Raw genomic sequence first — 72,089 nt, forward strand, 5'->3', positions numbered from 1 at the left:
GTAGCTGCTATCCGTGTTGTCATTCTTTACACTACTGTAAAGTTTTATAACAGGCACCCCATAATGTGTAAAGACACTTGGAGAATGTCACCCACAGGTAAACAGTAAAGCATACCATTTGATTTCCCTGAAGAGTTTCTAAGAAAATAGTATACTGTGGTCCCTAGTCTTATTTTTTCTTCTGTCCTTCTGGCAAAACTAGTTGTACTGTTCACACATCTTAGAAATTACATACAAGTTGACATGTCAGAAACAGCATGGATACATTCAAGGTAATGTCTTTTGGTATATGTGAAAGTTTTTAAGCTGTAGAATCAAGCAGAGAAGCATTTGATTTCACCTCAGGATGTTCTGGAGCCTCTTGGGAGAAATTAAAAAGCAGCTGACTGTAAGATACATTCAAGTTCTCAAGTGTTACGCACATTTTATTGTATAACTTCTCCTGTTATTGTCTGTGTTCTTCCTGCATGCAGATGTTGGTGTAGCGACTTTTAGCTGCTTTATTGGGTTGTTTTCCCTGTCTCTTTACACCACCCCTATATATTTCAACCCTCCAGCACTAGGTTGGAGAGAAAGAACATTATAGTGGGAAGGGGTCCTTGATATTGTTAGACTAATAAAGGGAGTACATTCTATCTTCATAGTCAGGGTATCTCTGACCAGCAATCCAGCAAACAGCAAATAGTAACAGCAGCAGCATCAGGAGCAAACAACAACCAGCAACAGCATCAGGAGGAGCAGCAGTTGCCACCTCTCTTGGGTCTCTGGCATTATATACCTTCTGAAGAGTTCCCGGAATTCCAAACATAAACTATCTTCAGCTGACAAAATCATGCCTCAGCCAGAGCACAAGGCAGATCATAGTCAGCTACTGTGGACAATTTAAAGCAGCTCCATATCCCACATCTGGGATTAACACAAAAACATATTCTTATAACACTTCTTTGTTCTAAAAAAAAAAATTCTCACTAGATGTTGGGCAGTTAGCTCAGCTGTTAGGATCATGAAGACAGTAGGGCCCAGGTACAAACTTAAAATCCCCTATAATCCAGATGTATGTATTTACCACTATATGTTTATACCTAACAGTGCTTGGCACATTATAGGCATTCAGTTAATATTTTAGTTCCATTGTATAATCAATATAAATCAGCTTTTCAAAAAATTATTCTTAAAGGAGAAGGAACCATACTTTGTGAAGTTTCTGCCCGAAACTCAAGAAGTACCTGCAGGTCCCAAGAAGTTTCCAGGCCCTCATTTCTTCATTGGTAAGGCGGGCATAGTTAATCCGCAGATATTGAAGGAATTATTAAGTGAGAGGTGCACATAGAGCACTCAGTGTAGGCTGGAGCTCCTTGCACAGTACAGTTCACATACTTGTATTGATGCTCGCTTTGTGCTAAGTACGGCGCCGAAAGCACTGCTGGGTCTCACTGCACTCTCGCATAGGGTAGATGACTATTCCCCCCACTCCCACTGTACACCAAGAAACTGACGTTTAGAGGGATAATGGAAACTCGTTTGGATTAAGCTATTAAAAGATAAACATTTTTTTTTTTCTAGTAAGAACAGCCAGACAAACTCAACCTCTATCACGAATATGTATTGTCTCACCTTATAAAACTCTGCAGGAGATACTAGTTTGGGATACAGTTTAATACAGAGCATCATGATGTCATCAAAGCAGTGGCTCATTTTCTTCAGTTTTTTCTAAGCTTTGGCTTCACTCTGCTTTGATGACAACTAAATGGCTGCCTGCAACTCTCAGGGTTGCATGTTTCCTTTGCTCAAGTGGGAAGAGTGTCTGTACAGCCACTCACACTTTCAACACTAACTTCTTCCTGAAGCAGTTACTGTGGTAGCAGCTAGGATCATCCTGATTGCCTTGGACCTCATGCATAGCATCCAACATTGTGACTGAGAATGGGTGCAGTTTCCATCACCCAAACAGAATCACAGGGTTAGAGGGAATAGTGAGGCTGGAGTGAGTTGCAAGCCTAGAATTGAACTTTTCTGTGTTTGGCGTCTTTCAGCAGGCAAAGAAACAAGCTAATTTCTTTTTTTAAAAAAAAGTTAGTGTGAAATGTATAATCTGAGCAAAAATAATGTAGACTAAGTTTCATGTTGCAAGTTTGCACTTGTATACTTGCTTAAATGTACTTACTTTGTTTTAATCTGAATCATGTCTTTGAAACAAGCGTGTGAGATTGAAAGGTAAATAGTGTTTACCCACAGGGAAGAAAAAAGCTTGGAGGAACTTGGTAAGTTGTCTGAGCATGGCCCTCAAGAAAGTAGCTGAACTGGGGTTGCAACAAAAGGGCTGCTGATTTGTAAGCCAGTGACCTTTTCACAATACTGCATTCTTGTGAGAAGCAGGCATTGCCTCCATTTTTCATCTAGAACTCCAAAGGGGGGTGATGTTAAGCAGTGTGTGCCCAGCACCGCTCCTTTGTCGATGGCACTTCCCTCCTTGGTGTGTCTCATAAAGCCAGAAAAGGATGGGAAGTGTGTTTTCCATTCACCTTTCCTTTTGGACAGCAGGGTCCATACTTCTCCCTTATTTAAAAGCATTCATTTTAATGGTCTGTGAGGGGTGGTTGAGAAAAAGCTCTCCAAAGCATATTCGTACATATAAAGGGACAACTTTCATTTCCAGGGAGAGGACCTTAGTGTCCTACCTGTCGACACCTGGCTCCCTGTGCCACAGTTTCTGGGACATCTTGATGTATAACCAGGGTCTCTCAGTGGCCTGGCTATGCAGGAGCGTAGTGAGGGGCACACAGTGTGGTCTCATTTGAGGCTTTGCATAACTTTATGATAGCATCAAAGACCAGTGGGGTGGGGCTGCGAGAAGGTGGTCAGTGGGTAAACTGTGTTGCTGAACAGGTGTGAAAACCCAAGTTCAAATTAGTATAGTCAGTGAAAGATCCTGTCCACAAAAAGGGAAGGGGTGATGTTGGAGAGGATGACACTCCACATTGACCTTTGGCCTCCACATGCACATGCACAGACTTGTGCATGGTGCACAGACACATGCATACACCCTCTTCCACAAGACCAATCATTATATATGTCCAGTGTTAACAAAATTAAGAACAGAAACTAATATGAAGAACAGAACAGATACTTGTGATTCTAACTTACTTGGGTAGCCCACTTATATGAGAGAAAGTATAAAACTTTTAGGTAGGCTCTTGGAGATATTGAGCCTTGCTGGCACATTTCTACCACCATCTTCACTCAGGCTGCACTGGCTGAACTTCCTCCACTTCCAGAATTCGTAAATTACAATACAGTTAACATGGGTTAATAGTAACCAGCCGATCAAGAGTATGACCTTGGTTTTGTAGGGTGGAGATGATGGATTATCTAGCGAGGGCTCTAGTGTTCCATCTTAAAGATATTTTTTTTTTCCTAAAGAAACTTGTTTCGCACAGACACAAATTAAGTTTAATAATTTCAGCAGTGAGTCCCTTTTGATGTTGCTGTAGAGAATCAAGCGCAGGATCACTGGTTGCATTTTCCTTCTGGAAAGCCGAGCTGTTGACATTTGCTGTGCCGGGTTCCCAGGGCTCTTGAGACTTTAAAATGTAACAATAGCCATTTATTTCATTCAGCACACAGAGGTCTGTACATAGAGGCCACCAGTATGATCAAGGATACTAGCTACTCCTTTGGGACACACAGTCTGTTTCCAGAGTGGCATGTTTGCATCTGTTATCCATGATTCATACAGTCCAAAGAGACCCCAACAGTAAAGTAGAAATTTTGACTTAGAAATCATAGTCCAGGCATCTATCAGGTGATGCTCATATGTGCAGGATAGTTTGTCTAAGAGCAGTTTAACCGAACAGCCAGAACAGGTTGTAGATAATCATTAGTGGCCTGGCTGTGTCCAAAACACAGGAATTTGTTGGGAATTGAAATATGAGGGGAATGGAATACAGGGTAGGAGACATTTGGCTCAAGGAAGCCTTTTTTGTAGCCTTTGGGTTAGATTATCTTGGAAACTGGATCATCTGGAAACAGTACTAACAATATGAGCAACAATGAAAAAGAGTAATGGCTGCCAGTCATTACTGAGATTCCTTTATGAGCCAAGTCTGGGAAGCACTTGACATGCAGGAGCTAACTTGATAACCTGAAACAGTTTGCTGCAATGATTATGATTATCTTACTCTATGAACAATGAGTCTAAGGGACTTGACCCTGACTTCACTGTCAAGGCTCCCTTGACCTGGGCTCCTGATTCCCAGATGTTGGTAGACTGGCTCTCTGTTGGTCCTTAGGGTGATGTAGAAGAACATGTTTGCAGTCTTTGGACCATAGACTACGACTTGTCTCCTACTGCCTGGGACTACTTTTGTCCTACCAAACATCCCATATCACCTGCCACCTGGGGCATATGAGGAGGCGGGGCCTTCTGTAAGTAAGTACCTGGCAAGGAGCTTGTGATCAGTATTTATCTCCCCCCTTTTCTTCTCACCTATGGTTTATGCTCTACCTACATTCAAAGATGATTTACAAAAGGAAGCCTGGGGCCAAAGCCTAAGAAGAGATCACTTTGTGCCAGAAACCTATTTAAGAGAGTCTTTTGTATAAGGATGTTTACTTCAAGAGAAAGATATGATGTGGTATAGTCAATAGTTTTTGTTTTCCTCTCCAGACAACTTTAAGTGATAATTGACCTATGCCCACCTTGTTTCTGTATCCTCTGCTGGTGGAGTCTCTGAACTGTTTCTAGTAATCCATCCTGAGGCCAATCTCAGTGATAGCAGAAAGTCAAGTTCTCATGGCCAAGTTTGATTCCTCTTGTTAACCAAAACATTGACGACCTTTTGCATATTAGTTTCTTTTCTCATTGCTGGGGGGAATTTAAGGAAAGAGGGCTTTAGTTTGGCACACTAACATGATTTGAGAATACAATCTGTCATGGTGGGGGAGTCATGGAGGCAGGAGAGTGAGGCAGCTGGTCACATTGCCTCTATAGCCAGGAAGCAAAGGGAGAGAGAGACAGAGAGATAGAGACAGTGAGACAGAGACAGACAGAGCTCAATGTTTCCCTTTTATTCAGCCTGAGACCCCAAACCATGGCGTTCTGTACCATAAAGGTGAGTGTTCCTACCTCAGTTAAACCTTTCCAGGGAAAACCCCTCATAGTCACATCCATTTGTGTGTTTCAATGGTGTTTTTATGTCCCATTTGGTTGACAGGCAGGATTAACCATGTGAGACTTCTGAAACACTTCGGTGACAAAAAATAATGCAAAATTAAGAATAACATTATGTTTGTGCCATTGATGCCAAGGACAGGAGGTGACTACTTCTAGAAGGCAATGTGAATATAGATGATACCGAAAAACTGCCTTTCTCCTCTTCAGAACTGAAGCTAGTGCCACGTAAGTTCTGTGCTGTGAACCTACTCAGAATACCACTCACCCAGACTGTGATGTAAATAACACCCCATACAGGTTTACAGCACACCAAACCCATTCATGGTACCTTTGAAAAAAACATCACTAAGGGTGAAAAGAAGTTCACCCTGGTTACTTCCTATTAACATTTGTAATAGTACGCAAGAGTACTAGTTAACATGAGACGAGATGTGTCTGGGACCTTCCACAACCTGCACATATTATTCAGTTTTACATCCTCGTCAACAGCCATTCTTCATCCTCTTTTGCAGCAAACTACACTTTCAGGTGGCAGTGTGTCCTGTCCGAGAGAATCAGTCATTAGCGTAGTGTTCCTTACTATCCAGGAACTGATCTAGAAGCAACAAGTGGCCAGATTGGACAATCAGAAATAAAGCAAAGCAAATATTTTGCATGGACAGTGTTTTCTTCTTCACTCTTAAGAGAAGCCATGGACAAGGCTGTCTTTGCTTGGAGAGTAAGCCTGAAGATCTTGTTTGTATCTATGTGTTCTGTGAGATGCTGGCCCAACATCACTGAGTGGCTCAGCTGGTACTGTTATTTCCTCCCTTGTAAACATCTCCCAGAGGAGATGTTTAATATTTCCAATATTTATACGCTGTTATTTGATTATTCTCTTTCTTGCACATAGGAGTATTTGTATGGATGAGCTAATGATCGTACAGTTTATACAAAAGAGAAAGCCAGGCATCAAGAAAAGTTATTAATTATTTGACATATGTTATACCATAGTAGGTGGTAAGGCTTCCAAGCAGGTCTGACAGAGCCTAAGGTCTTCTGCCACTTTTTCTGCCAGGGGTAGTCCAAGGTCTAAGAATTATATAGCAGGGACAACTGTGCTGGTCAAGCAATAAAACACCTCAAAGCTGGGCAACTTGACTGAGTAAGGAATTCTCAGTTATTCTAACAATAAAGAAAAGATAACCATCTGTCAGTAGTGTTAGGGAAAAGACTCAGGCTCTAAAGGAAAGAAGGCCCATGGCTGAGAGGCAGACACCCCATAAATGTGTTCTGGAGTGGAGCCAAATGAGCTCAAAAGAAGAAAATGAAGTTGCTGTCTTAGTTACTGTTCAATTGCTGTGGAGAGTCACCATGACCAAAGCAACTTATAAAAGAAAGCATTAATTAGGGCTTGCTTACAGTTTCGAAGGGAAAGTCCATGACCATCATGGCAGGGAGCATGGCAGCAGACATGCAGTCATGGTGCTAGAACAGTAGAGTTCCAATGTTATCCACAAGTGGCAGGCAGAGTGGGAGGAGGGAGACAAGAGCCTGGCATGGGCTTTCCAAATCTTAAAGCCCACCCCCAAGGACACGCCTCCTCCAGCAAGGCTGTGTCTTTTAATCCTTCCTAAACAGTCCACCAACTGTGAACCAAATGTTTAAATATATGAGCCTATGGGAGGCATTCTCATTCAAACCCCACAGCTGCAGACTTGACAAGCCAGTTTCAGTATAATGACAGTATTTAGGCATCTGCTTGAAGAGATGGGTCTGATGGCTTTGCTCCTGGACCACCAGAGGGCAATGGTATCATACATGTAAGCTTCAGGTCTGGGTCTCCATTAAAGTGCCAGATCAGCTACTTCCTGGCTGTAAACCTTGTCTTTCTGCTTTGTCAAATGGAAAGATGGCCTCCATGTACTTTCCAGATCCATTGTGAAGACTAAAATGAGATGGTGGCATACTTCCAAAGATATGTGTTAATGATTTACCTCATTCCTTAGCTTTATGCTCACACCTTGTGAGCTGGAGAATACTCCCAAATTAAAAATACAAAGTAGTCTTTGTATAAAAGACTTTTAAAGTCTTCTTTCCCTTCTACCTCAGGAAGGGAACAAGGAAAAAAAATCCACAGGACTCCATCTGTCTGTTTTGAAATAAATTGAACTCTTATCTAGGAAAGTAGAAGAAATGGCTCCAATGGACAGACTATCCAGGAAGACAAATCCCCCAATGGACTCTCTCTGCCACTGCTCAATAATGGTGTTTGCTATAAATCAGAGAGCTTCTTTATCAAGTGCCTTGGAAGCATGTGGGACCGATATAGTCCTGCAGTGAGATTAATCACAAATACTGCTTTAGCAGGAGTGATGGGTGTGAGTGAGAAGGTTTGGTGATTCCTTGGTTGTGATAGCTGGAGTTTACAGAATCAAAGCTTTAAGTTTTTGGCATTTCTCAGCTTGAAAACAATGATTGCTTCCAAGAATAGATGCCTTTATCCTCAACAATGGCTCAGTGCAATGGGAAGCAACTGGTGTTTTTGAAAGCATCTACTGTGTGTTGTGGGCTCCCTTTAATTCACAGAATACCTCTATGAGGTAAGTTTGATTACCTTTGCCTTGCATATGACAAAAGTGAGGCCACCTCAGTGAAATGACTTGTTTAGGGTTGTGTAGTGGCTAAGTGGCTGAGACAATCAAATGCAATCAAGTGTTTGCCTTCAGTGCTCTATAGTAAAGTCTCTAGAGTTGACCATAGATCCTTGGCAGCAGAGCCCTACATAGATATCAATAAATGAATGGAAGTGGCTTGTCATGGTATCGGTCCTAGAACTGATGACTGACGTATTCTTTCACGACTCAGATTGAGCGATACTGTTCTGTGCAGATTTTCTCCAACTTGTCATTTATAAAGTATAGATAACGAAGGGAGGAAGGGATGAGGGAAGGAAGTGAGGAGAGAGGGAGGAAGGAAGGAAGAAAAACTCCCAGGGAGAGTAAAATTCTGTTTCCTTTCTACTCACACAGTATGACAACTATGAATGCACTTGACAGTGTCACTTTTCAGGAGGGGGGCTGGAGAACTATAGTTGATGAATGCCCCATCAGCTACTATTTGGGTCCTCTACAGTGCTTTACATGGATGGCTTCTAGGTAGAGGCAGGGCACTGATGTTGAGCAGTCACTGTGGTAAAGGATTGTTCACTTGTTCACTCCTCACCTTGGCTGAGACTACGTCATAGAGTTATGGCAGCCATCAGCTCCTTCTTGTCTGTTCTCCTTTCCTGCTCTCCTACCATACATGCCAGGCCCACAACTTGATCTGAAGCTCACCCCCCCATCCTCCTTCATTATTTCTAAGAGTTTCTCCAACAGATATTTTGCATGCTTAATTCCATCTTGGTATCTGCATATTGGAAGATGCTAAAGGATGGATTTAGTGGTTCTGTTACCCAAAATAAATGTTTATCACCAGCTAAGCAGATCAGTGCTTTAATACTGTTATGCTACCAAATAAAAATATAGCCAAGAAAATGAATAAATTAGAGATAGCACAGATAATCCCAAGGAAAAAACGTTGAGCAATAACCAAGATACAGTATGTAATGCTTATATGAAGTTCTAAGCAGTTAAATGCAGTGTATCAGCTGTAATAAAAGTATAGAAACCCACTAGAGAAGATAAATAACCAAATAAACACCAAATTCAGTAAAGAGGTTATCACTGAGTGGAGAAAAAAGGTAAAAGGTTTGGTACTAATGCTATATGATTGATACACAATTGCTCATTATAGCTGTGTTGTTTAATATGCCTGAGGTTTTTCAGAATAAAAAAAAACCCAAACCCTATTAAATCAGATACAACAAATTACTTCTGGTGAGGAATGACGAAATGATTTGAGGTTGGATATGTTCGGAACATTCTGAATCTACGTTGTCACAATCCAGCCCTCGAGTCTTCATCTGCTGTGGGCTTTGCTGCATTGAGTAGCAATCACTTCTGTTCATACCTGTTTCTATTTTATTTTCCCTCTCTCTGACCCCCACTGGAGCATGAGCTCTATGGAATCTCTTCATTTCTGAATCCCTGGTGGCTGCGGTGGCCCCAGAACAGCAATGTCTTCTTGTTGTGGCTTTAATAATCAGTGGATGAGAAAATGGGCTGGGAAGAAAGATGGAAGGCGGAGCTTAAGTAGCTGTTTTTCCAGAATAGCCAGAAAAGGAGAGGCTCAGTCCTTTAGTGATATACATTTGGTTGACAGGTCTTCTGTGGGTGGCTGAGGCCTGGAATGACTGACACCTTTGTGTTCCTGTTTCTGTGTCTGTTACTTTTTAAGATACTACACATGATTCTTTCCTTTTGAAAAAATCTTCACTGTAACTTAAGTCTTGGGTATTCTCCCCCAACTTACAGATATTTAAAGCGATGCTCAGCAAACCTGTGAGCAGCTAGAGTCACTGACCCATAGATTACAGAGCCAGGTTCACATGAAGTTCTCTCTTGAGGCACGCACCATATCCAGGGATAAGGCTTCTCGTTTGCTTACCACTGTATGGATCTACTCAAGGCTTCTTACATTCCAAGGCTCCCTGCATCAGGATAAGACCCAATAAGACCCACCCTCAAAGATCCCCTAGCTAGGTAGAGGTAATGCAGAAGTGGATGTCAGTGCATTTGATGGGGTTAATCTTCACTGTCACCTGCTTTAATTTAGAATCACCTAGGAGACACCTCTGGGACTGGCGTAAGTATGCTTTTTAGAGAGGTTTAGCTGAAGAGGGAAGATTAGTCCTGAGTGTGGGCTGCACAGGTTGAGCTCCCTGACTAAATAGAAGGAAAGAAAAAGGGGGGAGAAAGCAATCTGGGCACCAGCATCCATGTTTGTATGGTTCTTGACTTTTGGCACAGTGTGGCCAGCTGTGACCAACCAGCCACCTCACCTGCCAGCTCTTACACTTTCCAGTCATGATGGACTATGAGAAAACTGTTTTTTTCTAAGTTGTTTTTGTCATGTATTCCTTCACAGCAATTATAAAAAGTAAAACAAAAATTCTGGTACCAAGGATTGAGGCTGTTATTGCGATAAACTTGAGCATGTGTTCACAGGCTTTTGGAACTGGTTTGTAGGGGGGATAGGGAAGAGTAGATAGCTATGGACCGGCTATTGCTTAGAAAAACTGTAAGCAGAGTTTAGTGCGCTGTTCTGTTGGGAAGACCAGAATGCTGAGAGAAATGCAGAGTGCAGCTCCATCTCAAGGAGTTTCAGGCTGGAACAAGGATGCTACTACAACTTGATCAGAGCTCATTCATGTTACATTCTGGCAAAGAATTATTCTACCATGTTCTGAAGTTTTGCGTGAACCTTAATTCAATAGAAACAAACTACCTTGTTTCAGGGAGGAAATTTCAAGACAGTAACGTTTGGGCTAGTTATTGCTCTCTTAATTTACTGGGGTTTTAAATGAGAACTCAAAGCAAGAAGGTAGAGGTACAGTTTGGTGGGGAAAGGAATATGAGCAGAGGTAATGAAATGGACAAGGGAGGTCCAGACAAGGCATCTAAGCTTGTAAAAAAAGATTAGGGCAATTGGTGGGGTCTCCATCGCAACTTAAACTTCACATTCACGGCTTCATTCTGTATCCTCTTGGGAATTCCTTGAAGAAACCCCAACCCTGCTATACGTTGCCTGGCTTTATCAGCTCTCTGGAAATGTGATACAAGCCTCCCTGACTCCCTCATATTGCAGCTTTGATGTCTGTAAGACTACTACCAAGTGACCAATGATGCAAGCTCTTCTACCGACTTGGAATGAAAGTACAGTCTGTGACAAGCCTATGAGAAAAACAAAGAGGAAGCCTGAAGAGGCCAGAGAATTCAGGAGTCCATCCTACACCCCTAACCCACTGCTGAAGGAGAGAGAAAACAGTTTACTGATCACAAGGTTGAGAAGACTGTGAGAAAACAGGTTGCTAATCATAAGGAAACATTGAGATGACATCTGGATGTCCTTTAGGCAACAGTGCACTGTGGGTGGATGGTGAGGCTTCCATCCCACCCTATAGTATGAGCGCCCATGTCTTCTGTCATACTGAGTGACACAAAAAGAGGATCCTAACAAAACGAGTAGAGCCTCAGAATGAGCCTGGAGCAGGGCAGTGGCTACCTCTCCTGTGTGCACAGACGTTCCCTCAGGTGATGGCAGGCCTGGCACCTCCCCAAAGTGACGCTAGAGCACATGTCAACTCCACTTTGATCCAAAGGGTGTATAAAAAAGCTTGCTGCTGTGCAATAAAGATAGATCTGCACCTTGATGCTAGTCTCCGGAGTTTTTGTCTCGGGATGGTGACTCCATCTCCCTCTCTCCCTGCTGGATCCTGGTTCCCACAGCGCATATGAAGGGGTCCCTCTATCTCCTCCAGTGACTAAGTATGGCCGGAGGCCAGCACAGTGCTGGTACTGGACTTGGCAGAGCATTTTTTAAGGTAGTCAGTTTTGTTTCCTGAAATTGGATATCTCAGAGGTATGTTCTACCACACTTGTGGTTGTTCATCCCCAAAGCTCAGGCATCTACTTTGGCTTCTATTCCTGTCTTCTGACTAGAGAAACATACATGGCCAGAGGGTGTGTAGGCCAATGGTGAAGAATGAAGCTGTAATCAGTTCCCTGCTTGGCTGCTTATCAGCTGGGTACTTAAGTTTCCTTGTATAGCACTGAGGAAGGATGCACATTACTTCCCATCACACACATTTATGTGGGATTAGATGAATTAGAGCACATGGTATAGTTTTTAATTAAGTATAATTATATATACTATTTGAAGCATGAAAATAAAAATTTAAAAACCCACAACCCTGTGTTGGCTTGTTTTAGGTTCACATGACCCAAGCTAGAACCATTTTTGGAAGAGAAGTTTCAATTGAGAAAATGCCCTACCATATTAGCCTGTGAGCAAGCATGTGGGGTATTTTCTCGATTGATGATTGATGTGAGGGACCCAGATAACTGTGAGCAGTGCCACCCTTGGGCTAGTGGCCCAGAGTGCTTATAAGAAAGCAGGACACATAAGCCGTAGAGAGCAAGCCAGTAAGCAGCATTCCTTCATGGCTTTTGCTTCAGTTCCTGCCTTGAGCTTCTGCCCTGACTTCCCTGGATGACAGACTTACAGGATGAAGTAAGCCCTTCCTCCCCTTGTGGCTTTTGGTCATGGTGTTTATTACAGCAATATAAGACCTAAGTAAGGCAATCTTTATCCCTACTCCTGTCGTTTGCCAAATACCTAAAACCCTCAGAGCACGCTTGATTCTTCACCCATCTTTTTGCATCCTTTCTGACTGAGGTTTGATTTAGGCTCTCCTGCTTCCCATGGGATATTTCAGGGATTTGTTACGTGACTTTTCTTTGCAGTGGATGCATTCCTTCTAAAAGACAAGAGTTCCTGTAGGAATGGCCATAAAGTCCTGCAGTCATTGTAGTGCATGGCCTGAGGGCTGGCCCTTGCCCTGGGAAGGGCTGCTCTGTAGAGCTGTGCAGGGCAGCTGCCTGAGAGATGAGTTAGGTGCAGTGTGGTTGGTGTGCTGCATGCTGAGCTGTATGCTCTGGACCAATGTGGAGTCGACATGAGCTCTAGGGTAGCCAACCATTCCAGTGTCAATTTGGGGAGGTGCCAGGTTCCTTTGCTTTGGCAAGGGCTGTGGATGAACCTAAAGAGATTGCTTCTGCCTTAGTGAAGTTAGAGGTTGGATTGCTGTTTCTCTAAGGCCCCCTCCAACCCCACGTTCAGAGATTCAAAGGAACTGGGTGTTTCAGCACTGCAGCATGCATGAAAAACACAGCTCACGCAGCTCAGGGCCACCACATCCTCTCTGGGCTTGGGTCAGCCTTACTGTCATGCAGGTCAGGTGTTACCAGCCTAACATGCTCACATCTCTTAAGTTTGCTTTGTACTTGGTAGTTTACCAGATGACTTCATACATTTCCCCTTTAATTTCTGCAGTGGCCCAGGAATAGTGTGTTAGTGCAGAGAGGAGAGGAAGGAAACTCACAGAGGTAATTTGCTAAGAGTACACAGCTCACAAAAGACAAGAGTTCAGGCTGGAACAGCAATCTAGACAATTCTTATGCTGCCCCCTTTGCTACATTGTTACTTGTTTTTTTACTGAATTGCATATTTTCCTGTCTCTGTCCCCACGTTGAATTTCAAGGAAAAGAGGTCAGGGTTCTACTTCATTCCAGTCTGTGCTGGCTTGTTTTATGACAACTTGACAAAGGCTAGAGCCATTTGAGAGGAAGGAACAAATAGCTTCGTAAGACTGGGCTGTAGGCAAGCTTATAAGGTGTATTTTTTATTTGTTTATTTTTTGTTTTGTTGTTGTTATTTTGTGGATTTTTTTTTTTTTTGTGATTGATAAGGGAGGGTTTAGCCCAGTATAGGTGGTGCCATCCCTGGGCTGTTGGTCCTAGGTTGGATAGAAAGCAAGTTGAGCAAGCCATAAGGGACAAGCCAGTAAGCAGCATGCCTCCCTGGCCTCTGTGCCAGATCCCGCCTCCAGGTTCCCACCCTGTTTAATTTCTTACCTTGGCTCCCATGGGTGGACTGTGACTCAAGATATGTAATCCAAACAAGCCCTTTCTTCTTCAAGTTGCTTTTGGTTATGGAGTTTGATCATGGCAATAGTAACCCTAGTAACATCCTTCCCAAACACCTTATACATATATTGCGTGCTGTCTAAATTCCACATAAAAGCTACATCCTTAAGATTCAGCCACTTCACACATCCAAACCTGGGAAAGGCTGGTATAAACACAGACTGCTGTGTATGCATGGGGACACACACATTGTCATCTCCAATGCACACCACGATGTAGCCAGTGGGCAGCTTCAAGGGGCCTCTGGGGGTGGGGTGGGTGTGAGCTTCCTGCCTGGGCCTCCTAGGCAGTTGTAGATTTATTGGCCACAAAGCTTTGTGTACCCTGTTATTTCCTGCTCTCCAATTCCCTTCCTTGGGCTCATGCTGGGTACCTCCTACCTTTAGTATATGATCCTTGACCTTTCTCTCTCTGAGTGCAGGAACCACTTGCTTTTTCATCTCTTCCTGGCTGTGGTCTATTCACCTTTGATCTCTGAGGCCCAGCCTATAGCTGGTTCTAGCAGGCAGCCCCCCACTGCCTTTCTAGTCTCAGGGTCCTGACCAATATTGACACACAATAGCAATTATGTGTACAGAGCCTCATGGATCTGTGGAGCGGTGGAATTTTCCCCTTGGGATCATATAGCCACTCACAGACCTATGAGCAAGGGACCAAGTCTAAACTTGCATTTGGGTCCATTTTAGCAGGCACAGCATTTATATACGACCTGTTTGCATTTTGCATGCAGCATGTGTTCGGATCCATAGCCACATGCAGACACAACTGTCAAGAGTGCACACGACCTCTGGGTGTGATACTAAGCTTATGGGTACATGTATTCCCCCGGGTGTCTGTACCTTTGTATGCAGGCACACACAGCACTGTGTGTGTTGTGTAAGACTCACAGTCATTCAAGCCAGGATGGCGTCATCAGTCTTTTTCTTCTGGGGGTGCCACACACAAACAGAATTTTGCCCTTTCAGAGATAGAAGATCACACCTTCTCATTGGGGCCAGCTCCTTCTTTGTCAAGTTGCCTGGCCCCTTCAAAGGTGACAGAGCATGTGGTTTAGGCTTCCCTGGGTGCCTGCCTATGGACGGAGTGGCCTCTCACCTCCACTCTCAGCCCCTCCTCTTCCTCAGGCGCTCTCTGCGCAGCAGGAGAAGGCACTAAGGCTCAAGGTAATTAAATCTCTCTCCACTTCAGCGGCATTGATCTGTGCAGGGACACAGCCTGACTCCAAAGGAACAAAGCTTTTAATTTCTCAGCTGGAGAACAGTGTTCTTAGACATGTTTCATACGGGAGTCAGTAAGACTGAAAATTACAGCGTGTGTTCCCATCTGCAGCGCGTGCCGTAACCCTTTTGCATCATTGCATTGGAGTCTTACTAACATCCCACGGGACAGGCAATGTGTGGGCTGCCCCCACGAGACAGAAGAAGGGACTGCGTCCATAGCAGTTGTCACTTTTCCCCCAGGCTCTGCCCATGGTGATTGGTGAGCTTCAATACTTTACTTCCCACCATCACACAGAGAGGTACGTCTCAACCAGCCAGGAGTTGAGGGTAGAATCCACATCTTTAACAGCTCAGGTCTGAAGGGCTTCCAAGCTTTCCTTTCGGCTCCCTATATTCCGACCACCAATGAACACATTGCATGCATGATTTTCATCCAGTTCAAACTCTGAATTCATTTGAATGAAACTCTTTAAAGTTTTGGGAACACTTTGTTTTGATGACGGTGTCCTTTGCTTTGCAGAAGCTCTTCAGTTTCATGAGGTCCCATTTATTGATTGTTGCTCTTAGAGCCTGTGCTGTTGGTGTTCTGTTCAGGAAGTTTTCTTGTGGAACTCTCCAAAAACTGCCATAGGTTGAGATTCAAAAAAAAAAAAAAAAAAAAAAAAAAAAAAAAAAAAAAAAAAACCTGGGGTGCATACAGGCTGGAGATTCTTGGGATATGGAAGTGATCTTCGAGACAGTTCAGGGGCTGCCATCAATCCCTGTGTAAGTCACAACACCCTCTCCTTATTTACTGTCCTGCCAGTGAAAAATGGCAAGAGTCTGACTGAGCGCGAAGCAGCACAGCTGGAGATGCTCCAGCTCCCCTGAATAAGGGCCAATGGATCAGAGCACGACAGAGCAGGCAGAATACGGAGCCAGTCACACGAACCGTGAACTATATGTCAGCGTTCTATTTGCCTGGAGACAGGGTGAACATAGGCACATTGCTCATCAGGACAGAAAATAAAAACAGGAAAAACCAGGAGCCTTTCGGAATATCTCAGGCACGGAGGCGTCAGTGCCTTTGCTGGTTTTCCAGAACACCTGAACTACTGCTCATCATGAAGCTAGCTCTGCATGTTGGACACGCAGCTTTCTGTTTTTCACGTCTTTGCAGTTTGTCTGGGAATGGTTTTGGCTCCTCCTTGGGTTCTGTGATGAAGGTGCCATCAGAGCCGGCTCTCCTGCTCTCCCTTTGACATTCTCTGAGTAGGCACAGTTCTGAGTCTCCAAAGGATCCATCTGTAGAGTGCCTCCATTGCCACTCTTTTCAACCATCTCTACCTTTCTTTTATGTTTAATTGCTCCATAAGAATGAATGCAAGAGTAAGCCTAAGAGCAACAACTGGGATCCCAGCCGTGGTCTTCATGTGCTTCTATAGTGGACAGATGTTTGCAGCGTCTAGTATCAGTGGGTACGTGTTTCTATTAAAATAAATTATGTAATTATTTCCACATTAACATTTCATATACAAGACATACATAATGAAGATCTTAAGAAGGATCAGAGTTTAAATTGAATTATTTTAAGATAATTTACTAAGGAGATAAATGTTTGCTCACACTAAAATACCTTTAAAACTTCAGGGTTTTTTTTTCTGACATAGTTATTCAAATATCTAATCCAAAATTCAGTTTATAACAGAAACTGAATGTAATTATGTCCTCAGCTCTAAGAGATCGTCAATAGTTTCATCACCACAGAAAGAGCCAGAAAGTTGTGAACCATTTTTTAAAGCAATACCTACCTATCTCATTTTTATTTTAGATGACTCATTTAAACACAGCCAAATGAGACTGTATGTGGTGTTTACAGAAGATTTTCCATGTGACTTCACTTTCCTATGCACACCATCAATTAGCAGACACTGCCGGGAAGTGTTGAAATCCAAAAGCTTAGTGAGCACTCCAAGGATGATGCTTGTGCATTGGGACCTTACACTTTTCTTAGGATCTCTCACAGAGAGTAGATGGCAAATAGTGGGTAGGACAATCAGTGGATTTATGCTTGTTGTGTCCTAGTAAACATTAATGTTCTCTTGTCTGTTTGCCTGATACTGTCTTGATAGTTAGCCCTGGCTTAAATGGAACTCCTTATGTAGACCAGGCTGGCCTTGAACTTACAGACATGCTCACTCTAGTCTCTGCCTCTTGAGTGTTGGGATACAGGCATGCACTTCCATATTAGGCTTTTAATATTTTTTCAATTTTAATGTGTACATAGGAAGGCCAGCATGCCTATTCACCACCAGAACGCCCCTTAATCAATGTAAGTCAGCCTCATTTTATGATCCTGGAAAACAATGGGATTCTTCAGGACCACAGACAGCTACCTAGATATGTGGCAAGGTCCCTATTCCCAATAATGTGCTTTGACCCCTGATAAAATAGTTACCAGGAGTAGGTAAATGGCCTGGAAAATGCTCAGTAAAGATTCTTCCCTTCCCCTCCTCCCTTTCTTTCCCCCACCCACCCTCTCTCTCCTTTTCCCCTCCTGTTCTCCACCTTTTCTCTTTTCCTTCTCCATCCCTCTTTTCTTTTTCCTTTTCTACTGTTCAGCTGGTGTCAAGTGAAGGGAAGGAGGCAGAACTTCATAGCAGATGTTCTGGATAGAAATAAAACCTACATACACTTGGAAATGTTTCTAAGTAGACATGTTTCTGGTCCCTCCCTCTCCAAAGTCAACATCCCTGTTGGGAGAAAGGCTGTATTCACACTGGTCAATATCATATCATATTGTGCCTTCTTTCCTGATCCCCCACAACACTGCAGATGTACCATAGTGGCTCCATGTTTCCATACAGGAGCAGACTTTTTGCTGTCCTTGAGGTATGACCCAAAGCTCCTGGGTAGTAAAGTGGCATTTATATGCTCGGACTTTGTGCCTTCAACTGTGAGTTATCCATTGGTAGATGGATAATGCACAAGAAAGCTCTGGGCACTCCAGGCATTGGTGTTGCAGTTTTAACACACGCTCACAGTTCTTCACTAGTCCTCCTTTCAAGGTGTGGGATTACTTGAGTGTAAGCTAGACATAGCGAGTTTCTTACCTTTTAGATTATATTCATTTTATGTTCTATTTTTATTGTAAAACAATGTATCACAAGTATTACATGTACATATGTAGAGTGGCTAAATCAAACTAAATTATATATGCTTTACTTCACATAGTTACATTGCCATTTCTGTAGTGGTTATGTTCTTTGTTTTAAAGATTTGTTTCATTTTTAGTTTTTTTTGTTTGTTTGTTTTGTGTGTGTGTGTGTGTGTGTGTGTGTATCATGTGTGTTCAAGTGCCCATGGAAGCCAGAAGAGGGCACTAGTTCCCTTAGGGATGGAATTACTGGGTCTTGGGTGCTGGGGACTGAACTCTAGTTCTCTTGCAAGAGCAGCAAGTGCTCTTCGCTTGAGCTGTCTCTCCAGTTCCCATTCCCCCCATTATATTCTTAGTCCTATAAAAGGCAAGGTGCAAAGATCAGTGAATTTCTTTTAATAAGTAGAGCTGACAGGGCTAGGGCTGGGGCTGGGACAGACGTAGCTTCAAATCCTGTTTCCACACTGACCAGCTGACCACTGATTTCTCTAAATGGCAAAAACCCACCCCTAAAGTCTCTGTGAGGAATGGAGATAAGCACATATAGAATGTAGGCCTGTCCGATCAGTCCCTCGGAAGGGATTCTGTGATGAGAAGAAAATGTTTCCTCTCTACCCACTGAGGAAGCTGCTGCTCACAGGCCTGTGTGGCTTGAATACTTGAAACAGGGCCAGTAAAAATAAGCACCTAGGCAGGGACCACACCTGCTTGTCCTAGCAGAGCACAGAGCACTGAGCACAGTGCCTGGCACAGAGGGGCCATCTGCAAGCTATTGTCGAGTGAGGAGCATGCGAAATAGTAAGGGATCCATTCTTCTTGGGCACCCAGTACATAGCTTCTGTCCGCTAGGCGGCGTATTGATCTGAGTGGTCCCTTCTGGCCTCCCTCCTACCTCTTCAATCCACCCCACCCCCACCCCCGCAACAGCAGCCAATTATACTTTCCTGCAGAAATGTCATTTGAGCTCCAGGAATTGGACAGAGACTAGATTTCAGGGAACTGAGGGAGAGACACAAAGAAGCCCCCTATCTTTAATGGGCCACAGAAGACAAGACTCTCCCTCCACCCTCCAAGACTGACTAGAAAGTTGGTAACGGAGACAGTTGAATTAATGATGAGACTCGGTGACAGGGAGGCCGGAGAAGCTTCTTAAATGTCACCTTCGTTATTTTTCAAGCCAGCAGGATGACTGCCTTCCCCTTGGCTTCCATGTTGTTATTGTTATGCCTCGGGGTGGAGGGACTTTTTCCCCTAATCCCTACAACATGAGCTGTGTAAGTTCAGCGAGGGCAGGAGGAGAGAGAGCGCAGGGGGCTTAATAAGGGGCTTGGCTGTCACTGAGCCTGAGCAATTGTGCAGGCACGAAGAGGTAGTGGGTGGGGGTGACCTGCAGGGGCTCCCCTCCTCACTGCCTCTCCTAACATCTGTCTTTCCAGTCTGGAGAGCGAGGGAGCGCTGTCTGCCTCTTGATGGCTCTCTGCACTTCTCTGGATCAATATTGCGGTCTACAACAAAAACGCAACCTGGCTGTGAGTGGTGAATTCTGACTTAAGAGTCTGGGCTCTACACTGCCAGTGTGGGTCCTTCCAGTCCATTTCCTGCCACGGGACCTCCATCTTCTTTTCTGTGAAAGGACAAGGGACTAGACATCAATCTTTAAGATCCCACTTTAAGCTCTATACTTGCCTAGTAGCTGAAAGTGGATTTCACAGTCACTTAAATTGTAGCCTTGGTTCTGATCCTTCCTTAAAACACATACATTTATCTATCTAGCACACATGTGTGGGTGTTTGTGTGTGCCCATGCATGTGTGTGCAGTGTGTGCGTGTATGCACATGTGTGTGTGCTCATGTGCCTGCATGCTCACACATGCTTCACACATAGTGTGAAGACACTTCAGAAGACATCTTACAGGAGTTGGCTCTCTTCCTTCCACCATGTAGGTCCTAGGGGCTGACCTTTGGTGGCAGGCTTGGTGGCAGGACTCCAGAGCCCTCTCCCTGGATTATGGCTCTGCTACCTCTGAGCTGTCATTTAGCCTCTCCAAGACAACAATAACATGTCCCCAGTGGGTGCTGTGAAGATGATGTGAGATAATGAATTCCAGTGGTCTGAGCAATGACAATTATCTGGGGTGCTTCTGAAAAATAAATCCCTGCTCCCATGTGTAACCCCTAGAAATACTGACTTTTGTCTGCAGTGATGTCTCCCATCTCTGCCTCTCACTTGCTTCTGAGTCATCTTAAGGTCTGCTTGCAGGGGAAGAGAGGCTGCTCATTTACAGCAGAGTCTATCCAGTATTGGGTGAAAAGTGTGTGTGTGTGTGTGTGTGTGTGTGTGTGTGTGTTTAGGTCAGAGGACAAGTTACAGGAGCTGGTTCATTCCTTTCATTGACCATCGGTGAATATTTTAAAGATCACTTTTGTCACCGTCCTCCCTCTACTGTGGCTCTCAGCTCCGCAGTATAAAAAATGGCCCTAGACTTGAAAAGTACAAAACCTTGTGAACTTGTATTGTCCCCTCACCTTGCTTTTCATTCCACACCTGCACAGCCCCCCATAGCGGTCTCTTTTCATTCTACTCCTGCCCATGCCCAGTCTGCTTTGACTATCATTAACAACTTCTGGATTTTTTTTTTTTTGGTAGATTCTATTGTGTTGCTTTCCCACCTCCAGTACGGAATGTGGCATATCCCTCTCTGCAGCTGATCAGAGGAACAGTGATTATGTATGTGTGTAGGCCCTATGGCCAGTGTTCTAATCCCAGTGGAGGCAACTGCTAGCTGTGTGACCTTGGATAACTTTTAAGAAATACATTTTACATTTTTAATTGACACAGTAATTGTCTGTACCTACAAGGTACAAGATAGTATTTCGGTACACATGCACGGAATGTGTAGTAACCAGATCAGGCTAAGTGGCATGTTTATCACCTCAGACACCTGTCATTGCTTTTGTTGGTAACATGGTTTCACTACTAGATCTTCTGAAATAAACCTGTAATCGTTCACCGCAGTCATCTAGCAGTGCTACAGAACAGTAAAGCTAGTTTCCTGTCTGTCTGCACCTGGGGTCACTAGTTGTCCACCTCCCTCCCTGGGTTCTGTTTTCTACCCTTTGGCATCTATGGTGTCAGGAGCATGAGGCAGCATGAGGCATCTACAGTTAGGAAGCAGAGGGATGACTGCTGGTGCTCAGGTAGTTTTCTCCTTTTGTTCAGTTTATGACCCAAGCTCATGGATATCCACATGCAGAGTTGATTTTTTCCCACCCCCGTTAATACAGCCTGGAAACTCTCTCATAGACATGCCCAGAGGATGACTGTCTCCCAGGTGATTGTAGAACCTGTCAAGTTGGTGATCAGTATTAACCATCACTGGTCCACCTCATGGCAACTTTATGCTCAAACATATCAGAAGTCGTAGGCTTTCACCTTTGTTCCCATAGGCTCATGGCTACCTCTTCATTTCCTAGGGCGCCTCATGGGTGGAGTCTTGCTTTCAAAACACTTTCTAACAGAGTACAGGTTCCTCTTTAACAGTGTCAATCTCTTTATTAATTATAGTTACTTTAGCACTCACTTTTCAGCTGTAAATTGCCCTCTTATGCAGGTAAAAGGCACATTTGAACTATCCTATTGCTGTTTGTTCTCTCACTGACAGCAGTGAAGAGGAACCAAGATAGAACGCCTGCTAGCCTATCTTAAGCTTTCCTCTGTCAATCAAATCAGCCCATTACTTTAAAACCTAGCCTCACTCAAGTTCTTAGGATATAGGCAGAATGAAGCCCAGTTTCTGTGCTGGTCTATAAACACTGAGGCCCCATTCCCAGTACACTCTTTCTTCTCCTCAAAATTCTCACCAAGTGGTTCCCCACTGTGCAGGCATATTTTTTTAAGCTATTTTATTTGGGTTCTTATATCTACCCCACATCTCCACTCCAATGTTTTCCAACCCCGTAACACTAGGTAGGAGAGAAAAGTTAGAGGGGAAAAGGGATGTAGAACTCTTTACACTGCTTCCCCCTGATTAGGGTCATTGGGTTCCTTGGGGCAAGTCCAATCTTCAGTATCTGCATATCTCCAACTTCTTCTTGTCAAACCACAACAAAAATAACCAAGAGCAGCAGGGGACCAGCAGCGTTCTTCTTTGGAGCACCACCTCTGTCCCTCTCTGAGCTCTGACATTTATACCCTCTCAAGAGTTGCCAGAATTTCAAATGTAAACTATCTGCAGCTGGCAAATTCACACCCCTACCAGAGCACGAGGCAATCATAGTTAAGGGCTGTGGACAATCTGAAGCCGTCCCAAATCCGGCATCCAGGATTAAAACAAAAACATATTCACATAACATAACTGGATTTTTAAAGAAACCAAAATTCTCACCACACCACTGTCTGTGTTTCTCTAAGCATTTTGATCTTCCAGATTCCCACCTGAATGGTCCATTAGGCTCTACTTAAAACAGTCAGGGGCTTCTCTTTCACATCTTATGAACCAGTTTCAAAGTTCTAGGAGCTATGTGGTCAGATTTAGTGGAGCAATGGTCTTTCATGGTATCAGTTTCCTGTCTTAATTACTTTTCTCATTGTTCTGACAGAACCACTTACAAACACAACTTTGGGAAAGAAGGATTCATTTTTACTTACAGTTTGAGGGTACTGTCCATCATGGCTGGAAAAGCATGGTGGTAGGAACATGAGCTATCTGCTTATATTGCTTTCGAGCAAAGGGTGATAAATGCTGGTGGATAGCACACTCTCTCTTTCTTAGTTAATCCATGACTCAAGCCCATGTAATGGTGCCACCTATGTTTAAAGTTTGTCCTTCTACCCCAGTGAGTCCAATTGAGAAGCGTCATCACAGACATGCACAGAGGTTTGCCTCCAGGTGATTCTAGCTCCTGTCAAGTTGACAATATTAACCGTAACAGCAATGTTCTCTGCTTTGACCTCACCACTGTTTGAGGGGTGTTGATAGCTTGAAAAGAAAAAAAAAAGGGAGAAAGAAATAATCTAATCACTCAACCACAGCTTTAGAATTGTTCTTCCAGTGGGTGGTAGATGTCAAATTAACGGATACATTTTTGGCTTTTTGTTAGTTAGGAAAAGGCACTTAAGTAACCATCTTGAGATACCAAGAAAACTTAGGAAGAATTCAAAACAATCACATTCATTCATTCATTCATTTATTCATTCATTCTTGTATGTCACTTACAGAAACAAGAGATTAATAGCCAGTTCCTAAAGATCTCTGAGTGAACTGAGAAGAATTCATAGTAGTTTGCTCAGCTATGATTCCTCATCTCCTTTCCTTCCTTGTCCTGATTTCACTTTCATCTGTGCCAGGTCCAGCAGCTAAAGATGCATGCTGTTTCTAATGAGTTCCTCTTACTATGACAGCCTCCTTTGCCTGTCTGGGGTAGACCAGTAGTCCTAGGGAACTAAGCCTTATACCCAAGTGTACTTCAACTAAGAATTCAGGATTCTGGCATATAACTTCCACAGCTCACCACCCTCTGGAGGGCGTAGAGGCAGATGTTCCTTATTCTTGGAGTCCACAGTAGAAAGACATTCCATTGCCTGAAACACTTAATAAATCTTGGTGGCACCTGTCCAGCTGTAGGTTACCCACACAGGCATTTTTCGTTTCTCTTCTCTTTAAAATTCTTGCTCTGTCAGAGCAGATTCGAAGAATACAGAAGTACACGCTTTTTGGAATGGCGCTAGGTAGTGAGGAAAGAAGTGGAAAGGACACATTTTCTCTGAGGAGACTGGCTTAAGGAAGGGGTAACAGGAGAGTGTCTCCAAGTGTGGTTCAGTATCATGGGTCAGGTCATCGAGGGAGCATATGGGAGGCTGTAAACTCTGTTTTCAAGGTGGGGGAGGAAGGGAGAAAACATTGAGTTTTAAGGAAGGTAGAAAGAGCTTACTTTTGCTACAGCCTGTGGCAGAAGCAGACCACAGGCTTCACTTGTATGTCCTGTTCTCAGAAGGGAGGAAAGCCCTTGGCGACACAAACTGGATAAGAGGAATTGTCTTGTTCCGGGGATTCATAGCTGAAGGATGTAGGAGCAGCCTGTGACAGGGTGCTATGTACAGCTTCCCACCGGGACCTGGTAAAGAGGAGGCGCCCTCAGAACACAGGGCTGTGGCCTAGAGGCCAGCCTTCTTTCTGCTGTCCTGGAGTGCCCTTGCCAGCTCCACCTTGCCATCTTCAGCCAGCCCCTTCATCTGTTCCCAAAGCTGTTCTATGCCCCACCTCTTATTCAAGGTGAAGTTTGAGTCTGGGTCAGCCCCTCCTCCAGGCATCTGGTGCCAGTCTCCTGACTTCTCTGGGTGTTTGGCACTTTTATTATTACTAATATTATTGTTGTTATTATCAGCATATAGAATATACTTTCTTTATGAGATCTTTAGATGTTCTTTTCTTTCTCATCCCACTGCCTTTCCCCATCCCCCTCCTTTTTCTCCCAGAAAGCTGTTCCTCTTCTGACCATCACCTCCCCCGCCAAATACACACATATTATACATGCTGTGTATGAGAGAAAATGTGACATTTAAATTTTTTATTTTTTTAAATATTTTGTTCAAGTAAATATTGTAAGTCAAACATACTCCCTTTTACCTTCAGCCCTCCTACTGTTTGTCTCCTTAGATAGTTTTACTTTTATTCCATACTTGCATGCATAATTTTATGTATCTATAGAAAGTCTGAGACCCACAAATAATGCAATAGCTATCCTTCTGAGATTCACTCAACTCACTTAATATGACAGCTTCCAGTTGCTTCCATTTTCCTACAAACAGCACAATTTCACTTTTTTTGTGTGGCTAACAATTTCTGTGGAACATATATAACCCATATTCCATATCCATTAATTCTTCTGCTGATAGACACTATCTTTAAGATGTAAAGTGTGAATAGCGAGGTGAGAAACATGGGGAAATTTTAAGGATGGCGAAACATTCCATCCTGTAGGTACAATCCTTAAGACAGGAAGTAAACCACCCAAAACAGCTTCAGGAAATCCCTGAAACTGACCAGATTCACTAGTCTCTTCCTTCCCCAAGAGTATATGAGCAATAAAGACTACTAAGAGTTCCTCTCAGACGTGACAAGCCACAAAGACAACGCTGAGACTGCACAGCCTAGGAGAGCTAACGATTAGCCACGCATCCTACAAGAAGCGGGGACCAGCCCAGTTGCCTAGAAGAGGCACAGGTCAACAGAGTCACCTGAAAACAAGGTTCTCCAACACTCTCTGTTGAGCTGCTTGAAGACTGTGCAGTGTGCCCCAGGCTCCCGGCTTTTGCAAGCTTTTGCAAGCTGGGCTTTGGTGATGCAGCCGTCTAAGTTGTTTTCTTCCCCCAAATAACTCCTCGCCTATGTACCTGTAAGCAATCCCAATAAAACTCCCCGCCTCACCAAGCTGGACTGTGGTGGTATTGGTACCTATACTTGGGTCTGTCATCAGTTCTCTATTCGAGGTGAGAAGGTGCTTGTTCATGTCTCTCCAGGAATAATGGCACACAACAACTTGAACCCTGGGATCCAGAGAGTAGAAGGAGAGAACCACTCCCACAAATTGTCCCCTGACCTCCATGCATACACACAAATCTCAAACATACAAACATGCTCGAGTGGGCACTCTGCATACCACACACACACACACACACACACTAAGTTGGTAAGTAAATAAATTAATCAGTTAAAGATAATAAAAAAGCTGTGCTCCAAGGAAGTAGGTAGAGCTCAGAGCCAAGAGGAAATGGCTCTGACACACCTTTAAGAACCTTTAATCTGCCCCTTTTCTCCTGGTCTTCAACTTTCAGGGATTTGACCTGTATTCTCCTTGTGCATCCAGTCCGTCATTTTCTCAAGTGACAATACCCAGGAAGTTACCAAACACATAGGGTTCTTTTGCATGATTGCCTGATGGCAAACACCACACACACACACACACACACACACACACACACACAACTCTGTGAGATGGCGCTACTGAGTAAGAGTACTGTCTGCTCTTCCAGAGTTCCTGAGTTCAATTCCCAGCAAGCACATTGTGGCTCACCACAATCTATACTGGGATCTGATGCCCTCTTCTAGCATGCAAGTGTACATGCAGATAGAGTGCTCATATATATAAAATAAATAAATAAATAAATATTTTTTTAAAAGAGCCATCACTCCACATTCATAGACACAGAGACCACTGCAATTTTATATCAAAATATTTCTTCAGTGCCATCTGTCCTGAAACTGAGCAACTATGTACTTATGATGCCCTCGTTGATCACTGTGGCTCAGGACCTGTGTTTCAGAATACTGGATGCAGCCCTCTTTAGCTTCACCTTTAAATCTTCTCTTGCCGGAGGCTCTTTGACATACGCACAGCTTACCATGGCACACAATCCCACTGCAGGGTTTTACTCTTCATTTTGCATTACACTGGTTAAGAATTGCCTTAATTCTCTAGAGAAGCTCGATCTGACTGTTTGCTTTTAGATTGACACATGGACGCATGAATGCATCCCTACATGAATTCTGTGCCAGACTTTGGGGTCACACTATTCCTTAAAAATCTTCTGTCATGCTGTTCTCATCCCTCTATCTCTGATTGCTCCTTCCTGTTTCTTTTGATCATCCCCCCTTCTTCTCTGTGCTCTAAATGTGAATGGCTCACCTCTGAACTCTTCTCATGATCTACCCTGTTCCCACCTCCTCTTGCCTCAAGTCTATTGACTATCTGACCTGCTGCTCAGAGGCGGTGCAGGATGGGAGTGGTGGTGATTCAAAGGTTTTCCAATCCCTTTTCAGGGTGCTGCTCGATCAATTTTAGTAGCTGACTGTTTCCCCTCATTTCTGAGATCTGAGCTACAATCTTTTTTGTTTGTTTGTTTTTTCTGCTCATGTTTCCTGTTCAGAAATTTCTCCTTGAAAATGGATGTGGTCCTTCCTGTCCTCAGTGTCATTTCTTCTCCTATACTGGGCTTCTTTGTAAATAAGCTCCACATAAGGACCAGCCCTACATCTTGGACTAAAGTACCAATTCCCCCACTGATTTGGTACAGTTTTCTGTACTTCAGGCAGAGAAAAATGTATGAATGTGGAGTCAGATATTTGTGATCCAGACTGAAAGCTTGTGAGACAACTTATATAAACCCCTGACTTCAAGGTTTTTATTGTGAAACTGGTGGGTAAAATTCCTGGCTTCCACCTCATCCTACATTTTAATTCAGATCTTAGCAATCACAAACTTGTAGGGAGGAGAGTTGAAACCACCAAGGGGGTAATCATGATCCAGATGATCATGCTAGTTCATTTCATCTTGTTGACAATTGGTTAGGAGTAGTCATGTGATAAAATTCTAGCCAGTAAGATGAGAGGAGGTTGTCTGATGGGGAGGCATTAGGAAAGGAGTTCCTCAGTGGAATAGTTGGGGGAGGAGCTTTTTTTTTCCTTTAAATATGGCTCTTTTTGGAGCCTGGGGCTATAGTGGCCATCCACTGAACCAAAAGGAAAAGTCCACATGGTGAGAGGGACGTTAAGGCAGAACGCTGAAAAACCTGGTTCTAAGTGACATAGTTAAGCCACTTCACTGACCTAAAAACTGCCTCCTCAGCCTTCTTGTTTCACAAGATTGCCTTCTTCTTCATGGTTTACTTTGGTTGAACTTGCAAAGGCAATGCACCCATATGTAGTGCGTTCTAATAGGTCTCTTACAATGTTCAAATGAGAGGCTTTCTGCTCATCTATAGTTCTCAATCCAAATAGAAGTGTCTACTGACTGCCATACTTACTTCATTTGTCTGGTATGTTTGTCACCCGCACATACACCTTTCCTTCATTTCTTTCATGGAACTTGCCAGCTTACTCAATTATTTACATCCTCAAGTGTTCTAGAAGCTCTTTGAAGGCTCACCATGTTTCCATGCTACCCCTTGTGTCACTCTAGCATGTAATTGGCCCCCAATAAAGATCTTTTGACAGAGAGAATGGACTAATGCATGCCTAGGCAGTTATGGGTCATTTGATCCTGAGGACAGTTTCTGAGTCAGAGATCAGAACATCAGTGTCATCACACAGACTGAAGGACACATATGGTCTACTGTATAACTAGGCTCTGTGGAATATAGCCAATGCTCCATCAGGGGACACATGGGCCTGTCATGCACAGAAAGTCATTGGGAATCACATGACAGAAAGTCATTGGGCATCACATGACCGGGTAAGGAGGAAAATGGCACAGAGCAGGAAAGTTTTTCTTTCTGTCCTTTCTAAGATGGAAGGGTGGGTAAACCCTTCTGTTTCTCATTTTGATAAATAACTTTGTATCCAATCTCCAGCTGATGTATTTCAAAAAAATCTTGAACTTGCTTTGAAAGGCACCATCATTTCCTCCCCAGTGGAGCAGGCGCCACCCCGCCCCTTACTGCTATCCTTTAGCATTTGTGACAGCTAAAGCAAGCCCCTTCTTTGATTTTCCTTCCCCTGCAGATGTCAGATGACTGATGAGTCATTACCTGTGATTAATGGCCAAGGAGTCTGCTGAAGCTGGTGAAAGTCTGGGCCTCTCACCATCCAGTGCTTGGCTTTTGGCCAATGAACCGAGAGCAGAGTTGGCCTTATCAACATCCTCTTGGGATGTCCAGATTTGCTTTCTACTCTACAGTAGGAATGGTGCTGCTCGTGAGCAGAGGATAGCACAGGGACTTGGGAAGAAGTCCAAACTGCTTGTGATGCCTCAGGAGCATTTTGGAAGCAAGCCAGAGCACCATGGTGATTCCTTTTTATGATGTGTTAGTTTTTCACAGAGGGTGAAAGCCTGGGAACTCAGAGAGTCAGAGCTGCAATGAGAGGTAGAGCTTCTCCTTAGCAATTCTGAGTGGCCAGGGGACGACCATGGTATTCACAACCACAGAAAACACTGCAGGCTCAGAGGAGAAGGGCAGTGGACCAGGGAGCAAGGACCCATGCCTGGTGGTCTAATCCAGCCTCCCTAAGATGACAGCATATAGAGTGGAAGTCCCCTAAATGCCTGTTGCTAAGTGGATCCAGGCATCAAGTATTCAGGAACACAGTTAGTATTGGCTGCCAGCCCTTCATCATTTGTTCTCCAGCCTTGTGATGGTCCTATGCTCAGTGAAATCAAAGGATAAGAAGAAGAAAAACCAGAAACAGATTGTCTTTGTTTAACTCAGTGTTCTGGTGCTTGATCGCTTCTCAGAGGAAACCCTTGTTTGTTTTGTGACAACTATGCATCTTGAAGAAAGGCATTTTGGAAATGCTGATCTGAGCAAAGGTGATTACTGTACATTCTTAAGCACACCATATTTACCGAGCAACTAGTTTATTCAGGAAAGTTCTATTGAAAGGCTATGTTGGATGGCCTGGTAGCCTTGGATACAGAGTCGATTGATGCCTGCCTAAAGCTTAGAGTAGAGTGAACAGTCTCTGCCTGAAAGTTGCAGCTCCAGAGAGCTGGCTCTGTCAGGTGAATGGTGGTGAGTCTTGTTACCTGAGGGAGCTTCAGTGTCTTCATCTGAAAGGGAGGAGTATTGGTATTCATCCCATCCAATTCTTGGGCTCTGATAATGGTGACATGTCTAGATTTTAAAATATTTACTCTGCACCTATACCCTTATTTAAGCCTCACTATCTTCCATCTTACAAACATGAGTAATGGAGTTAAGAGGCTCGCCAGCATAGGGTAAGCAACCCTTCTGGTTTGTCAGAACTAAAAGTCTGCCATGCTGAGTAATCCCTGGGGTGTTAGAGTTTCACAGAGTCAAGTGGTAGAGCGAGGATATATTAAGGTAGATTACTTGCTATTAAAACCACAACCAACAACAATGAATATTATAGTATGTGTATTATTCTGATTGTGAAAGTTAGCTTTTGCTGTCAAATTGACACATTGAGGTTCTTCTGGGAAACGGCAACCTCAATTGAGGGATTGCCTTCATCAGATTAGCCTGTAGGGCACATTTGTAATTGTTAATTGAGGAGGACACAGTCCACTGTGGGCAATGCCACCCTGGGTTGTAAAAGAAGGGTCATTATGCAAGCCATGGAGATAAAGCCAATACACTGTGTTCTACGGGCTCTGTTTCAGTTCTTGTCTCCAGGTTCCTGTCTTAGCTTTCCTTGATGAGGGACTGTAAACTGTAAGCCAAACTGTTTCTTTTCCCTCCTTGTGGTGGTTTGAATAAGAATGACCCCATAGGGCCCAGAGGGAGTGGCACTATTAGAAGGTGTGGCCTTGTTGGAGTAGGTATGGCTTTGTTGGATGAAGCATGTCACTAGGGTGTGGGCTTTGAGGTCTCAGAAGCTCAAGCCAGGCCTAGTAGCCCCCTCTCTCTTGCTGCTGCCTGCTGGTCTGGATGTAAAACTCTCAGCTCTTCCTCCAGCACCATGTCTGCCTTCACACCGCTATGCTTCATACCGTGACAGTAATGGACTAAACATCTGAAACTGTAAGCCAGACCCAATGAAATGTTTTCCATCATAAGAATTAATGTGGTCGTGATGTCTCATCACAGCAATAAAACCCTAAAACAACTAGGGCACTTCCCTTGTTGGTTTTGTTCAGTGTCTTATCACAGCAACACAAAGCAAACTGGAACAGTTCCATAATATGCCCCTATCTTGTACGTGGCGCATCATGTTTTATGTATTATGCAACAACACTCATAGTGACCTCCATTTCAGCATAAACAAGGTGCCTCTGACCATCTAAGAAAACCTCATCCTGCTTACAATGCCCAGCTGACATGCTTTCTGCTCACGGTGCTTGTAGTTTTCCTCATCCTGGGTGCAGAACCATTGGTGTTATGTATTTTCCTTCACAGGAGCAGGCAATTTGTTTAGAGCAATGAAATGTGAGCAGAAGAGAACAGGTTTCTGGTTGTCATTGCACAGTATGGCTAAGAGTACAAAGTCCAGGGCCCAGAGCACCTGGCTTATGTCCAGCTCTCACATAAAGGGCTGTGTGCTCTTGGCTGAGTGTATCAACTTCTCTGAGTGCTACTTTTTGCACAAGGCACACAACCCTCATATAACTGATGGCACAAAGTTCACAGCTGAGTACTTTACTTCCTCTGACTTTGTCTATTTTGTGGTTTGATGATATATTCCAAAGGTTCTGAAGTCACTAGGAAAGATGGCTTTGAGTATCAAGCAGTGAACCAAAGTCCAGAAATACTGAGCATTCTTTTCAGTGTTACTTGAGGCTTAACGTCAATGTTAACAAGGACCGACTGAAAATGATAACGCCAAGTGAGCACTGACTGGATGCAGCATTATCTCATTTTATCTTTATAAAAAAAAGGTATAAACCTCTTCTCACAAGTACAGAAATCGAGAGGAAAGAGAAGAAATAAATTTGGTAGCTCTAAAGGCTGGTGAGATTGTCAAGTGGTGAAGAGCATTTGCTGTTATTGCAAAGGTCCCAAGTTCAGTCCCAAACACTTATATCAGAGCCTCATAACTGGCTATAACTCCAGTGCCAGGATATCTGACACCCTCTTCCAGCTTCCACAGGCTCCTGTACTTACATGGTACACATATGTACATTCAGGCATGCACATACAATAAAACAAATAAATAAATTTTAGAGGAAAAATTGGTAGCATTAGAAGAAAAATAAAAATCAGGGCCAAGGGGGAAGCTCAGCATGTGACTCATATGCTGAGGCCCTTGCTCAGTCCTTAGCAACAAATCCAACAACCAACCAACCAACCAACCAACCAACCACCCAACCAAATAAATAGATCCATAGAGAGATAAATTAGTAAATTAATGAGATGAGATATTTAAGATGAACAACTATTTAGTATCAGAATGATAACCATGGTTTCTACATGTAAGCAACAAAAAGCCTAGTTATTTCTCTCCAGCAGACATGATCATTTATTTATTCACTGAAGTGTTAGATATAATACATGATGTTTTGTGCATCTTTAATGAAATGAACTTTTATTGTAGAATGACTAGACTTGCAAATGGCTCTCAGAGATGGTACAGGGAGTTCCTGCAGCCCTGCTGTCCCTTACCAGGCTATGTCTGCTGAGAGATGAAGATTGTACAGCTTGCTAACCCCACTTCTCACCAGTCCCTCTTAATGTCCTTTCCCTACCCTAGGACCCAGCTAGGACCCGACTGGATATAACAGGGTTTGAAGTGAAATGAAGTGTGGGAGCTGTGGGGGAGCATGCATGCTAATGTAAGGGTTGGGGAGGGGGCAAAAATATAGGTGGCATTTTTATACATTCACAAGTCTAACCTTCTTGCTCCTTGTTCCGGCAGGAAGTCCCCTGTGCTGCGGGAGGCTGGCGTCGCTCAACACAAAGTAGGCATAGGTCACTTTCTGCAGGCACTCAGCATGGGCGTCAGCATGAGTGGGGAGGCTAAGAAGAAACTGTTGCCACCATCACAGCAGAGAGTGAGTGGGAACATGGCTAGGTGCATTAAAATTGCACCTTGAGTCCCATCTCCAGTGGGTTTTCCATCCAAAAGGGTCTTAAAAATAATTTTGTCCAAGTGTGAGCCTTTGTGACAAATGTTAAGGAAGCATGTGCTAGATTTGAGGCTCTGTATTGCTTGCCTTGCTGTAATTAGAGCTTGTAATTCTCAGAATAAGAGTCCCATGTTGTGGTAGTTTGAATGTAATTGGCCCCTACAGGCCCACGAGGAGGGACACTATTAGGAGGTGTGGCCTTGTTGGAGGAAGTACGTCATGGTGGAGACAAGCTTTGAGGTCTCATATATACTCTAGCCATGCCAAGTAGGATAGTCTCTCCTTGCTGCCGGCAGATCAAGATGTAGAACTGTCAGCTCTAGCACCACGTCTACCTGCCTGCTGTTATTTTCCCACCATGATGATGACGGACTAAATCTCTGAAACTGTCAGCCAGCCTCAATCAAATGTTTTCCTTTATAAGAGTTGCCGTGGTCATGCTGTCTCTTCACAGCAGCAAAACCCAGACTAAGACACATGTTAAAGATCTCTGTCCACATTTTAAAGCCCAAAAGAGAGATCAGCAAAGCTAAGTAATTTGTTCATGAACACACAGCTTGTCAGTGTTGAATAGGGATTAAAATCCAAGTTGTCTTGACTTAATTGTTGTTGTTGTTTAATATCCTAAATTAGACCCTTTCAACAACAACAGCAGCAGCAACAACAACAACAAAGACGCATTGGAATTTGGCACCGAAGGGAGGTTATAACAGTCTTCTAAGCATTTGACTAAGGGGCCTAAAGGGACACCTTGGGGAGGAACAGGAAGGCGTGGGAGACACAGCAGGATTTTTTTGTGTGTGCTGACAGTATTATTTTTGGGAGTAGTCACTGAGTCCCAAGCAGAGATTTCAGGTTCCTTGCTCTCTCCTCTACAGAGCACTAATAATGAGCCTATGTAGGCCCTTGGTAGGAGGGGTTTGCATGGATGAGCTCTCTCCATCAGCCTGTAGACCTGTTCAGGGGTCCCGAGAAATTGGTCAAGTTTTATTTCCTAGGCTAGGTGCTTGGGGAATCTCCAAGTTGGTGTTAGAGGGCACTCATACCCACCAAAACAAGGAACACGAAATGAAACACAAAGACGGGAGGCACCCTGGTGTGTCCTATTTACAAACTGCCGCAGCTCCTTCTGGGTGTTATTTGATTTTCTACTTCACCGAGAAACGGGGAAACATCAGAGTGACTTACGTGCCAAAGAGAGGACCCCAGGCCATCCTTCAGCCTCCCTAGCCCCCGAGTCCCCTTCATGTGACAGGATGCCCTCAATTACTCTCTCTGGGGGGGTCCCAGTCTGAAAGAAGATGGAGCCAACCATCTGTTACCGACTCCTGTGAGCAATTTAATCTTCTCTTGTTCCCAATGAGGAGGATTTTGTGAAAACATAAATTCCCATCAGTCCTGGTTAATCAGGAGTGTGCTCTCTGAGGAGGTGGAGTCCGTGACAGGAGAGACGCCCACTGGCTGGGCCGCTGGGAGGGCACCACTCCTGGTGAGAGAAACAAAGGTCACTGAGAAGCTTTCTGGGCAATCACCTGATCTGAGCATCCTTTTCCAAACAAAGATCTTGGTGTTAAAGGGGACCCACAATCTTCATGGTGACCCAGGGCAGCAGGACTGAACAAAGGAACCCCAACTCCCGATCTTTCTCTTTCCAACAAAACATGGGTACAATGAGTGACTTGACCATTTGGGGGTTCAGCATTTAGAGGGGGGACCAGCGGACAGTAGCCATGTAGTTGCAGTGGCAACCACAACAGGAGCTATGTTTGATAGGACCAGCCCTGTGGCAGTGTGGAGTTTATAGAGAAGGCTCTGGAGTCATGCTGCCAGTGTTTAAACTCCAGTTTCTCCACTTAGTAGCTGTGTGATCTTGGGTGAGTTCTGATCTCTGGAGATACTCAGGTTTTGAGTGTCCTTTGCAGGCCCTTATGATTTGCATCCAGACCTGATCACCCTTTTATGGCCAGCTTCAGCTTTAGAGGGGCTGCCCTGGGGTCTCCAGAATCCTTTTCATCAGTGTGCATTGTAGGCCCAGAGTTTCCTGGGGACAGTTGTCAGCTAAAGCCTGATGCAAAGGGCTACCAGTGCCTCAGCTCTCTTATTAACCCTGGACTGAGGTAATTCTAAGCCATGTGTGTTGAGTACTTTTCCAGAGGTCCCCTACAAGCTTAGGCACAGTCATCTGCAGTAGTAGCTAACTTCGTAATGTGTTTGTTGACTGCCTTTCCTCTCCCCAGTCTCTCCTGTGCTTTTTGCATCTCTCTACACACTATTTGCAGTTGAGTCCCAGCTTTGAGAGCTGCCTCTGCTCAGTTCTTCCAATCTAAGACAGTGTTTCAATTGTTCTACTGAATGGTGATGTTTATTAGGATGGCAATGCAAAGAATGCCTGATCAAGAGTTGGGAAGATATTGGGATGGTGATGGGCTTAACTGTGCGAGCATGAGTACTCTTATGAGTCCTACCCCTCACAAAACTGGCCATAGTGGAATCTCACATTCCCGGAATCTCAACATGGGGAAAGTGGTGACAGGTGGATCTATAAAGCTTGCTGGTTAACTAGCCTAGCAGACTGGCAAGATACATGTTCAGTGAGAGATCATATCTCAAAAAGTAAGACCAGAGTGTCCTACTTTCATTTCTGTTCATGAGATAAAATGCACAGACAAAAAGCAACTTAAGGGAGAAAGGTGTTTATTTCTGCTACAATTCCAGGCTGATACCATCACTGTGGACAAGTGAAGGCAGGATCTTCAAATCAGTAAAACTGAGTCACAGCACAGCCACAGTCAAGGGCAGAACGAATTGATTTCATTTATGTTAGCTTGCTTGATCGCTGATACTCAGCTATGTCTGTCCACTCTCCTATAGTTCAAGACCTCCTGCCTAGAGAGTGGTGCCACCCACAGTGGGCTGGGTTTTCATAGGTCAATTAATTCGATTAAGACAGTCCCCCACAAATAAGCCTGCAGACCAGCTCAGTGTAGAGAGTCCTTCACTGAGCCTCTTCCCAGCTAATTCTAGGTGGTGTCAAGCTGACAGAGCCAACGTCACGGAGAATGATTGAAAAAGACTCGTGAGGCGTTAATTTATTTTCTACTTGATAAAATACCCAGAAAAAAAGTAACTTAAGAGAAAAAGGATCTATTCTGACTTATTTTTCCTGAGAGGATTTGGTCCATCATGGTGGGATAGGTTTCTTGACAAGCTCCTGAGGCCAGTTTGTTACAATGCGTATCAGAACCAGAGAGCTGGAGGTGGGACCAGGCTATAAAATGTCAAAGACCACCCCTAGTCACATGTTTCTTTTAGCAAGGTTCCATTCTAAAGGTTCCATAACCTTCCCAAAGAGCTACACCAGCAGGGGACCAGGTATTCAAACACATGTACCTATGCAGATTGGTCCACTTTCAAAACACAACACTCCATGTTGACCTCTTGCCTTCACATGTACACATATATGCATGTGTGTATTCACATGCATGCACACACATATGCATGTGCATATATTCATGAATCTGTACACACACACACACACACACACTTCCTCAATTTAGTGAGAATTCAACAAATGCTCACTCTGTGTCTGATAAGCACTTATCTCACTAAGCTCATTCTTCATGCACTATTGCTTTCATTGTATAAATAGCATAATACAAGCTCTGAGAAGTTAATTTTCTCAAAGTCATGCAGCTTAATAAGGATGGAAATGCAAATCCATCTTTGAAGTTTTTTTTTTTTCTTCTTCTTCTGATTTTGCTCCTGCCAGAAGTTTTTCTCTACAGTTTCAATCTGGATCAAGGGTCTCTCTTTTTGTACTGCCACAACTGTCACCACAAGATCCAGTCTAGTATTGAGATTGCCTCATTTCTTGAACTTTTCCTGAGGACATACATGCTCTGAAATCTGTGATTGTTGCCTTGCGCATCACTGTAAGGTCAGCTTTTGGTCTGATGCCCAACACACAGTAGACTTCTAGTGAGTAATAAGCACTGTGTTCACCCTTTACTCCAACACCGCCTTCTTTGTTCTCAATTATCGAAGGTCAACAAATATCCCAAAATAGTCAGCTGAAATTCTAGAAATAAACAGTTTATATATAGGCTTAAAGTGTGTATTAATCCTAGCTGCATGGTGGAGTCTTTTGCCACCCCTCTCCTTCCCACTTGGGATGTAACTTTCCCTTCTACCTGGTATATCCACACTGTATTCAGTACCTTTCCGTTAATAACCTAGTAAGTGTGTCAGGTATGAACTAAACTGTGTATTATGATGCTATATTCAAGAAGCCAGTCCCCCTGTGCAAGGATAGTGATGTTGAGGGGCAACGGGGCATAAAATGCAGTGGGACAAGTTAACTTCAATCCCATGGACGTTGCAGGGCACATAGGAAAAGTCTTAGAGTATGGTATGTATATAGGCTTCCCTCCTGCCCTAGATTCCAGGCATCTAGGAACATAGCCCATAGATAAATGAGAATGCAAACTCAGGCAGCAGGGAGCACCATGGAAACCTCCCCAGGAAATACTTCTCTTTGCATCCTGCTGCAGAGAAGATTCATAAAGGTAGCTAATCTGCCTCTCCGGGCTTCAAAGATTTATCCTCCCAGAAGTCTTGTCAGAAAGACAAGATCTGGGTAGCTGAAGGGATGGATCATGGGAAAAAGCGCTTCCTATTCTTCCGGCGAACTTGAGATTGCTTTCAAGCATACATGTTAGACAGCTCACAACTGCCTATAACTCCAGCTCCAGGAGATGTGATGTCCTCTTCTGACTTCCAGGACCTCACACAGACATGCATGTATATACATAAATGAAAACAAATCTTAAAAAGGGAAAGACAAAGATCTGTCAGGTACTACACTGGCAGAGGAGTGGACATTGCTCCGTTGTAATGTCATGCTGTGCTGACAGAAGGTGCTTTCCAAGACTGAAAGAGCATGGGAAAGATGTTAAGAGGGTTGCAAGACTAGAGCTGCAGATCTCAAGAGGGGCCATTGCAATTGTGCTGGCTAGGTCTTATGTTATCTTGACAAACAGGCTAGAGTTGTTTGAGAGATTGGAACCTCAATTGAGAAAATGCCTTCATAAGTCTGGGTTGTGGGGCAAGCCTGTAGGGCATTTTCTTAATTAATAATCAGTGAGGGAGGGTCCAGTCCATTGTGAGTGGGGTGGGTAGATGTTCCTGGTATCTATAAGAAAGCAGGCTGAGTAAGCCATGAGGAACAAGGCAGTGGCTCCCACCATGCCCTCTGCATCAGCTCCTGCCTCCAGGTCCTGCCCTGAGTTTCTGCCTCCAGTGATGGACTATGGTGTGTACGTTAAGTAAATCTTTTCTTACCCAACTTACTTTTAGTCATGGGGTTTCATGATAGCAATAGTAAACCCTAACTAGGACAGGAATGTAGCCAAATCTTTTGAATGCTTACCTATACTGGCTGCAGAGCACTTTTTAAGATTCTAGATTTTCCAATGAATAAATAGAAGACATTCTATTAAAATAAAAATGATTCTGAATCAGTATTGCCTAGGCTTTAGTTGTTATTGTTCTTCATCCTCTTTCTTCTTTCCTCCTTCCCTTCCTCCTTTCCCTTCTCTCCTTTGCCCTTCTTCTGTTCTGTCTCCTCCTTATTCTCTCCTTCCTTTCCTCCTAGTGATCCCGTTCTCTCCTTACTCTCCTCTCCTCCCCTAGTCCTCTGCTTCTTTCCCTTTCCATTCTCCTCTTCTTTCTCACTCCCCTCCTTTTCTCCTTTCTCTTTTCCCCCTCCCCACCTTTTCCTTCCATTGTTTCTCCTTCCTCTTACCAGAGCCTGGACTTTAGAAAAACATTCTGATGCTTGCTGGTAGTGTGGCCACTCAAGAGAGCTGGCAAGACAATGGATTATCACTCTCACCAGCTCTCTGCATCTCGCCTCTCCAGCTTTCTTGTCTTCCTAGTTTTAAAATTATGATATGCAGGTTTACTTCTTCCAAGGATTATCGAAAGTTAGTGCTCTTAGTGCTAGTGGTCTAGCGTGTCTCAAACAAGTAGGCAGCAGCTAGGTTCTGCTAAGTGCTGAGTAATGCTCAAAGAAATAAACAGTGGGCAGAGATTAAATTTACTCTGAAGGCATCCAGGATCTATGACTGGGTTGTTAAACTCATGCTCACTTATTTTATCTATCATAAAAAGTTTGGTCACATTCTTCCAAGTAAGTGTGACTGACACAGGGCTCTCAGTGTGTGTGTGTGTGTGTGTGTGTGTGTGTGTGTGTGTATGTGAGCATGTGTGTTTGTGAGAATGTGCATATGTATGTTTGTGTGTGCCTGTATAGATATGTATGTTTGTGAGTGTGTGGATATGAGTGTATATGAGAATGTGTGTATGTGACTGTGTGTGTATGTGTGGAGGTGTGCTTGTGAGTATGTGTGTGTGTGTGTGGGGGGGAAGATGGCCTATATTAGCTTGTTTAGATAACTCTAGTTTCTACCTGAGAGCCTTCATGTTCACTGATCCTCTCCTATTATCCTGTTTCTGTCTTTGAATAGCAAATTCTCCTTATCCCATAGATCACTACTCTATGCCACTTCCTCAGAAAAGCAGCCTCGTACTCAAGTCTGGCCTAGGCCCATTTACTCTGTGTCCCTTCCTGGCACGAATACTTGTAGCTTTGACCTACTGTGTATGAGTAGTTCTGATGGCTCCTCCTCCTTCCCTCTCTGCTAATTTCACAGTTGAGTATAAGCTTTAGGCTGTATGAGAATACCCGGCATGTCTCCTGTCATTTGTTAAAAATAGAGATGCCCAGACTTCTCATAAGCCCCACAGATTCAGAAACCCTAGAGCAAGATTTAAGAACCCGCGCTGTTTCAGGCTCTCTGTGGACTTGTGCATACTTAGGGTTGCAGCTGTAGAGAGAGTGGAGAACCGCTTCCTGGAGAAGGCAACCCCATTCATCTTCAGGGAGAGGACACTGAGAACTATGTTGAAGAAGAGCCAGAGTCCAGAAAGGAAGCATGGCTCTAGCCTTAGGGAGTGGACCCACAGGCAGTGGCCAGGATGTGTCAGAAGAAAATGGTGACCAGCAGGGTAGAAGGGGACAGACAAGAGCTCCCATTCTCTGTCTTTGGTGTCTGCAGTGACACACCATTTACTCACATAAAATGGACTGCATTGCCACCTGGCATGTCTGATTACATACTCTACACCAAGCAGTGATTTTAGAGTCACCCATTACATTGGATTACATCCAATGTAATGTATTCAATGTAATACATTCAATCCAATGTAATTGGATTGAATCCCACCATTGGATTACATGCAGTAGGTGAATACAAAATATCCTTTCTATTTTTCTTATCTCTTCCTCATTACGCTTCTTCTTGATCTTCACTTGGAAGGAGCCAGTAGCAAACACTTGTCTTCCTAACTTCTTTCTCTGTGGGATTTGTTTGCCAAGGGGAGTTACAAAGAAGAGGCTGCTATTTTCTGTGTGGTGTTGAGTTAGAGATGGGGATTAATCAAGGAGGCTACAGAAGTTGGAATGAGGATATTTGTAGGCCCCCATACTTGGTCCTCATTTGTTGGTGCTATTTGGGGAGGTGTGGCCTTGCTGGAAGAAGTATATTACTGGGTTGGCTTTCAGATCCAAAATCCTCCTTCTCCTTCCAGTTTGCTTTCTCTCTGCTTCATGATTGCTATTGAGAATGTGAATCCTCAGCCGCCTGCTCCAGACGCTGTTCCCATTTCTTCCTGATATGTTTCCTTGTCATTGTAGGCTTTCATCCCTACGGGACCATAAGAACAAGTGAACTCTTATAAGTAGCGTGGTGTCTTAGTTTGGGTTTATTGCTGTGAAGAGACACCATGACCAAGGCAACTCTTATAAAGGAAAGCATTTGATTGGGGCTGACTTACAGTTTCAGAGGTTTAATCCATTATCATCACGGTGGGAAGCATGGCAGCATGCAGGCAGACATGGTGCTGGAGGAGCCGAGAGTTCTACATCTTGATCAGCCAGAAGGGGGCTCAAGTTGGGTGTAGCTTGAGCATTTAAAACCTCAAGGCCCTGCCTCCACAGTGACATACTTCGTTTAAGAAGGCCACACCTACCTCTTCATAGTGCCACTCCCTATGACCAAGCATTCAAAGGCATGAAGCATTGGTGGCCTCACCTATTCAAAACACTGCACTTGGTCATGGAGTTTCATTACAACAACAGAAAAGTAACTAATGCGGAGGGCTCCAGATAGTTCAAGGATTAAGACTATGGTGCCAGGACTTCTGACTGTGGGTCATGAATGATGCTAACTGCCGTCGGGGTGGTTCCTATTCCCTTAAACTTATGCATAATTCTATCAAATAAGGGATAATATGCCCTTATGTCCATTCACTCTCTTCTTGAACCCCACTGTGTGTCTTAAACACAACCAGCTAGTAGATGGATTCAAGAAGTATATGCAATATTTGTAAAATTCTTGGGACCCATCATCCACTCTATGCATTTTCACCACAAAGGTTACTGGGCTAACCCAATCTTAGGTGCTTAGAGAAGCGATGAAATTTACCTAAGATCACACAGTAGGGCTCTAAAGTTTTATGAGTTTTATGATTGGCTGGTGAGAGTTGTCAGGACTTCAGGTGGGAGTTAGGAATGGCTTCTCTTCTTGGGAGGACAGCAGCTAATGTGAAAGCAGATGGAGTCTAATCCTAGGGCCTTGTCCTGGTCCCTTAGGCCCTGGGCTGCAGCTCCCAGGCTCACCAGTGACCAAATCTAAACTCTCTCTCTTACATTCATTCAACGCCATGGACAGGCCAAGGCTAACTGTCTTATAAATCATGGAGCAGATTAACTAAGTTGGACATGCAAGCATAATTCTCTTGCAGTGACAGGACACAAGGCTGGAGGCAGAACAAACAGTAAGAATGACAGGAGGAAACCATTTCCCCCTCATAGGCTAGGAGGAAAGTAGATGAGAAGGGGGATAGGCAGGAGGGAGTAACCTCTGTCTTTCTCTTCCTATCATAGCATATCCAGGGCCTGGAGAATTCCTGCTGGCCCCAACCCTCCCATGGCATGCTGCTGCTTCTTACCCTGCAGGTTTCTGTTGCCCCATTATGGCAATTTCATCCTTTCTTGGTGCATCCAGAAACCCGATCCCCGCTCTTCCCGTCTTTCCTCTTGTTTTATTCTCAGAATGCCGAGATCATACCTGCAGCAACCTAAATCAGAAATCCAAGTCAGATTATATCACTCTTGGACTCCAAGCCTTGTTCATGTCAGTAACTCACAACAGGGTCCTTGGTGCCCATGTGACCTGTGCCACCTTTTCCTCTCTGACGTCATGGACTTTCATCACCATCCCTACTCCATTTGACCTCAGTGGCCTCCTTCTTGACATTAAAACACTGAAGTCTCCATTTTACATCCTTACATAGACTCTTCCTTCTGCCTGGAATGATCTCCCAGCAGCTATGCAAACTCTTAGCATCCTTCCATTGTCACTTCTTAGCAGAGCTTGCCTTCACCACCCCAGTTAGTATTACACCTACCTTCTCTAGTCTGCACACTTTCTGACTTGCCTGTTTCTTCTGACTCCTGTTCACCCTAAGGCTGTGAGACCATTTGTATGTGAAATGGCCACCAGGGCTGTCTGGTGCCTGGATTGTGAGGTGCCTCTGAGGAAAGTATGTTCAGGCTTTGCTGCTTGCTCAGCCTGCTACCTCATTCCCCACAAAGAATCATGGGATTGTCACTCTGGGCTAGTCAGCTTGTGGAGGTAGATAGGGAGATACCTTGTCTCCCGAATGTCACCAACAAGACTGATCTGGCTTCCAGGGAAGCCGTGTTCACCCAGGCTGTCCTCCTCCTTGTTGGGAAGGACAGAAATGCCCAGTCTGCTCTTCTCGATCTTGGGGTCAAGTGTCTGTTCAACAAATGACCTCTGGGGGCTGTGAGGGAACTGAGGTCATCCCAACCTCCCCAGGGTGCTTGGTTGGACAGGGAGAGGAGTGAGGATAGGTAAGCAAAGGATTTCCATAGCGTTCTATCAAGACCCGTGAGCAGGTGTGTAGGGACACTATGGAAACAGCGAGGCACCCTCCTACCTGGCATGGAGGAAAGACCAAATGGGAGGAACTATTAGCACATGCCTGCTCTTCCCATGTTCATGCTTTCATTCGGTCAGTGGGTGTTTATGGGAGACCAGGCATGAGCAGGAAGGTTCTAGGGAAAAAACAAACAAACAAACAAACAAACAAACCATGTTTTCTTTGATTTGAATCTAGAAGTCGAGAAATATATGACAAGGAAACAAGAACAAACAAGCACATGTAAAACTCATTAATTTTTTTTTGTTATTGTTTAAGCCTATGAGGAAACACAGCAGGGTCTTCAGTTGGATGTCTGTGGGAGGCTTTCTTTAGTCCCTAAGGGAGGGAGCAGCAGGAAGCAAGAGTGACGGGGGCATCAGCGAGGCCTGCAAAGGTGGCCTGGTACAGTGTGGCTAGGGGCTTTCATATGCTCTTCAAACCGTAGCTGGCCCGAGAAACCCGGGCGTTAGCCCTGCTTGACACCACACCACTTACTCCTCAGGCCATTGGCAGATGGGTCCACATGTTAACTCCTACTTCTTGCAAATGGCCTCCACAGCAAGCCTCACTTCAGTATCTGGCCTTCCGTACACCTTCCCCAAGCATCAGTCTCTTCACAAGCCTTTCCTAAAGCTGCACAAAGGAGGGCTACACTGTCCTTTGAGTTTCCTGTCTTGGATTGTCACTCAGCCAGGCTGTGATGCCTTTGGGTTGATAGATCAGCCAGACAGATGCACCATGACTGTGTCCAAAGGTCCAAAGGGGAAAAAAGGAAGGAAATGAGGAAGGGAAGAGTTACCTTTTTAAAAACAGAGTTTTTAACACTAGTGGCATGTGTGTCCTGAACCTTGAAGACATGGGCAACTGTCAAAGTAAAATTTGTTATTTTTGTCAATGAAATTTTCTATTCATTATTTATTTTCTTAATTAGTATGTGTATGTGTGTTGTGTGTGTGTATGTGCACGAGCACACCTGTGTCAGGGTGGCACACGTGTGGAGGTCAGAGGACAACTTTCCGGAGGGAGGCTGTTCACCTTTCCACCACATTAGTTCTGAGGATGAAACTCAGGTCGGTCATCAGGTTTGGCAGCCAGCAACTTCACTTGCTGAGCCATCTTACCAACCTGGCCTAGGATTTTTCTCAAATTCCTGTCTCCTAGTCTCTATGGCCCTCTCTCCACCTTATCACTAGATTCAGCCCTTGTGTTGTCTTGCTCACAGAGAACCCGTTTTTCGTATGTTTTCAGTCACTGCTTTTTTGAGTTACCTGGTAAACTTCAAAGACCATGCTGAGGCGTGAATGCCGGAGTTCTCAAATCTGCTCACCAGCAAAGCAAGTGGCTCTTCAAAACCAAATTAGTGATGCTGCAAAATGACAAATTACTATGTGTCACAGACCTCAGGAGTCCCTGAGGATTCCTGTGAATACAGAGTGGTGCAGGAAGGAATGCTAATGGCACCAACCCTCACCTGAAAGGTGTCTGGGCCTCTGGGAAGGACTTGGCGATGAGATTCTTATTCTCATTCCAGATGCAACCTGCTCTCATTCACACTGGGCCATGGTTTTGGCTAAGTACTCCGTTACTAGGGAAACCCACGTTGTCAGTCCTGAGCCATATGGGAATAATGGTGATTTATTTAGGAAAAGCGAGGTTTGTCACTTTAAGCTTACCGCTACAAAATTGCTTTTTGATTACCTTCCGCCTTATTGCATTGTCTTGTCACAATAAACTACAGAAACAAGTGGCAAGGTTAATAATTATGCGCTCCATTCTTGTCACTCTCAGGGCCCTGCCAGGTCACAGTTGCAGCCCCAGTGTCGCAGGCAGGCTGCTCCAAACTCCTACCCTGCAGAAGAGAGCTTCATGGAAAGCACAGGTCACTCTCTTCTTAGGTGGCTCCGAACTCCAGACCACCTCAGGACTCTTCTGGGGCCCAGGTTCCTGCAAACAAGCCTTTCTAGTCTTCATGGCTGGCTTTTACCCTGAGATGCTCTCCTGCCTTTCAAACTTCACACTTTAGGCTTCCCAGGTCTGAATGCAACACATCATCTGAACCCTACCACACATCTCTTCTCTCTTGAGATCACTCGTGCCTTCCTTCTTACCCTTCGAGTTCACAGTAAGGTGAACCTACCCCACACCTCCAGAAAAGTAGCTCTGTGGCCACTACCATGTGCCATGGACTTTGTTAGAATTTTCGCATGTGTTGTCTAAGATGGTCTGAATGGATGCCAGCTTTGTTTCCCCCACTTTCCAGCACCCCATGCTGAGTTCTAACCTTGGGGTAAATCATACTAGGGGGTGGGACCTTAGGGTGACTAAGGCAAGAGGACAGAGCCCTCTAGGAATGAGATTAGTGCGCTCATATGAGGCCACAGAACGACCCTCACTCCTCTGCCGTGTGAAAGAATACTGAAAAGACATGGGTATTCTTTAGGCTATCTATAGCAGAAAATTGGTCCTCAGTAGATACCAGCTTGCTGGGGTCTTTGTTCTCAGACTTCCTAGCCTCTCTGTACTGTAAAGAATAAATTTCCGTGGATTATAAACTATCTAGACTATACAATTTTGTTACGGTGACCAGAACAGACTTCCCTAGTTAGGTTTCTATGGCTGTGATAAAACACTATGACCAAAAGCAACTTGGGGAGGAGAGATTTTATTTCAGCTGATAGCTCTCCCACTCCATCACCGAGGGAAGTCTGGGCAGGAGCTCAAGGCAGGAACTGGAGCAGAGGCCTTGGGGGAACACTGCTTCCTGGCTTGCTCTTCTTGGTCTTCTCAGCCTGCTTTCTTAAATAATTCAGAACCACCTGGCAAGGAATGGCACCGTCTACAGTGAGCAGGGTCCTCCTACATCAACTGCTGACCAAGGAAATGCCCCCATAGGTGCCCACAGGCCAACCTGGTGGGGGCATTTTCTCAAGCGAGATTCTATCTTCTCCCCGAATGACTAACTTGTGTCAAGTCATTTATTCTCAAATGACTCTAGCTTGTGTCAAGTTGACAAAAAACTAGCCACATGATGCAAAGGCAAAAGTTGATATGATATACACTTTACACCAAGGAACCCGTGCTCAGGAAGTGGAGTCACTTGGCAGGTGAAAAGTCTGGATTGAAGCATGCTGTACAGCCAGACCCTGTTTGCTCTGGCATCCTTGACAGTGTAAACACCAAGGCCTTTCTATGGCTGTCTCCCTCCCTGAAACACAAGCTCTTCAAGGAACGTGCTCAACATCATGGCCCAGGAGAAACATCTCTTCAGGGAAGGTACTCCATTTCCCTTCCTTCCTTACCTACCACTTTCTGTCACCTGTGCTTGTTTCTTTGCATCTTCTGTGCTCCTTGAGTTGAAGGAGCCCCCTGGTCCTCTTTCTGGTCTCCACTACTTGCTCTTTGGCCATCTCATTGAGTTTTATACATTCAGAGGACATTTATGTGCCAGAAGTCCCCCAACTCCCCTTTTAAAGACTGAGGTACACTTTACATACAGTAGAATGTGTCAATCATGTAGTTTTATAACTGTATGGTCGGTCGCAAATGTGTATGGGAGTATCAGACCGAGCTTTAGAAGGCTCCTGTTGGCTCCAGAATGTTCCCCTCCTAATGTCAACAGCACCTCTCTCTAAGGAGTCCCTTTCAGAAGATCTTGCTAGTCTTTGGATTTCTCATACATACTCGTCTGGGTCTGGTTTATCACATGACTTTCCAGGAATATCATTTATTATGCTGATAGCTGTTTTATTAAAACTTGAGAAAAAAATTAAATTTCCAACAGAGGCAAAAGCATTGAAAAAAGTACAATTAGTGGTCATGTTCTATTGTTCAATCCCACCTGCAAAGCAAATCTCAGAAATAATACTGTTTGAAATGTAAATATTTTGACATATATTTGTAAAGGCTAAGATCTTTTTTCTTTAATGTGATTATACTGTAGTATTATTACACCTAAAAATGGCAATAGCTCCTTAGTATTCTACAACACTCACTCTGGTGTTTGTTTGGGTCTGTTCCATCTTTAGATGGAACACTAGGTTGGCAGACAGTAATTTGGTCCCTCAATTTATAAGCACTTCTATTTTCTCTCTCTCTCTTTTTGGTGTTGAAGAAACTAGTTGTTTTTTTTCTACGAAGTTTTTACATTCTTGTGTGATCACACTCATCTTGTGTCTTTGAACACATCTTCTGTCTCTGGTGGTAGGTATATGCAGAGGCTCAGTCACAATCACACCAAGCTGTGTTTTTTGTTTTGTTTGTTTGTTTGTTTTTGTTTTTGACAAGGATGCTTCGTTGCCACCATCAGGAGGCACACCAGGCCCACACTGGCTTTGTCGTCATGCTGTTGATGGTTACCCACTGTGACCCCCAGCTCTTTAGAAGTGATCTTGTAGTCCTTTCATGTCTTCACAGCTCCTGAGTGCTTCTATAAGAGAGCCTTTATGTAACCAACTTTTGATTACCTAGAAGTCCAATTCATAAGGGAAAAGTAGTTTAAATACTTAATGATTTTTCTCTTATTTACCAGAGGGTTTTTTTTTTTTATTTGCTAGTTATGAGTAATGAGTTTGTTCTTCACTGGCCTCAAAGGGTCTAGTGCTATTCTTTTCAGGATCATTATGGATGTATGGGTTTTGAGCCATTCGATGCTGACTGCAATTAGTCTTATTGGGCGAATTCTCCCTTGTTTGCTAGTAGGAACCTCTTCATGTTGGCTGTACTGATGACCCTTACATTTTTATCTTTAGTTCAGCCTCGTTCCTGAACTCAGGACTCGCACAACCTACCACCTATCAAGAACTTTGGGCTACAGCAGCTCAAAGACAAATAGCCTTCCCAAGCCAGACAGCAGGTCCTGCCGGCCTCACAGGCATATTAAATAAGAGCTTCTTCATTTTAGTTACTCAAACAAGATCTTGGAGGTGCTCTTGAGTCTCCTCTAACTTTCACAAACAAGGTCAAAACACCTGCCATTGCATTTTGTTTTTGAATTACAGGGGTTCAAGCCTCTTGTATTTTTCATGTGAATCTAGCCCATAATCTAATTATTCTACCTGGACCAACCCTTTCTTCATATGGTCTGGTTTCAGGATGGCGGTCACAGTGGTGTAGTGACAGCCTAATTCAGATCATGACACCACCACTGTGGCTGCCACATCTTACTCCACCCAACCAACAAACCCCTTCTCCTTGTACCACACTCCATGCCATATCCTTCAAGCCACTTTATCCTACTCATTTCCATCCCCTTCCCAGTCTCATTTCCCCATTCCAGCCACTCCCCACACCCCCCTTTATTCTACCCCATTCCAACTTATCTTTCTCACCTTTCTTCATTCTACTCCACTGGTACCCACTCTCCTGCACCCCAGCAGGAGTGTGGGCTACCTCTCCTTTACCTCTCCTAGTCCTATCCTTGTTCACTTAGCTTCATTGCATGCCATGCACATTAGGCTCTCTCCCTTCCATCAGCCTCATTACCTGCGGTGTGCCCACCGAGCCTTTCTCGCTCTAGCCCGTTGCTCTCAGCCTCAAGACACGCCGTGTACATTTGGTTCTCTGACATTCCTGCAACAGTGCTGGCATATGTTCCCCTCATGGCCTCTCTTCTTGCCAGCCCCCTTTCCCACAGACAGTCCCGCTGCCCATCTCCACAGCTCTTTTGGAGTCTTGCTCAGCCATATTTTTTCCCCTCAATCAGAGCTTTCCATTCATTAAAAAAGTTTTTATTATTGATAAGCATGCATGTGCATGCATGAATGCTTCTATGCAACGTGTATGTGCAAGAGGTCACAGGGGCCTGAAGAGGTCATTGGATTCCCTGGAACCAGAGTTACAAGTGGTGAGCTGCCCCATGGATGCTGGGAACTGTATCTAGATTCTCTGCAAGACCAGTATGCACTCTTAACTGCGGAGCCATCGCTCCAGTCCCCTTTCTTTTTTTAAAAGACAGATTTATTTGTGGGTTGGTGATGAGGCACAATGAGTAAAGGCCACAAAACCTGATGACCTGAGTTGTATCTGTAGGACCCAAATGGTGGACAGAGAGACCAATCCCTGCAGGTTGTCCTTTGACCTCAGCATGGATATTGTGGCACATATGTGCCCCATAAAGAAATAATTGTGATAGAAATCTTTAAAGAGTCTCTCTGTCTGTCTGTCATCTATTTATTTGTGTCTCTATTTGAGAGCATGCACAAAGGAGAGGCCAAAGGAGGGTATTGGGTGTACTTTTCTATCATTTCCTGCCTAATCCCTTGAGGCAAGCTCTCTTCTGAAACTCAGGACTCACATATTCCTGGCTAGGCTGACAGTCAGCAAGCCTTAGCATTCCTCTGCCTCTTGATGCTTCTTGCATCTGGAGTCGCAGTGTGTGTAGGATTCCTGGCTTATTATGTGGATGCTTGGGTCTGAATTCTAGTCCTCCCAATTATATAACAAGCACTCTTAGCTCCTGAGCTATCTCACTAGCCCCCTTTAAAAATGAGCAGTCTTCCCACTCCAGCAGGCCTGATTCTTTCCTTAATTTTCTTTGTAGCATTTGCCATCATGTATAGTGTTCATTTCAAATTTCCTATTTATTCTGTAGTGCCTTCAATGCTATTTACATTGTTAGGTCCCAAACAGCCTGGCACAAGTTTGATGGATGTAGGAATACAAGGTGGTATCTTGTCTCTGTTCCCTGGTAGTGGGTAATGCCCATGAGGACAGAGTGTCTGCCTGTTTCCAGCTGCTTCCCAGGTTTTCTGCCTGGCATATAGTAGGAATTTAATAAATGTTCACTGAATGGCACTTAGTACTCAGCCTGGTGTCTGGTACATGGTTGGTGTCCTAAGAATGGGTTAATTGTCTTTCCTCCTGCTTACTGGAAGAGGTCTTCCAGTAAGACCTCTTACTTACTCTTTGTTAAATTCAGGGCTAATGTCTGCCTCAACCTAAACAGTAAGGGAAAAAAATGTGGTGTATATGACAGAGCACCAGACATGAACTCAAAGAGCACTCAATCTGAGGTAACCATTCATCATGGGACCTGGAGTCAATCACTGAACTTCACTAATTTCAAGTTTGTTGATGCAAAATGGGTAGATAATAATATTCCCAAGAACCCCACTGAAGGGAAGAGCAAAGATGTGTGAAAGTGTTTTTGCAAGCTTTCATTTCCACCCCTGTGGCTTGGACCCTCTCCTTCCCTGGAGGATTCCTTTCTTACCTTCTACACACGTGCAGATGGACACCAGGCCTAAGCCCTTCTTCCTTGTCCAAGTCCCCAGATATTATCTTTTGTATCTTCCCCACCTCTACTTCAACTCCAGGAGTGGGGCTTCAGGCGCTGGTCCCCACTGCTCAGCCTGATGAGACAGAATGGCTGTTCAGCACCTTCTCACCATGCGTGACTCTTCACCAATTCTTTAAATCTCTTTATTGTTTTTTTTTTTTTAAAACCCACTCTTCTTCCTACATGTTTTCATACTTTTGAAAAAGCTAAATTTTTTGAGTAAAGTCTTGCCATGTATCCGAGGCTTGTCTGAACCATAGGATCCTCTTGCCTCCACACCTGAGTTCTGGGATTGCAGACATCACCATTTGGTACTTAGCTGTTTATGCTTCTTCTTGATATATTGGAGATCACCTATTTTCTGTCCCTGGATCTTTTCTTTTTCATCCTGTATGGGTGTCCTCAGTATTGTCTTTGTCCTAAGGACTCCAGATACTACTTATTTCTCTGCTGAGGTCCTGAGATCTTCACTTTATTCTAAGTTTCAGGCCCCACAAAACCCAGTGGCAAATACCCAACGAGCACTCAGTTTCTCAAAGTGCATCCTGCAGGTCTCCTAAAGGTTCATGTGTTACAGTCTTGGTCCTCAGGATGTTGCTACTGGGGGCTGGAAGAAATGTTCAGAGACAGAGCCTGGTGGGAGGTCACCTGTCCACTGTGGCCATGCTCTTCTATCTCTTTCTTTTTTGCTCCTTGTATGAGGTGAGAGGCTTTCTTCATCATGCATACCTTGCCGTGATGTGCAGGCTCACCAAAAGGTCCCAATGCAGCAAGGACAGAGAATGATGGACTAGAGCCTCAAGATGGTGAGCCAAAAGAAACTCCATGTTTATAAGTTGATTTGTTTCAGGTATTTATTACAGTAATGGAACAGTATATCATGTATTTGTGACAATGACTACATTTGAACTGGGTCACTGGCTTTTTCATGCCATTGAATTTTTTTTTAAAAGCAAAAAACTGGATCTGAAACATTAGCTTTATGGCTGTAAAACCTACTTGCTTTTAGACTGTAATTATTCTATTGTCTTTCCTGACCCCTAGGACCTACTCATATTGAATGTTTTGGGAGTTGTCAGCCTCCATAATCACATAAGCCAATTCTTTATAACATACCTCTGCCACATATGCAAACTCATTCTGTCTGTCAGTAGTTTGATTGCCTGGCAGATGCTAAGGCTCTTCCTATGTCTGAAGCAGCCATGCCCATTGACGTCTCTAGGCCCTGTTCAGTAACACTGCATAAAGCGTTTGCTTTAGATTTCTGGGCACAGATCCGGCACAGTGTCAAGTTAGAAGGATCTCTTCCTCCTGAAAGGGAAATTTAAAAGCCACTTCCATTAGAATTGACAACGGCTAGGACAGGAAAAAATGCAGTTATAATGAAGGAAAAAAAAAAAAAGCCCAGGACCTGGAGTCACAGAGACAAAGAACAGCCTGTTGGCAGCAACTAAGCATCAAAGAGCTGGAGCTAATATCTCAGGACTGCATTTGGAGTGAGTCCATTAGCAAAGTCCTGGCCACAGCAGGATGGGGAAGGATGTGGGGTAGGCAGATCTCATGTGCCTTTAGATGGCTCTCTTGCTATGTTTACACAAGTCAGTGCAGAGGGATTTGAGAACTCAGCCTTTTCCTTCTGAAGATGAGAACAACTGAGGTTCCAGGGAGTGAGATTTATAGGATGTCTTAAGGGTAGGGGCTCCCAGCTGGCAGAGGTTTAAACTAGGCCGTTTTTGGTTATTTCCTCATAAAAGATGCTATATAGACCCATCTTGGTACCCATAGCATCTTTTTCCATATAAGGCATATGACTCACACTTTAGGGTGCTTTCATTTCTACAGTTTGTTCTTTTATGAACCTTTGAAGGTCTGGATTGAACGGCCCGCAACTGGTGCTGGGCAGAGTGGGTGCTGCACAACTGTGCTAGGAAGGGCATGGGTGTAAGGCATCCTTTCCGGTTTCACCACGTAATGTGTTCAAGAGAAAACAGCATTGACTCTCTGCGCACTTCCCTCCATTCCTACACAGTTTGAAACACTTGTCTAATCCTCAGGGACTATCTTATGAGGTTGATCCTGCCACTTCTCACTATTGTTTTTCAGAGGGAAACAGAGGTACAGAATGCTTAGCTTACTTGCCCAACATTGCAGACTAGACCTTAGATTTGAACACAGATCAAACACTGGGTCTTTCTGCCTTTCGTTGTTCAATTTCTGGGTTTGGGATGAGGGAAAAGCAAGGGGTTGGGAGAGAAAGAGTATGAGGAACTTCCTGTATGTGAGAACTCTGCAAGGATGATGTTGGTTCCTCCAAATATTCTCCTAATTCCTGTTGCCACACACTCTAACTTCCCAGGAAAGCTAAGGTACCCCTCCTCTCTGCTATGAGGTGACTCTGATATGGTTCAGGAGCATAGCAATGCTCCTTTAGAAAGCAATGGGGAGCTAGCTCAGTGAGATGGCTAAAAGGAATATAACTGGAATAAATCTTGAGAAAAGAGAAATATTTTGTCTTAGGTATCCTTTCCTTTTGGTTGGTATTGGGCAGGGACTCTTCAAGAAAAAGCGTTTAACTGAAGAGAATTATTTAATATTGGAGCTGAATAGAGCTGTGGGCAAAGTTAATGAGCCAGCAAGTGGTGGTGATGCCATTGGGATTAGCAACAGTGAAAAGCCATTGCTTCCCTAGACCCCAAGGGTAATGAGAAAAGCCAGTGTTTCTGGAAATGCAGGAACAAGAAGAACCACAGCAGGAACTCTGACACAGAGATGCAGATACAGCAGAGCTTCAATGGTGAGATTTGGAGGACGCAAGAAGAAATATGATCCCCTTCCACCTCCTCTTACCTTGAACCTGGCATGTGACACTGTGTGTTTAGAATGAGGCTATCTGGTCCCTTTGGAATGGGGCAAGGGCAGCATGATAGGAGAAGAGAACTGGAACGCTGGCATCTATCCTGTGCTCCTTCTTAGGTACTTTCCTGAACTGCAGCAACTTGGGAGGTAGAACCACCTTTCTTAGAAAACAGCCGATCAAATTTCTCCTGTGATAGGTAGCTGTGAGGGAAGCCTGACTCACCTACTTTAGCTGGAAACCTTGCTTGCAGACTTTTAGTTCTTTTTTTTTTTTTCTTTCTTGCAGCAGACTTCAGGAACCAGCAAGATGGGTGTGGATGTGTGGGCTGGTGCAGACGTCAGCAGGCCACACATAGTGGGGGCAGAGAGCAGCAATACAAAACAGCCTCCTGAGAGAGGCAGTTGCTGGATCATGGCTGCTCCCTGACTCTGGTGTGAGGTGCATCAATTACTCTTTTGGTTGTCGTGATAAAGCACCACTTCCGAAGGCAGCTTCTGGAAGAAAGGGCTTATTTTGGGTGAAGGCTTCAGAGGGAGAGTTCCTAATGGTTGGGGGGAGACATGGCAGCAGGCAGCTGGAGCAAGAAGGTGAGAAATCACAACCTCAAACACAAACATTAGGCAGAGATGGATGGATGAATAGCTAGCTAGCTAGCTAGACAGATAGATAGGAAGAAAGAAAGACAGAAAGAAAGACAGAAGTGGAAGTGGCATGCTCCTTAAGTCTATTCTTGAACACCCAACCTTGACATTGTCCTCAGCGATTGGTAGCCCTCTTGCCCAACTGAGCAGTGTGCTGAATGCTGTTGCTGTTCCAGCTACCTAGAGTGCATGTTTTTCTCTGTCTTACATTGCACAAAAGGAATGGTCACAGTAGTCACGAGGCTAGCTGACATCAGACACCTACAATATGCCAGGAGTCCCAATACATTTACATCAACTATCCTTTCACTTAAATCTTTTGAGAACCCTACTCGAGATATAGAATATTAATTCTCATCTTCCGAGTGAGGTCCATTAACTTGTGTCCCCAGGTCTAAATGGTAGGAAGAACTTGGGATGCAGTCTGAGTTTAATTGTTTAATTCCACTGGAATGAAATTCAGAATTCCAGATATCAGTTTATTGTTCTTATTATTCAGAACCCAGTAAATACAATGTAAAGGGAAAACAGAGACCTATGGATACCGTGATTTTTGCCTAAGGGCCCTAAGGTAGCAAATAGCTGAGCTGGGACCTGACTTCAGGATCTATGCTGTTGTCATGTTAGAGATCAGTTCTCACTGTCCTGAGATAGCTCAGCAAGTCTGAGGGGACAGAGGTCCCATCCAAGGCACTTTCTCTCCTGCCAGTTCAGCGTGCTGGCCAAGCACTCTCAGGGTAGCTCCGTAAACCCTCCTTCTACCAGGTCACACTTCTGCAGTGTGTATGTGTCCTTCTTCCAGTCTACTTCACTGGCAGAACCCAGAATTTTGTGTGTCTGTCAAGCACAGCAAAATACCAGGACAAAATTTCATCTCTGTCCATCTTGGAGTAGAGAGGAACGAATCCCTCTTGTCCTGCCATCTTGCCCAGGAAATGCCTTCCTCAGTGGGACCCGTCATTTTGCCTTCACGAAAGACGTGACATACGTATTCTTTCAAAAATTAAGAGCTTTTTCTTGGGCAGGGCAATCTGAGCAGGAGGGTGTGAATAACCCTGCTCCTGCTTCCAAGCTGGAGTGGACTTTTAAGGAGTTATTTATGGGAGGAATGCTAATTACTCAACTACAAATATGTAAATACTTTGAGAATAAATTCATCACAATATATTAGGCATCACATTGTAATTAAGCTCAATTAGGTATTATTAGCAGTATTAATGTCATGTTGCTCGTGCCTGTTCCTAATGAATATATTAACCCAGTCTAGCTGCCACCATCTACGTGGGTACATTATGATGATGGCAATAATAGACACATAATTAGAGCATTATTGCTTTGCTTGCAAATTGTGCAGAGAAATATGCCAGTGTCTTTGGAATTTGAGTGACTGGCTTGTCTATGGACATGTTAGATATAGCCTGGGGATTGGGCCATCTGAAGATAAGAGTTAGCCTCTCAGTGGGTGTCTCGATTTGTAGTCCTTGAAAGAAAGTGGTTTCTTGTTTCCTTTCATGAGTTAGGTAAATGCAGTTGGAATGGGGCATGGGGCAGGAGGCATTGTCAGTGGAGAACAGTAGTTGGTACCTAAGATGGCTTCCTGTAAGAGGATGGGAATGTGTCTTTGTCTTTATTTGGTGGGCTTCCAGCCCCACATTTGTGAAAACACAGGTCACTGGATCTTGGTGTACCTCATGGTAAACCTGAGTGAGGAGTTCATCATTTTACCAGAGAGAAAAAAAGGCTGTTTGCAGATGGAAACAGGAGAGGGGTAATATAAGGGTAGACACAAGCTTGCAATGAGGTCAGGGTCCAAGGACAGGAGATGAAAATGGGAACCTGCTTTCTCTGCTTTTAAAACCACTCTGTAGGAGGAGGTATTGGCGTCCTGATTCGCAAAGTGGACAGTGTATTACAGAGAGACATTCCCTAACTGTTCCCCAACTCACACAATCATAAACAGAAAAGACAGATTTAGAATCACGTTTTCTGACAATTAGGTTACTAAAGGGTGCAAGGCAGGTCACCATAAAAATGGATAGATAACAGAATTGTAAAATGTAAAACTGATAGTGAGAGTTTTCTGCGAACGCCTGCCCTGTGTCAGACAACCTGAAGGCTGTACGAACATACTTCTCCAAGATGTACATAAAAGATCAGATGGGCCAACGGGGAACAGAGAAGGAATAGAGCTGGGTCAGGAGCAACTTAGTATTAGAGAGATTAGTTTTGAATATTGGTGGTGAGGTTGGTTCTTGATTTTGGTTTTGAGTGAATGAATGGAGCTATAGAGATGGTTGTGGCTGAAGGAAGGAGCCTGACGGGGGGGGGGGGGTGTCACTAAGAAACTCCTTGGCAACAGTAACAAGTTCTTGAATGTGGATAGGTTCACCAACCTCTGTGCTGCCTTGTTGGTGAAAGGACCCATTCATGGTGTTGGTCAGGGCTCAGGAACTAAAATCACGATAAGAACATTTTTAAATAGAAGGGATGGGCACGGGGTGGGTGGGTGGGGGGTGGAGAGTGGAAAGGCCAAGAAGGAGACTAGTGGGAAAGAAGAGACAACTAGAGGCTGTTACAGTGGGCAATTTCTACCGCCTTAGGATGAAAGATAAGGAGGGGAGATGAGGTTATCAGAGGTAGCAGTGTTGTGGACACATGGTAGCTGCTAGGTAGGGAAACTGAGGTAGAACAAGATAGGAGGAAATGCCCTTCCCTAGCCATCTCATACAACACCTGAATGGCCATAGCCACTGTGAAGCCAGTGGGCTTAAAACTAGCTCCTGATGCAGAGAGGAGCAGAGCATGGGCAAGAGGAAATTAACCTAAGGGACAGCTGCAGAGAGGGTAGAGGTTTCTGACCTCCAAAGCAGCCCCCCCCCCCAGTATTCTTATACAAATTTATTCCTTATGAAAAAAGAGAGGGATAGTAAAGGGTGAAAAAGATGGTCTTCGCTTACCTTTGCATGTTTTAAAAATACTCTTCCCTGATAATATTTTTAAAATCATGTGACATAAGCGATATCAGCCCATTTTATAGAGAGTGGAATGGAAACGGAGGGAGGCTTAGTGAGTCTTGGGGTTTTGTACTTACTAAGTAGCAGGCACAGGCTTGTTTACTAGCTGGGAAGGTTGAAGAAATGCTAAGATTTAGTGACATGTCTTCAGAAACATGGGGCTGGAGGCCCAACAGATGAGGACAAAGGGCTATTCCATTCTTCCCTCAGGAGCCTCCACGTAGCTGCCTTGACCAGGTTCTTCTAATTACATAAGACACAGAGGCCAGGGGCCCTGAGCTTTTGTAGTTCTTGAGAACACACCTTAATGCCTTTCTCCACAATGTCCTGTAAGTCTCAGAGAAATATCACAGAAAATTGTGTTTCTGATTCCTTTCTAGAAGCTGGGGAGGTAGAGAGGTAGATAGGTGGATAGGTAGGTAGATAGGCAGGCAGGTCAGTAGGCAGGCAAGGAGGGTTGCAGAGAGACAGGTAGGGAGGAAAGGAGAAAGGAAGGGAGGGAGGAAGGCATGGAGGCAGGAGACAACCACACCCTTTTGACCAATGTTGAAGCAAGCTCAAGGAAGAAGAAATGACTTTTGTTGGTGTTGGTGATTGTAATTTCTATCAGCTCAACTCATTTTTATTCTGTAAACAAGTGATAGTTCCGTGGCTGTGGCTGTGGCTTTCTCCATCTAGAACCATATTTCAACAAGCTTCCCTAGTTGCAGTGGATAGTTTCATCCCCAGGCCAACATATGCTTTGGTATCCATATGTTGTTGGGGTTGTCACTCATCAGTACTTCAAATAGACTCCCTGATGCCCCTCTCCCTTCATTGGACAGAACACCTGAAAGACTGAGTGCCTTTGTGGTGTGTACAACTGGAACTCATTACCAGTTCCCCTGGGTCCCTCATCCCACTGGCGTCTGTATTGAGGATACTTTTGCAAGCCCAGGAAGAAGTTGTTGATCACAAAGTGCAATTGGGACTGATGTGATGGGGCAAGTAAAGCCATCTTCTCTTTCTCTTTTAATAGGAGCCATCATGCGGGAAGTGAGTTCCCTTCCTGGCACATTGCTGAATTAGCAATTCCTGAACCGTTAGACTCGTGAACTCTCTGCATACACCAGCTTTTGATTTTTTTTTTAGACTTTATTTTATTTCTATAGCAGGGATACTAAAGTGCACAGGAGAGCTGGGAGGAGGGAAGAGTCCAGAGGACTCTTGGAGAAGTATGAGGTTGGAGAAGTGTGAGGTCGCTAAGGCAGGCAATGGGGGACAGGCAGGAGGGTGGCTGCAGCTGAGCCCAGGAAGCACCTTCCGTTACTAGGTAAGCCAGTTCAGAGGAGGACAAGAATAAGAATGAATAAGGTTGTCATCACTTTCCAGCAGGAGGGGACTGCCAGAATAACACTCCTCTGCCATTTTCTAGTTGAGGAAACTGGAGCCCACCAAGGCAGAACCATTTATTTAAGAGCACCCCATATTCGGGGACAGGCCCACACTTCTCTCTGCACCTCCTTACATTCCTGTGATAGCACCAAGCCCATTGTTCTGAGTAGCTAGCCTGCCCAAGGTGCAAGCTTTTTCCATAAGTGCCAGCACCTTGGTTGGTCCTTCCCTGAGATCCAGCATCCATGCACTGGAGACCAGCCTGCTTTATGGATCTGGGAGCCATGTACCCTCTCCTGCAACCCTTCCCAAGCAAAGACCAGCAATGAGCCAAACTGGACAACTAGACCACAACTCCCTAGAGACCAAGCATCCAGGGGAAGGTACAGACTTAGAATCCTCCTCCCCAGAAAGGACCAAATCAGGGAGGGTATGTCTCCCCTAGTAAGGGCAAGAGGATAGGAAGATGGAGGAGAGACTCTGGTCCTGCAAGTGGGGTTGTCCAGCCAATCGTCAAGTCAACAGAACAGTCAAATGTGTGAATAGAAGTGACACTTACTTCACACTTTGTTTATAAGCAAACATCTCCAAAAGTTAATTTCAACACATGACCTAATACAAAAATGGTGGATGAGATTCCTTCCATACTTTTCTCATGTCCTCAAGCCCCTGGGTATATTCCACGCTGTTACATTCCAACCGGGACACCATAGTTTCATCAGAAACACTCAGTCTGCATTGACATTTTATGAAACAGGCAGCTGAAAAAGTAGACTCGCAAACCCAAGTTGTAAACACTTGGGAGTTTTCCAGCCTAGGGTTCATTTTTAAACAGAAATTTCACTTAGCTAGAGTTGCCTTCAGCCGAATTCTGTCCCCATTTGCACTAACCAAGTGCTCATTCCCATGTACAGTTTGCCTTTTATAGTCATCCCCACTGGTAAAATCCCGCATCTCCCGTGAGCCCCTTCAGTAAGAGGGAAGAGTTGTGACTACCAGTCTTGCTGTGACGACCATCATCAGTACCATTAGGATGCGTGTGATGGTCAGTGTCAACTGGCAACTTGATAGGACGTGGAACCACCTAGAAGACAAGCCCTGGGCACAAGCAGGGGGTTATTTGGATTAAGTTAGTCCTCAAGCAGGCCTTTGAAGGATTATTTTGATTAGGCTAATTGAGAGGGAAAGCCCCTGCTATAAAGGAGAATGGCACCATTCCCTGAGTTCAGTCCTATACTGTTAGAGACTGAAGTGGTCTCTTCTTAGCCAGGCAGGACTTCCAGTAGAGGGAGGGAGACAGCAATCTACCTACAAAACCTTTGACCCAAAATTTACCCTGCCCATAAATTTTACAGGGATAAAGATGGAGCAGAGATTGAGGGAATGGCCAATCAATGACTGGCCCAACTTGAGACCTGCCCCATGGGAAAGAGCCAACTGCTGACACTATTAACCATATTCGGCTATGTTTGCAGACAGGAGCCCAGCATAGCTGTCCTCTGAGAGGCTCCACCCAGCAACAGATTGAAACAGATGCTGAGACCCATAGGCAAGCATTAGGAGGAACTCAGGAGTCTTGTAGAAGAGTTGGGGGAAGAATAGAGAGGCCCACAGGGGACAAGAACTCCTTAAGAAGACCAACAGAGTCAACTAACCTAGGTCCATGTGATCTTGCAGAGACTGAAGTGCCAAGCAAAGAGCATGCATGGGTTGGACTTAGGCCCCCTACACATATGCAATTGATAGGCATCTTTGTCTTTTTGTGGGCCCCCTAGCAAGTCAAAGAGGTGCTATCTCTGAGATGGGCTCCATTGACTGCTTTTGAATCATTTTCTTCTAGTTGGGCTGCCTTGTCTGGCCTCAGTGAAGTGGATGTGCTTAGTCCTGCTGTAACTTGGTATGCTGGGATGGGTTGGTTCTGGGGTGGGGGGAGTCCCCTTTTCTGAGGAGAGGAGGAGGAAAGGAAAGAAGAAAGGAGGTGGAAGGGTTGGACTGAGAAGTGAATAAATAAATTTTAAAAAGAAAGGAGTAAGCTAGCTGAGCCTGAACATTCTTTGCTCTCTTCTTCCTGACTGCAGAAACAGGCAGGAAGAGTGTTATTCTGCCTGTTTCATGTGACCAGCTTCAACCCCCTGCCATCTTGTTCTCTGCCATGATGGGCTGGCCCTTCCTTCTTTAAGCTGTTTTTTTATCGCAGAAGAAAAAAAAAAGGTGGGGAGGGGGGACCAAGGGACCGTGACTAGCAATGTTGGGTCAGTGTCTGTTGAGGTGCTCATAGATAGAGATGGCTTCGGGTCATAGTGCGAGCGAAGCTGTGAGGTAAATGCAGCCTGACCTGGGTCACAATGCTGTCTTCTTTGAGGCCCTTTGCCCATTTGTGAAACAAGATGATGGGGCTGCATCTGAGTAAATAGTGCTCTTCTCTTTTTGAGGAGACAGGGTGGAGAGTGGCTCATAACGGGGGCTTGTCCAGCCCAGGTCTCTGAAGTCAAGCCTGCATGAGGGACAGATCTGCTTTGTTCACTGCCATGTTGTCCTATGCTCCACAACAGCTGGTATTCAGTAACTGTTTGCTGAATAAGTGCATGAACAGGCATGGGGCAAAGCTGCTCTGGGCCTTGTAAGTTTAAGTCTCAAAGCTTTTAGCCTCTGATATGTTTCACAGTTCAAGAATGTATTTTTGCATTATAAATAAGTGCATTTCTGGAGTGAAGCTGTAACTCCTGCATGCTGTTTTGTCCCTCTCTAGCATACTCATGTGTTCCCAAGGGCAGCTGGTGATGACAAAAGCCCAGTAGAGCTTGCACCTAAGTGAGGATGGATTTTCCTTTACTCAACCCTAGATAAAGGAAGTCATGAGCCCGTAATGCTAACTGTCTCTGCCAGCTTCAGCTGCCTGACAGAAAACCATCAAAGGCGGCTTCCACACTGATATTTACATACCACAGTGCTGAGGCTGCAAGCCTAAAGATCAGAGGGGAGCCTGGTTGGCTCTGGTGTGCAGAGGGCAGCCTTCCTTCATGTTCTCATCTGCTCTTTCCTTGGTGTGTATCCAGAGAGGAAAGTAAGGGAAGAGAGTCAGAAAGAAGGAGGGAGAGAGAAAAGAAAAATCTTGTTATAAGGTACAAATCAAATCAAACCCTGCCATGAAGGCTCCACCTTCATGACCCTGGTTACCTGCCAAATGCTTTAATAGTATCACACGGAGATTAAGGCTCTAACCTGTGAATTTGGGAGAGCACAAACCCTTAGACCTTAACGCCAAGCTCTAGAACCTGAACAACTGCACAAGTTCATTATTTTAAATTCTACTAATGTTTTCAATTAAAAAAGATTGTGGCTTTGGAGAGATGGCTCAGTGGTTAAGAGCACTGGCTGCTCTTCTAGAGGACCTGCATTCAATTCCCAGCACCCACATGGCAGCTCACAACCATCTGCAACTCCAGCCCTAGGGACCTTGACATACTTTTCTGGCCTCTTCTGGTACCAGACACGCACGTGTGCACATATAGGCACGACACCGATATACATAAAATAAAATTAAAAGAGAGTTAATTTAATTATATGTATGTATGTGTGTCTGTGTGTAGGTAGGGGCACATATGAGTTCAAGTGCCTATAAAGGCCAGAAAAGGGTGTCAAGATCCCTTGGAGCTGGAGTTACAGGCAGTCATAAACCTTTCAACATGGGTGCTGAGACTAAACTAAGGTCCTCTGGAAAAAAAAAAAGAGCGATATATCCTCTTAATCATAGATCCATCTCTATAGCCCCAATATTTTCAATGTTTTAAGAGTCTCTTTTTCTTAGCTTGGATGTTTGGGTATAAATATCTCAGTAGTTTATCATTTAGAGGTTAACAGCAAGCCTCAGAAAGAAAGACCTTTTGTTCCCTTTTTTTTTTTTTGCCATATACTTTTGTGACTTTGAATGAGTTTCTTCGTGTCTCTGACATTCTTTTTAAAATCAATTTTTAAAATTAAAAGACGGCCTAAGAGGACTCTTCGTCTATGTCTTTGTCTACCATTCTCTGTTTTCTCTATGCGTAGTCACAGGGATAAAATATTACTGCTTGCATATGATTTTAATCTATTTCCGTCATCCCTTCAACACACTTACTCTATGCCAGCCATCAGGACAGGCATCGGATACAGAAATGAAAATAAAGGAGATGGGTGTGGTACCTTGCTCCTGTAATGCCAGTTGTTGAAAGGCTGATGTAGGAGGATAGCCATGGGTTTGGGGCCAGTCTGGGTTACTTAGTGAGTTCCAGGACAGCCTGCATTATACAGTGAGATCATGTCTACACACACACACACACACACACACACACACACACACACACCAAAAAGCAACCAACCAACCAATCAACCAGCAAACAACCCCTCCTCCCCCAGTGAATCAATGAGGATGTTGCCAAAGACAGATCACGATGACTACAGTATAACCAAAGACCTAATCCACTGATGAATTAAAAATGTCAACAAACTATTGGGAGGTCGTAGGTGGGGTCTGATTGGAGCAAGTTGGCCACAGGGGTGGGTTTTGAAGAGGTCAAGTACCTGGTTACACAAACCCTGCCCTACTCCCCCCAGCCCCCAACCAAGAGAAGCTGAGTGGAAATGGGACCATCACCCCAAAGGAGACTCTCTACAATGGTACAGAGAAAGGGTGTGTTGTAGCAATGTCTTGCATGGTCTGGGTGTGATAGAAGGCTTGAGTTTGAGTCGGGCAAAGGTGGTGAGGAAGGCATCGTCCTAGAAGAAGGCACGCACAAACTTGGCAGAAGTGAGAGATTCTGAATGGCTTGACCCACGCAGGGGAGGTGGGAGGCCAGCCAGTGAGCCCAGGGTCTTAGGCTGAAGGGCAGCATTGGGACTCAGCAAGCGAGTGACAATTGACTCTTCCAGTGGTTTCCTGGTCTGCAGCGCACACTGCGACCCAGAGGGCATCTCCAGAAGTGGTAGGACCGGAGGGAGGCTTCTAAGAGATGTTCCGTGCAGCAGGTGACAAGAGAAGAGCTGCACGGGTGAGGGAAGTCTTGGGAGTGGAGGCTGTGGGCACAATGATAGCTCCTAGCATCCAGGGATCAGCTCAGAGGGGACAGGGTGTCTCCCATTAAGCAGAAGGCCTGTGACTCCGCAGGGTGGGAAGAACAGGTTCTCAGCAGCCTGGTAGTTCTGTTTGGGGGTGTTCCCATTCCATTTAGCTTCCGAATATGCTCTATATTAAATACCATCAGTGTAATTGCAGAATGCGACACACTGTAATTACGCCCCATAATTGCATTTTCTTCCATTAGCAGCGTGGCATTCCTGCTCGGCACAGGCCCCCAGCACCCAGGACTATTATTGTGGTCAGGAGCAGATATAGCCTCTCTTGGCCCCCTTGTCAAGTGACATAGTGGGATGCAGAGCAGTGTAGCACAGTGGGTAAAACATGGCTGAGAAGCTTGCCATCAGGTTTGAATCATAGACCTTACCACTAAAAATCGGAGAGCTCAGGCATGTTTCCTAACGTCTCTCTGTCTCTGCTTCTCTGGTTTTAGAAAGAGGCCAATGGTCTACTTCAGAGAGTCATTTTAAAGAACAAGACAGATGTAATGGTTATTGCATTTATTTGTTATTTTTCTCCCTGCCTCTTTCTCTTTTATGTACATTTGTGTGAGCACGCGCAAGGGCACCAGAGTCAGAGGAAAACTTTCAGGAGTCACTTCTCTGTGACTCATGGGACCCAGGGATCAAACTCCGATCATCAAGCTTGGGTGAATGTGCTTTTATCCACTGAGACATCTCGATGGCCTTGTCAGCTTGACTGCCTAGGTTTGTGAAACACATCTCACAGTGAATCAATGAGGATGTTGCCAAAGACAGATCATGGTGACTTTAAAGTAACCAAAGACCTAATGCACTGATGCATTGAAAATGTGACTAGACTATTGGGAGGTGGGAGGTGGGGCCTGACTGGAGGAACTTAGCCACAGGAGTGTGCTTTGAAAAGGATATGTACTTGGTTATACACTGGGGTATTTGGTATATTGACTTGAGCCCTTCCTGTCTCCTCTGTCCTTCCTGCTCATCACAAGGTGTGCAGTCTCTGCTGTGAGCTTCCTGTCAGTAGGCGATACCTCACCTGAACCGACAGAGCCAACAATCTACCGATACTGTGGGGTACAATCCATCATTTCTCCGTTTAAGATATTTCTGGCAGGAAGTTTGTCACCATGACAAAAGTGATAAATTCGCCTTGCAGGCCCAGTTTCGGCCACCAGTAAAATGTGGGAAAAGATGACAAGAGGAGAGTTTACCCCTCTGACAGTTCTAGGTTGACCCCTCGCTTCCACTGACATAGGAAAACAGAATATACCAAGTGCTAAGCTACACGGAATCAGGATTGTTCTTAAACTCAACTGCCTCTGCCGCCTACTCTCACATCACAAATGGGTAAACTGAGGCCCTCTGAGGATCACCAGCCTGCTATGGATATTGTTACTATCATTGCCCTGACCTCCCAAATCCAGGACTTGTCCCTTGTGTAAAGAGGTCTGTTTTCACTTTTATGGACAATATAACATTACTTTTTTTTTCTCCATTCAGGAATGACCTTAGTAAATATTATTGTCATTGCCCAGAGTAAAGAAATACAAAGCCATGATTAGGGGAGACAGTGGCTTTTGCAAGGACACCCATCAGAGAAATGTGAGAGCTGGTGCTTGACTGTCCACTGCTCTCTGGCTCTCCTTTGACGCTTACTTGTTTTTATTCCACAGCCATTCCCTGAGTGGCCTCCCTGTCATTCATACTGGCATTCGGGTGAGGGCGATTCCAGGCTGCCTGCCTCTAAGGGGTTTTCTTTTAGGTGCCAAGGAGGACCACATAGCAAATGACAACAAGGAAGGTAGGCTGTGATACCCACCATGTGGCCGCTGCAAACCTGAGTGCGCTGAGCTAGCTGTGCAGGGACAATGCTTCCGGATGGAGTAGGAGTACAGGTTTGGATGGGAAAGTCCCCCACAGATCCACATACCCGAACACTTGCTCCCCAATGGATGGTGCTGTTTTCATAGTTTGTGGAATCACTGAGAGTTGGAATCTCACTGGAAAAAGTAGGTCTCTATGTGGCAGGCCTTGAGGTTTTATGGCAATGTCCCACATCCCATCCTCTCTCTTTTCTGGTGGTGGGTACAATGAGACCAGCTGCCTCTTTCTCCTACCATTCATGCCTTCATGGACGGCCATGATGGACCATAGACTTTCTTAAATGGTGAACAAAAATAAAATAAAATATAATAAAATAGTTCCTTAAGTTGGTTTAGTTAAGTGTTTGGTCTCAGCAATGACAGAAGAAACTCACCCACCTGTCCATACAGATAGCCAGGGAACAGCCTCAAGCTGTTTACAGGGACAAAGAGCAGGAATATTTGTCACAAACTTTTTTCCATTAATGTGACCAAAGTCCAGTTGACAGCAGTTCCAGGAAGAACACGAGGACAGATTGGTGAGCTGGCTGAGCAGTTCACAGAGACAACCACGCAACTGAGCAGTCATGGGGGCAGCCATTCCAGGCAGTGTCTGTCCAAGGGCCCAACAGCATTGTTTGCCTCTGTCTCTTGCATTATGAGGCTCTGCTTTTCTCTCCTTGGCGATTGTCTGCAGAAGTACCCTTTGTGGGACAGAAAAGATGGCCTACAGTCCAAACTTAGGTCTTCCCACTTGAGCAGCAACAAGGCAGCAGTGCTGCCTGGTGGAACCTGACAGGAGGACCCTATAGGACTCTTTGGGTTAAATGGGCATCTCTGAGGCCAGGCAGGGAATGTGGGGCATGGCCAAGATTGGTATGAGTTCACCTGGTCATGTAAAATGGGTGCCCCACAGGGATGCAGGGTTCTGGTACAGAAGGTTGCTATGAATGGATCTTCAGAATACTGCATTCCTGGTGCCCACCATGAGAAAAAGCCTTGGGGAACTGGGCTGGGTGTGGAAAGCTATGATTCCCAAGGGCTGTCAGAGCTGACGGGGCTTAGAGTACCACGTTTGATTGTCTCGTGTTCCAGTTTCCTCCCAAGGCTGATGTTTTCCTCTTTAGGTCTAGTCTTGGTCATCCATAGGGGAAGTAGTGTGGGTGTGTCACCCTGTATAAGGTGGGTTACAGAGCTTTGCCACCATAGCCTACTGGTGGCCTTGGGAACACAAAGAAGAGAGAACTTGGCTGCATCATAAGATCACAATTACAGTTTAATCCCCTGGGGGAAGCAGTGTGAGGAGTCCATCTGAGCTTAGGGCTGCAAATGACATCCTAGCAATCAGGTGAGCTCTGAGATGTGGGGGGAGGCAGCTGGAAAGCTACCTCAGTAGAGTGCATATGCCCCCAACTCTATTAGGAGTCTCAAGTTCCCTCAAAGGGGCCTCCTAATTCCTTCCTAGAATCCACCGAGCCTCTCTATGAGCACAAGAAGACCTGATAGATGTTGGCAGGTTTTGAAGATATAAAATCTAGTGTGCATGCATATGGGTGCATAAGTGTGTGGTGTGTGTGTGTGTGTGTGTGTGTGTGTGTGTGTGCGCACACACATGAACTGTTGCCTTAGGCAGTGGAGTCATTTGTTCAGCTCCCTCCCTTCTCCCCTTTCCTGAATCCTCTGTGAAATGACTGTGAAGAGGGAGGCAATGGAAAAGACCCCATTAGGAAAAGAAACAGCCCTCCAGAGCCCAGAGCCATGGCTTCTAACCCCAGAACTTAGTGGACTAGAAAAAGAGGGATATGATTAATCAATAAAAAAAAAAAGTGGGGAATACCCTAGAACTCATTGGTATAGGAGAAAACTTCCTGAACAGAACACCAACAGCACAGGCTCTAAGAGCAACAATCAATAAATGGGACCTCATGAAGTTGAAAAGCTTCTGTAAAGCAAAGGACACCGTCATCAAAACAAAGCGACTGCCTACAGATTGGGAAAGAATCATCACCAACCCTTTTTCTGACAAAGGACTCATATCCAGTATATATAAAGAACTAAAGAAGCTGAAAAGCAGCAAACCAAGTAACCCACTCAAAAACTGGGGAACAGAGCTAAACAGAGAATTCTCTGTAGAGGAATATCGAATGGCAGAGAAGCACTTAAAGAAATGCTCAACCTCATTAGCCATTGGGAAATGCAAATCAAAACAACCCTGAGATTTCACCTTACACCCATCAGAATGGCCAAGATCAAAAACTCAAGTGACAACACATGCTCACATGCTGGAGAGGTTGTGGAGAAAGGGGAACCCTTCTCCACTGCCGGTGGGAGTGTAAACTTCTACAACCACTCTGGAAATCAATCTGGTGCTTTCTCAGACAACTAGGAATAGTGCTTCCTCAAGATCCAGCCATACCACTCCTAGGCATATACCCAAAAGAGGCTCAAGTACACAAAAAGGACATTTGCTCAACCATGTTTGTAGCAGCTTTATTTGTAATAGCCAGAAGCTGGAAACAACCCAGATGCCCCTCAACTGAAGAATGGATGCAGAAACTGTGGTACATCTATACAATGGAGTATTACTCAGCAATGAAAAATAAGGAAACCATGAAATTTGCAGGTAAATGGTGGGACCTGGAAAGGATCATCCTGAGTGAGTTGTCCCAGAAGCAAAAAGACACACACGTTATATACTCACTCATATAGACATACAACATAGAATAAACCCACTAAAATCTGTACATCTAAACATACTAAGCAAAAGAGAGGACCCTAACTAAAATGTTCAATACCCATCCTGAAAGGCAAAGAGGATGGACATCCGAAGAAGAAGAAAACAGGAAACAGCCTAGGAACCTGCCACAGAGGGCCTCTGAAAACCTCTGCCATGCAGACTGTGAAAGCAGATACTGAGCCTGATGGCCAACTGACAGGCAGAGTGAATGGAATTTTATGTAAGAAGTGGGAAATAGTAAGAGCTGGAGAGGACAGGAACTCCACAAGGAGAGCAACAGAACAAGAAAATTTGAACACAGGGAACTTCCCAGAGACTTCTACTCCAACCAAAGACTATTCATGGAGATAACCTAGAACCCTGACAATGCAGCCACTTCTGATGAGAACTGATAGACTAAGATCAGAAAGAAGGAGAGGAGGACCTCCCCTATCAGTGGACTTGGGGAGGGGCATGCATGCAGAAAGGGGGGGGGGTGGGACCGGGAGGAGAGGAGGGAGGGGCTTATGGGGGGATACAAAATGAATAAAGTGTAATTAATAAAAGTTAAAAAAAACTCAAAGGCTTTCCTCACTGCAGAAAGCACTCTTAAGTAATTTATACAGGATTTCATAAAGCTGTGTGGCTTCTTTGCAATTCCTACCCAAACCAGGGGTACCCACTGCCCAGCATGCTGATGAAGGCCTGGGAGCCTGAGAAGGAGAAAAACCCTCTTGCTCTGGGATAAAGGAATTCTGGGAATTCCTAGTCATTGGAGCATGACTGGAATTTTAATAAAATAAAGTTTAGGTGTGCATGTGCTTTTGCATGTGCAATTGTGTATGTGTGTGTTGGAGGGTACATATAAGTTGTGTCTGGGGATGGTTCCCAAGTGGCTATGGGAACAGCTCCAGAAGACTTTATCCCTAAGCCGATTTTTGCTGCCTGGAGTTTGCGGCAGGTTTGCTTGCAGCCATCTGGAGATATCACTGGGAAGAACTGGTCCCCATCTCTGAGGTCCATTGGTGGCAGGGCCCTCTCAGAGCATTACACATTCTAGCCTGGCTGTCTCCAGGTCTGCTCTTTAAAGATGGGTGTATTTGGGGAGAGAGCTGGAGGAAACATTGCTGGTCACACAACCTCAAGAAATAAAAAGAAGGACCTTTGCTTCCTAAACGACTTGCAAAAGCAATTCCTGCATAAGGGGGAACTGGTCTCTGTGAAATGTGGGGAGAGGTGGGCAGAGTGGAATGACCATGGTAACTCCTCTGTTTTCTTATTATTCTTATACATTCTTTTAGTTACAAGGGCTCTGTCATCTTGTATGATGGCCTTCACCTCTCTGAGGTTTGTTTGCTTTCTCATCTGCATGGAGAGAATTCTGTTACAATACAACCTAAGAATGTTGTAAGAATGCAACGAGAATTCTAATTTTTAGAAAGCGTTTCATTTTAAATAGACCAAATCTCAACGGATGCTGTTATTTTCATTTTCAATTGTAGAGCGTAGGTACTTGCTGCCTGGTTATGACATGGGCTGAGCATCCACAGGCTCATGGTCTGAAGGCTCAGCCCTATTGGAGCTGAGAGGTGGTGGAGTTTTAAGAGGAGTGGCCTAGCAGAGGCTGAGTCGATGTTCTCAGAGGACTGGGCTAGCTCTTGCAAAATACATTGTGCTAGAGAAGGGTCCTCCATGGACTTGGTCCTTTCTGCTCATGACCATTTCCTTGTCTGACCATTTATCAGGTGAAAACACCACCAGGAGATTCTTGCCAGATGCTAGTGTCAAGCTGTTTAGACCTGCCAGCCTCCAAAGTCATAAGCCCAATAAACCTCTCTCTCTCTCTCTCTCTCTCTCTCTCTCTCTCTCTCTCTCTCTCTCTCTCTCTCTCTCTCTCTTTAAAATAAAGTCTACAGTCTCGGTTATTTTGCCATAGCAGCAAGGTGGATTAAGATGCTTAGAGTTCTGTGTGTGTCGTAGATCCTTCCTGTAAAGCACCACAGAGATGCTTCCTGTCTGTAGAGGTGACAGATGGAAACTATGTTTTCATTTTTAGTGCTGTGATTCCCTTTACAGGTCACCTCTGTGTGTGTCCAATCTCCCACCTTTAACTTTAAGGATCCTGGATAGGGAGCCTAGCTAATTTGCCTTTGGATTTCTCCTAGGACTTAGCTTTTTCACAGATTAATGTTCTTTTTTTTTTTTTTTTAATTGGAAAATGTTTACATATTGAGCAAATAAGACCAACATACATAGTCTAACATGAGCTGGAGATGACAGGACTATACAATTTGAGATACTTTTTAGATAAAAATAACACAGAATAACTGTGAGAGGCACCCCTAAATGAGCCATTTTAGTCTTGGTGGGATGGACACTTTCCCCCATCATTCTAATATCTGGTGACAATCTAGTGAAGACTTCCCTTTTTGAAAATCAGAATTCTGGAGAGGAGGTATCTGAAACTTTACTTAGAGGTGAAATCAATTGAAGGGAAGTTAAATGTTTGTAGAATCACAGCCAGAAGGTAGGAAATATTTTTTTAAAACATTTTCTTACAGAAGAAAACTGATAATAAAAGACAGAGGGAATGTATGTGGTTAAATTATTTGTGCAGAAATCGGTGGGCATCATAATAACTGAAAGTTATTATTTGAAAACATTCTCCCTCTGCTTCTCAGGACTTTTAGAAGAAGCTCTGCTCCATCCACAGCCCCGGATTCTGATTATTTTCAAGTCTTACTCTCCATGGTTCTTATCTCCCACCCAATCTTCTAATGTGTGTTTGTCCCAAGACTCTTTTGATGTTCTGGATGTCCACTCATCTCTGTAGCAACTCATACGTTATCCATTCCCTTGACTTCTCATGGTAGCCTGTATACTGATGATTCCCATATGTACAGCTCTAGCTCCACCTTCTCTGTCGCTTCTTAGCATCCTTCAAATATAACCCTTCATCGCCTAAAACTTGACATTTATTTGGCTGAACTTTCCTCAGCACTGTCATTGACCTTAGTAGTAACACTTCCCTTATCCTTGGAGTCACCCAAAGATTTTATCAATGTCTCCAGAGCCTTTGCTTCCTGTCGGCCTGTCTTTGCTCTGTTCCATCAGGATCCACCATTATATGGATTCTTCTGGGCACAGAGCTTGAGACAAGGGCTTATAAATGGCATGGCATGTGCCATCAGCTTTGTGCACTTGTGCTTTCCAACTCCACAAATTAAAACAACTTCAGATCAAGAATATTTTTTAAGATGCATCTCTACTGAACAAGTATGAATACTTTCATCATACTGTAACAAGGGCATTGTATTTGCATTGTATTTGGTATTATGAGTAAAGCCAATAATCTCCTGCAAGTACCGAGAATCAACTAGAGGTCACTTGGAAAATAATTTCCCCAAACAACAGAAGATTGCAGAAGCCAGACAGGGACAAAAAGAGGGCCCACAAAGTATATATTACTAACAGCCTTCCAAATTGAGCAACTGAGGCTCAGTGCTCTGTGGGGAATCACAACGAACAAGCAAGGGCATGAGCAAGGAATAAAGAGACTAAGTTTCTGCCCTCCAGCTGCCACCTGCCATTGAAAGCCCATTATCTTACCAGTATTTCCAGTGTCTTTTCTTTTTTTTATTAATTTTTTATTTTTTAGATTAATTAGTTTATTCACTTCATATCCCAGGTGTAGCTCCCTCCTTCCTCCCATCCCAATCCCACCCTTTCTCCTTCATTTCCACCTATACCCCTCTCAAACTCCACAGATAGGGGAGGTCCTCTTCCACTTCCATCTTACCCTAGGTTATCCGGTCTGAACTTATCCATCAGAACTGGCTGTATTGTCCTCCTCTGTAGTCTGACAAGGCTGCTCCCCCATCAGCGGGAGGCCGTCAAAGATCTAGCCACTGAGTTCATGTCAGAGACAGTCTCTGTTCCCCTTACTAGGGAACCTACTTGGATACTGAGCTGCCATGGGCTACATCTGAGCAGGGGTTCTAGGTTATCTCCATGAATGGTCCTTGGTTGGAGTATCAGTCTCAGAAAAGACCCCTGTGCACAGATATTTTGGTGCTGTTGCTATCCTTGTGGAGCTCCTGTGCTCTCCAGGTCTCACTATCTTCTCCTTCTTTCCTGCACTCTTCCCTAATTCATGTTCTTGGTGTGTGTGTGGGGGGTCATTCTTCAGTTCTAAGGACCTCCATTCTTTCTTCAGATGGTCACCTTCAGTGTTGAGGGAACTATCTACTATTTTTATTATAAAATTTAAAAATATGTTTTTAATTGAAATAGAGTTACATCATTCTCTCACCCCCCCTTTGCTCACTCCAGGCCTCCCAGGGACCCTTTCTCAAAACCTCCCCATGTTTCCACTCGCAAATGGATAGCCTCTTTTTCTTTATTATTGGTATATGCATAGATATATATGTATATTATGTAATGTGTATGTAACCTCCCCCAGTCTGCTAAATCTGTTTTTGTTGGTAGTATGTATATACCGTTTAA

Source organism: Meriones unguiculatus, chromosome 12 (assembly GCF_030254825.1).
Source record: "Meriones unguiculatus strain TT.TT164.6M chromosome 12, Bangor_MerUng_6.1, whole genome shotgun sequence".
Classification (NCBI taxonomy): domain Eukaryota; kingdom Metazoa; phylum Chordata; class Mammalia; order Rodentia; family Muridae; genus Meriones; species Meriones unguiculatus.